Source organism: Agelaius tricolor, unplaced genomic scaffold, assembly GCF_023055355.1.
Source record: "Agelaius tricolor isolate 1412-34295 unplaced genomic scaffold, bAgeTri1.0.p SCAF_7, whole genome shotgun sequence".
Lineage (NCBI taxonomy): Eukaryota > Metazoa > Chordata > Aves > Passeriformes > Icteridae > Agelaius > Agelaius tricolor.
In genome coordinates this window covers 9,254,751-9,326,839 of record NW_027269267.1, presented here as the reverse complement: position 1 = coordinate 9,326,839, position 72,089 = coordinate 9,254,751, and the positions used below count along the sequence as shown (strand labels likewise).

Here is a 72,089-nt window from a genome sequence, read left to right as displayed (position 1 = left end):
TTAGAAAGACGCTGGGATGGAGATACCATTGAAGGAATTGCAATTGGAGGAGAAAAAAAGGAAAATTGGGAAATTTCGGCAACTGAGTGACAATAGGAAAATGGACCGGGATACTATCAGCGCCATGCAAAAAACCACAACATGCCCAAACTAAGCTCCCAGGTGGTGCAAAAGCAGGGGGAAAAGTCAAGGAGGAAAACACAACGTGGAGGGGAAGATATGAGGGACATGGTATGGTCACTGAAAAACAACTAAAAAAAAAAAAAGAAAAAATCTTCCCCATATGCTATCACGTGCAGGCACATGCAGCAAAGCTTGCCAAAATTGATCCCCGCTGAAGGTCAAAAGAGATAAGAAGGACTTAGAAAGACGCTGGGATGGAGATACCATTGAAGGAATTGCAATTGGAGGAGAAAAAAAAGAAAATTGGGAAATTTGGGCAATTGAGTGACAATAGGAAAATGGACCGGGATTCTATCAGAGCAGTGCAGAGGACCAAAACATGCCCAAACTAAGCTCCCAGGTGGTTCAAAAGCAGGGGGAAGAGTCAAGGAGGAAGACACAACTTGGAGGGGAAGATGGAAAAGACATAGCATGGATGCTTAAAGAAATTGGAAAAAAACAAGAAAAAATTTTTTCCCAAAGTCAAAGCCATCTAAAGGCATGGCATGTCATCACGTGCAGGGACATGCACCAAAGATTCCTCTCATGGTGCCCATTGAAATCGCAAGATTCCGTTTCCCTTCCCGAAAGGAAATTTCATTTCCTTTCGGGAAGGGAAACGGAATCTTGCGAACCCAAAAAGAAAGGCTTACAAACACTCTGGAAAGGAGATAGGATCAAATGAAATGCAATTGCAAAAAACCCCCCAAAATCCAGAAAATCGGAAGTTTTAGCGTCTTCAAAAAATGGTCTGTGAGGAAATGAGTTGCATTGCAAAGGACTAAAAGATGCCAAAACTAGACTCCCAGATGGTGCAAAAGCAGGGGAAAAAGTCAAGGAGGAAAACACAACTTGGAGGGGAAGATATGAGGGACATGATATGGTCAGTCAAAAACAACTAAAAAAAAAAAGAAAAAATCTTCCCCATATGCTATCAAGTGCAGGCACATGCAGCAAAGCTTGCCAAAATTGATCCCCGCTGAAGGTCAAAAGAGATAAGAAGGACTTAGAATGATGCTGGGATGGAGATACCATCAAAGGAATTGCAATTGGAGGAGAAAAAAAAGAAAATTGGGAAATTTCGGCAATTGAGTGACAATAGGAAAATGGACCGGGATTCTATCAGCGCCGTGCAAAAAACCACAACATGCCCAAACTAAGCTCCCAGGTGGTTCAAAAGCAGGGGGAAGAGTCAAGGAGGAAGACACAACTTGGAGGGGAAGATAGAAAAGACATAGCATGGATGCTTAAAGAAATTGGAAAAAAACAAGAAAAAATTTTTTCCCAAAGTCAAAGCCATCTAAAGGCATGGCATGTCATCACGTGCAGGGACATGCACCAAAGATTCCTCTCATGGTGCCCATTGAAATCGCAAGATTCCGTTTCCCTTCCCGAAAGGAAATTTCATTTCCTTTCGGGAAGGGAAACGGAATCTTGCGAACCCAAAAAGAAAGGCTTACAAACACTCTGGAAAGGAGATAGGATCAAATGAAATGCAATTGCAAAAAACCCCCCAAAATCCAGAAAATCGGGAGTTTTAGCGTCTTCAAGAAATGGTCTGTGAGGAAATGAGTTGCATTGCAAAGGACTAAAAGATGCCAAAACTAGACTCCCAGATGGTGCAAAAGCAGGGGAAAAAGTCAAGGAGGAAAACACAACGTGGAGGGGAAGATATGAGGGACATGGTATGGTCACTGAAAAACAACTAAAAAAAAAAAAAAGGAAAAATCGTACCCATATGTTATCAAGCGCAGAAACATGCAGCAAAGCTTGCCAAAACTGATCCCCGCTGAAGGTCAAAAGAGATAAGAAGGACTTAGAAAGACGCTGGGATGGAGATACCATTGAAGGAATTGCAATTGGAGGAGAAAAAAAGGAAAATTGGGAAATTTCGGCAACTGAGTGACAATAGGAAAATGGACCGGGATACTATCAGCGCCATGCAAAAAACCACAACATGCCCAAACTAAGCTCCCAGGTGGTGCAAAAGCAGGGGGAAAAGTCAAGGAGGAAAACACAACGTGGAGGGGAAGATATGAGGGACATGGTATGGTCACTGAAAAACAACTAAAAAAAAAAAAAGAAAAAATCTTCCCCATATGCTATCACGTGCAGGCACATGCAGCAAAGCTTGCCAAAATTGATCCCCGCTGAAGGTCAAAAGAGATAAGAAGGACTTAGAAAGACGCTGGGATGGAGATACCATTGAAGGAATTGCAATTGGAGGAGAAAAAAAAGAAAATTGGGAAATTTGGGCAATTGAGTGACAATAGGAAAATGGACCGGGATTCTATCAGAGCAGTGCAGAGGACCAAAACATGCCCAAACTAAGCTCCCAGATGTTGCAAAAGCTGGAGATAAAGTCAAGGAAGAAGACACAACTTGGAGGGGAAGATATAAAAGACATAGCATGGATGCTTATAAAAACTGGGAAAAAAAATGAAAAAAATTTTTTCCCAAAGTCAAAGCCATCTAAAGGCATGGCATGTCATCACGTGCAGGGACATGCACCAAAGATTCCTCTCATGGTGCCCATTGAAATCGCAAGATTCCGTTTCCCTTCCCGAAAGGAAATTTCATTTCCTTTCGGGAAGGGAAACGGAATCTTGCGAACCCAAAAAGAAAGGCTTACAAACACTCTGGAAAGGAGATAGGATCAAATGAAATGCAATTGCAAAAAACCCCCCAAAATCCAGAAAATCGGGAGTTTTAGCGTCTTCAAGAAATGGTCTGTGAGGAAATGAGTTGCATTGCAAATGACTAAAAGATGCCAAAACTAGACTCCCAGATGGTGCAAAAGCAGGGGAAAAAGTCAAGGAGGAAAACACAACTTGGAGGGGAAGATATGAGGGACATGGTATGGTCACTGAAAAACAACTAAAAAAAAAAAAAGGAAAAATCGTACCCATATGTTATCAAGCGCAGAAACATGCAGCAAAGCTTGCCAAAACTGATCCCCGCTGAAGGTCAAAAGAGATAAGAAGGACTTAGAAAGATGCTGGGATGGAGATACCATTGAAGGAATTGCAATTGGAGGAGAAAAAAAGGAAAATTGGGAAATTTCGGCAATTGAGTGACAAGAGGAAAATGGACCGGGATTCTATCAGAGCAGTGCAGAGGATCAAAACATGCCCAAACTAAGCTCCCAGATGTTGCAAAAGCTGGGGAAAAAGTCAAGGAGGAAGAAACAACTTGGAGGGGAAGATATGAGGGACATGGTATGGTCACTCAAAAACAACTAAAATAAAACTGAAAAAATCTTCCCCATATGCTATCAAGTGCAGGCACATGCAGCAAAGCTTGCCAAAATTGATCCCCGCTGAAGGTCAAAAGAGATAAGAAGGACTTAGAAAGACGCTGGGATGGAGATACCATTGAAGGAATTGCAATTGGAGGAGAAAAAAAAGAAAATTGGGAAATTTGGGCAATTGAGTGAGAAGAGGAAAATGGACTGGGATATTATCAGAGTAGTGCAAAAAACTGAAACATGCCCAAATAAGCTCCAGATGGTGCAAAAGCTGGGGAAAAATTCAAGGAGGTAGATCTGACTTGGAGGGGAAGATATAAAAGATATTGCATGGATGCTTAAAAAAAATTGAAGAAAAAAATGAAAATAACCTTTCCCAAAGTCAAAGCCATCAAAAGGCATGGCATGTCATCACGTGCTGGGAACTGCACCAAAGATTCCTCTCATGGTGCCCATTGAAATCGCAAGATTCCGTTTCCCTTCCCAAAAGGAAATTTCATTTTCTTTCGGGAAGGGAAACGGAATCTTGCGAACCCGAAAAGAAAGGCTTACAAACACTCTGGAAAGGAGATAGGATCAAATGAAATGCAATTTGAAAACCCCCCCAAAATCCAGAAAATCGGGAGTTTTTGTGTCTTCAAGAAATAGTGAGATTTCATTGGGGACCATGCGAGGAATCTTTGGTGCATGTCCCTGCACGTGATGACATGCCATGCCTTTTGATTGCTTTGTCTTGGGGAAAGATTTTTTTGTTTTCTTTTTCACACTTATCAGTGCTGACCTTGGGGCTCAGGCTCAGGGCTGTCCAGCTCGTCTCCTCTGCCATCCCTGCTGTTCCCTGCCATGGGTTTCCCCCAGCGGCACCCTGGGATAGTGACATCTGATACAAACATAGGTGCCTTGATTTCTTTAACTTAAGATGGAGTGCACTGAAATCAAAGCAGCCTGGTCACTCTTCTGGTCCTTCATGTGACTCACAGACAGGGCCTACACAGAGCTACAGCAGGCACTGTGAAAAATGCATGTTTTATGATTGGCTTTTTGCAAATTTTAAAATTAATATTATATGTGTTTTGTTAGAAAATAATGCTGTTTTAATTCTCAAAGTAGTGCATTAAATATAGCTTTAGGTTATAACAAAGTGTTAAAATAGAAACTATGCTATGTAAGATACTTTTTTTTCTAAAGAATTGACTCACACTGAGATAGCAGCCATAGGACACCTAAATCTTTCAGAGAAAGAGAATTTATTGCTCTATTATCAGGAGAAATGAACTTCTTTCCGTTCGCTCAGACAGGATGACGCCGTTAGGATTCAGAGGAAGAAGTTGAGGATGACCAGACAGAATCCTGTATTTGAATGGAATTTGTGCATCATGTATGAGGTGTATGAATATGCAACAGTCAGTTATTTTTAAGGGTTAATCCTCTGTTAACATGTGTCCTTTTTCGGGCTTATGCTGCCCAGGAAAAGGTACCCGGACATCCATAACTCTTTGTTTCTATTGTCTCATATTGTTCTAATCCAAATTGTCCAAATTATTATTACTCTAATTGATTTACTATCTTTATAACCATTTTATTACTATTAAACTTTTGAAATTTTAAAAACAAGTGTTTCACGTTTTTCACAGGCACTAACACTGCTGAGTGCTGCTGGGAGCTGCCAGGGACCACACTAATAATTCATGGCACACTTTAACTGAGTGGTGGAAGATGTGTTCCTGCTCTGATCCTTCCTGTGCTCTAATTTAAGCTGTAAAATGAGGTTGACAAGATTCCAGCACTTAGACTTGCAGTGCTATGGGCCACTCCCAAAATTTGCCCTAAACCAGGACAGCCACCTTGTTCTTGCCTTCAAAGTAGGAGAATTAAGGAGGGAGAGCAGCACGCACAGCAGGTGCACAGAACCTCAGACATCAGTTCTGATTAACTCAAAATGCTTTGCCTTGGATTACTTCTTCTCTTGAAAGTGCATAAGGACTGAAATTATTTATGTTTTAGAAGGCAGATAAGGAGCTGCAAACATGGATTGCACAGATGAGACATACAAAGTACAAAAGAAAGAAAAAAAGCTTATTTTTAATAGGTCAAGAAACCTAGTGGGAAAAAGGAGAGTGAAAAGCTTTTGTGTCTGTTGCTGGGGAAGGATGCTAATGGGTCTTTTTGTCCATCTTAAAAGATTCAAATTATAGCTATCCATCTGTAGATCACTAAAGGATGTGCTAGAACATTGCATTTCAAGCACTATGAGTAAAAGCATCTGGAAGGCTTTCTTTGGGAATATTATCTATTTTATGGTAATGTGGTTGTACTTCATGAAAAAACACACCAAAAAGAAAAAAAAAAGTAAAAAATTAAAAGTGAATATTATCTTATCAAATAATTAAATTCTCTCTTCTTTTTCAATACAGAGTGGAGAATACTCCTACATAGTTTCTCTGGTCCTTTGATGCTAATTCTTCCAAGGCAGAATTGATTTTTAAAGATTTCTGTCTCTGCTGCTTGCTCCAGCCCTCACTGACAAAGTTACCACTCCACAAGAGAATTACTATCAAAGAACACTGATCTATTTTCCCTTGATTTGACATATGTCCATACAAATTTTTTATCAATTTAACTAAATCTTTAAAAAACAAATTTAAACTGAGATTTAGCTTGTGTATAGAGGAGTCAAATTCAGCATTAAAAGAATCCTGAACTTGCTGAAATAGTTTGGCTAGGCTCTCTTCCTCTTCTGCAGTAATGAGAGTAATTCTATCCAAATGCTTCTTATTCCACCACTATGATAGCTCATTATGAAACACCATTAGATAATGGACTCTTCTCCTTCCTTTTATCAGCTTAGTCTGGATTCATGAGAGTTTTTTTCTTGGTCAACTAATAATCATCCCCAAAGTGAAGACTATTGTAAAGGAACAGGTGCACTTTGTTGAATTCTTTGATGATAAAGGATGAAGAATCCTTTATACCTAATTCTAGGGTATAGATTATGTATTGTCATTCTCTTTATCATCTGAACACATTAAGAGTGATTTTAGTTCTACAGAAATTTTACAGTAATCAGAATTTTTATAGTACAGAAATTGTGCATTAATCTGTACAATTCCCATTGCATTCACCTTAGCAGTATCAGATGATGAATAAAAAAGCTTCAAAGCAAACTTCTCACTACTATATTACAGTCATCAGAGATAAGAGTACTGTCTTATAAAATCCCCACCACATCTCAGAATATCAGAATCACTTCCAGCTTCTCTAAGCCAGACTTTCAGATCTGAAAGTTCCTTGACTATCCACTGATCTGACCATCCTCCTAGCTTTCAGGCAGAAAACTGGAATATCATCATTAGGTTTTTTCCATTTAATAAAAAAGGCCAATGTGTTTAACATTAAATAGCTCCTAGCTTGTTCAGATCAGTCCTGGGGCCAGTGTAAAACAAGATGCAGAATCAGAAAGCCATCTTCAGTCTGTTTTCTCCAGCTGCACAGGGAAAAGCTTCATTAGAAAATATGTGTTAGTAAAAGCAAGATCTGAGACTCTGGTCCTACCTGTCCATGTTCTAAACACAGGTCAAAGATACCTGGAGAGCATCTGAGTCTTCTATTAGATCAGAAGTAGTTCTCACTTTTCCAGGAATCTCTAAAAGCATGGAGAAATTCCTTCAGAAAGTATTCCAAAGGATAAAAAGGGGGCAGATAAATTGATCATAAGGGTGGTTTATTTGACAGTAATTCAGCAACAAGAAATGACAGTGATAAGTGAAATAAAGTAATTTGAAGAAACTGCCACTCATACTGCCCTTCCTTGCTGAAATGTGAATACAGAGGAACTGTGATTTGAACTGTGAATGTTGACCTATTTATTCTACTTTGGGAGGAATAAATATTTTTAGAATATAATTGAAGAAGAAAATACAACCACTTACTAGTTAAACAAACAAAGGGTGTATACTTTTACATAATATTTTAGGAATCAGAAACAGATAAAGTCCAATTAATGAGGACTAGTAAGATATTCCTTTGCATTTAATCTTGCAAATTGCTCTGTTTAATGGAAAACGAGGATGTTCAAAATGACAGATTAGAGCTCTAATTCTCTCTAAAGGTCTCTTCACTCAGCAAAGCATTTTGTGAGAGGCAGAACTAATGAAGATTTTATTGGGTCTTTTTTGCTGAATGAAACCATCAGTCTTCACAAAACATGTAACAATTGCCAATCTCTGAGGTGTGCCTCCATCTCAGACTGGGCTGAAAGGAGCGTGACCAAAATTTTTTAAAAGGTGACCAACAGAGAGGTCCTTAGTTAGACAAGGCAATCCCAAATGCCTTCCCTTTTTAGAGTGGCTCTGTAGGAATTGGTGAAGGAAAAACCTGGATCATAAACGCAAACTGCCACCATTATTTGACAATATAGCTTAGGGCCCCCTGAGCCACACACTGAGTTATTATATTTGTCATGGAGCAGAATCAGAGTGGTTTTATCAGCACAATCAGTCGGTTTAGCTAAACAGGAGGTCAGCCACAGCACAGTTGGAACACGACAATACTGATCTGGGGATCAGGGCTACTCCCAGCACTCAGTGCTGAGCTGAATGTTTTGATCTTATGAGCTCACAGTAGTCAATCCAAAGATTTCAGCACCAAAGCACAAACGTGCCCTTTGTTTCCTGAAGTCTGCAGCACTAGAAATGCTTTCTACATCTGGCATCATTTTTAGTCACAATTTGTGGAAATATCCTTGTTCATGAAAAATTTAGCAACTCTAAAAGCATCCATATCAACTCACAGATTTCATGTATTAGACAAATACAAAAATTGCAGGGTAGAAAGAAAAACCTTTGAACCGCACTGGGAAACATGATGAAGATCTATCTTTTTGTGCTGGGCAGATCATCTCTGATCAAAACAGAACACAGCTGAGGAGAAACTGCATAAATGTAGATAATAGGAAATTCAGGTAAAGGATGGTTCTGAAAATCTCACATGTACATTAGTGCTTCTTTAACAGCTCTCTGTGGTTTTCAAATACTCCCATGAAATCTCAATATGCTGAACTAGAACAGGAGATTTTCTATGTATCGAGATGTCAACAGCTATTGGCATCAATGAATCAATAATAAATTTCAGCTATACACAACTAAGATGTAATTTTCTAAAGTTACTAATGGTGAGATTCATCTTACCACACTTCACTGATTGAAAATCCATGTCCAGTCCAAGCTTCCACTATGGTTAGGAGTGAGATAAATACCTCCAGAGAATGATCATTCTCCACCCCTTACACAGGTATTTGAAATAGAGTTCCATATATCACATTGGCTTTGTGTGGGTCTCTGAGTATCTAGGTACTCACACAATTTCAATCATCTTTTTCTTAGGCAGAAATGATAAAATTATTGAAAAGCATGTTCATTTATTAGTACTCTTTTTTTTTTGCCAAAAATTACTGCTTAATCATCGTGTGGTAGAATTATATGTAGTTTTATTTTACATGTATCATATACAGTTTATATGAAACTAATCCAACTTCCTTAGAATCCAAGTGCTTAGTAAGACAAATTAAATTTGCATTCTGACCATCTAGAGTATTGGATCACTCCCTGGTTTTCAGTTTTTTAGGTACTGATCCTTCTGAGCTGCGTGGCATTTTTACCTCCTTGATTTCAATTACAGTTGGAAACCATTACCAGAGAGATGTGTCTATTTACTCTAAATGCTCTCAGGCTGTAGTTCAGTACACCCTCTCCACTACCCTCTTTCAGTTTAAAGCCACTAAAAAGTCTCTCTCCAGCCTTCTTGTAGCTGGCTGCTCTGTATCAATCCACTTTGCCTCAAACACTGTCTCTGGTCCTGATGAATGTCATCAGAGCTTCTTGCATTACACTGGGAGAGCTCATCTGTCTTCATAAGTTCCAGATGAAAGGATATTACCTAATTTAGCTGGGGCCTTATCCAATGGTGGCCTTGAAGATCAATAGAGAAGTTTCAGAATTGCATTAAATGGTAATTAGGATAGAACATATCTTGCAGAGTATAGAACATACAGACTCTGGGGAATTTATGCGACTCGGTGGGTTAATGATGCATTGTGTCAACATGTGCTTTCTCTTGTGAAACTTGCACTAATTTTTTCAGATTACTATTTTAATATTTTGTCCCACACTAGGAATAAATATGGGCATTCAATTGACCTTCACTATTTCATTCACCATTTAATATATCTCCTTCCTAATATTTCTTGTTAAACTAAGCCCTGTGTTAATATGGTTTTTTCTTTCACTTGAGAATTTCTACATGCTGTTTTCCCTTTTCTAGTCCCCTGATACTTTCAAATTATGCAGTCCACCTGTAAATCTACCTATAGATATATCTCCTAATGCAGTTTAATGTCCTGTCTGTATTGATGTTTTGTATAATGCAGACATTAAATTGATTTCTCTTCACTGACACACATTTTTCTTTCTGACTGGTCATATCAACATAACACAGGTCTTCATTTCCTCCTTTCATCACACAGTCCTCTCACCTTATCTACATTTCACCTGCCATCCTGTGGCCTAATTTATCAGCTACAGATACAGCATGTCTGTTCATTATGGTACTGTGAGGTATGTCTAAATTTAGGCTACCTATGATGGGCTTTTTACCCTTCCTAATAGTTCTAGCTGTAGTGAAAAATATTTAATGTACTTGGGGAAAAAAAAGGCAGCCTTGAAGGTAAGACCTTTACTGAGACTCAAGAGCTGATGTCATTTTTTTAGCCTGGAAATGAATTTTCTTTTGGCAATTTTGTTAGGCACCTATATAGTATACAACTAAATTACATCCATCAGTGCTGTAAGACAAGAACAGAAAATAGAAATGCATAATGAAAGCAATTATCCAGTGGGAATAGGGGTCACCAGTATTAGCAAAGCTATTCTCAAAGAGCTATTAGTTTGGGAAACTATTGAGAGCTGAATCTCATTTCTTCAGTACTTATTACTTTCTATTAACTGAAGAGGAATCCACATTCCTGAAATTACAATTATTAGCCCATGTTCTCATGGGGGACTTTGAATTACCAGATGTCTGCTGGAAATAGAATACAGCAGAGAAAAAACAGTCTAGGAGGTTCCTGGAGCGTCTGGAGGGTACCTGCCAGACACAGCTGGTGAGGGAGCCAGCAAAGGAGAGTGACCCTCTGGAGCTGTTATTTGTGGACAGGGAGGGACAGGTGGGTGATGTGATGGTCAGAGACAGTCTTGAGCACAGCCATCAGAAAATCAAATTCATTCATGGAGAAGGAAGGGGGTCAGCAAACCTTTGCCTTGATGCCCACAGGGTACACATTGCCCTCGTAAGGAGCCTGGTGAAGTGCCTGGGGACAAAGCCCTGAGCAGGGGGGAGACTGGGTCTTCTCCAAGAGGGAAATCTTTAAGGCACATGAGCAGGCTGAGCCCATGTGCCAGTGGAGAAAGAGACTCTCAGCTGAGCCCATCATCCACAGGGATGGTGATGCACTGGGGGTCTGTCTGCATGGCTTAGTTCTTAGTGATCTTCCCTTGCAGTCCTCCAGTACTGAGAGCAGCTGTACACTGAGCTGCACACATGAGGGAAGCTGCTGTATTTATGGCAGTGCTCTTCTTCCTCTGTTGCCAAAAGAGTGGTCAGACACAGCACAGCAGAATTCTATTATCTCAGTATTTTTATATTTTTGACCAAACTCTGAAAATAAATTCATCCGCCTAATGCCATTATTTGTTGAGGAAGTATAACAACATTTTAATGCTGATTTAAAATTCCTTCTATTTTTTATATAGCTGCTTATAGTTCACAGTGGCATAATTTAATTCAAATTTGGCTTTCAGCAACCACTGGAAAATTTTCCCACAAGTTCTTACCCACAGGGTTTTAAGCCAGTTTACAAAGTTTTTCAAGTTTCTAGCCAAGGACATGATTCTTTTTGGTAACATCATGAGGGCAGCACTCCTCCATCCCCCTTTATAGCTTCAGCGTTCCAGCTAACTACAGTATTTAATACATCTCTTGCTACATCTTGCCAGAGATTGTGAAGCATTTCCTGGCAGTGGCCAAGTTGGGCTTTCATAGTTGTCAGTGACTTTTTATAACACTTAAGATGAAAAAGGTCCTGTGATCATCTAATCAGACTTTCAGCAATATAAATGCCTCATGATTTACCAAGATCTAATTGTTTTTTTTTAATTCCAGCAGCTGGAGTTGTACTAAAACTTATCCTTCAGATATCTCAGTATAACGATCTTCAGTTCTGATGTACTTGTACTCTTTGATTGGCTCCAATTCCTAATTATCCTTCTCTTTATTCTCTGTGCTGTCATAGATCTGCATTCATCATCTGTGGATGAACTCACTATGTCTCCAAATCCAACATCTGTGGCTGAAAATAAAGATTCTCTCACATCTGCAGAAGTAATCAAGGACACCAGGAGAAGTTTTATTGACACTTTGAATAGCAGACTGTTGTTCTGGCATTTAAAATACATTACTGCCATTACAGAAATCTCTGATTAGCCTCATCTTAGTTGTATTCAGTCTCCACTTAGAGAGGCATAGAAATAGTATATTAACTTATAGATAAAATTAACAAACACCTATTCCAGATATGAAGAACAGGGAAAAAAATCTTAAAATCTTTAAGGATAGAAATTTAAGGTCTTTTTTGTTTCTGAAGCATTTAAATGCTATGGATGGATGAAAGATAAATGAATATAAATGTGAATGTAAAAAAAAAAGTAGCGAGAGTATCTGTATGTATAACTTTTTTTCCCACTCTCATGCTATGAAGATCACAAATGAAGCACTGTTCAGGCTGGTTTCAAGTGAGCATATTAATGAAGTTTGCTAGAAGTTGTGGCACATAATTCTTGAAGTATCTGAAGGAAGTCTTAAGATTGTGAAACAACTAGAAAACATTTTGCACATTACTAGAACAAAATAATTAGTGAATCAGGTTTCCAGATTACCATGTATGTTTTTTTAATTGAAAAAACTAAGTGATAATTTAAGTGAAAAAAATTAAGGATGGTGGTGTATTCTGGTCAAAACCTTGCTGGCCATTGACAATTCATAGCTGTTTGTGAACAAACCCTTTAGAGCAAAGCTTGTTAGTGCTGGAGGCAGTGGAGCATCCTGGTCCAGGGCTCTGGCTGCTCCAGGGACACTTGAGAGGCAGCAGGAGAAAGGAAAGGGGGTCAAAAAGGCATGGATACTCATCAGGTACTGATCTTGCATTATGCTGAGCCTCTGCTTGTAGATCCTAAACAGATTTTAGAGGGACCCCAACTCAAGCAAATAATAAACAATAAAACAAATAAAACAATAAAAAGGGTAAAATTGCAGAAATTGCCACCACATTCAGCTACAAGGGACTGAGGAATACAATCTAGAACTATAGTTTTTCTTCTATGTTGAAAATACGCAGGGGCTGCACACAGCATTTAGTTTCTGAATAAGGGCAATTTTCTGTAGCTATTCTGTGCCTTTGCTCTCTCTGAGTCATTTTTAGGAGGGGAGATCAAGCACATTGTTTGACAACAAGCTCTGAGGACAGCAGTTCTTTCATGTCAGCTATATCCTGTTAGATCAGTAGATCTGACTAACCCATCATGGTCATTTAGTAACACTAAAGGTTTTCCAGTGAGCTAAAGAAACACAGGGTGACATCTTTCCCATCTAGATTCTAAGAGGGAGTCTTAGAATTGGCATTATTTCTTAAAAGCATGAGTTTGTATTTTAAAGCTGAAGGAATAAACACAACCCATACTTCAAAGGGCTCTTTTGTAACTCCCTAGAAAAGGAATGTTACAAACAAAAGGCAAACAAAGAACCCTCAGATATCTCAACTTACTCTTCTGCAAATGAGAAAAACAATTTCAGAAAGGCATGGACTTACATGAAACAAATTTTAAAGTCTCGCTACTTTTCCAGGCCATCCTGTAATTACCTACACAGGGATCAGGAACTGTAACACACACTGAGTTTTCACAAATATGAAAGCTCAGAGAACAATTATTCTTCCTTCTGTTTGTCCTTATCCTTTATCTTTGTTACCTAACAAAATTTTTTATTTCATTCTCAACATGACCATTTGAAAATTGTCTTTGTTAGTCATGGCCCTCTTTGTTAGCTAGGACCCTCTTATCTCTCTTTGACCAACTCCCTCCATTTAGATCTCTCTGAGTCACTTTTTAAATTTACCTTTTTCAAGTTGACCTTTTTTTTCTGCCTAAGTTACTCTGTATCTTGTTTCTTCTTTTAGATTTTTTTCTTGTTGTAAGATTTAGTATTTGTCTGGTTTCTGTTCTGTGTTCACCTATTATAATTCTTTCCGATTGTCATTATTTTATCACTTTTCTTTTTCATTTGGTGATTTATTTCATATCCCAGCCTGCTCAGAGAAACTTTTTTTTTTATTCATTAATTTCCCATTTATTTGAAATCTTCTCTTTCATCCATTCTCTTTTCTTCCATGACTCAGCCTGTATCTCCCATACTTTGTGCTTTTATTGTATTTGTAGCTATTTTTCATTTGTTCAGCATCAGCTACTGGAACTTTCAAAGGGCATGAATACATAGAGGCAGTTTCTGTGCTGATTGAGATGATGTCAGCAAGATGTCAGCAATGTAGCTTCTGAAAGCACATTTCATTCCACTGACTTGCCAGCAATTAAGAATTAACAAAACAAATTGTTCTGTTGTATCTGGAAGATACAACTCTTATAATGTGTCTCCTGCACTTTGTTTCAACTGCATTCCACTTAGATCCTGCAATTATATGGAAAATTGTTGTAGCTGTTTCAAACAAACAAACTGCATAATCCTGCAAGAGGCAGCTTAATGGCAACCAGTAATCATGAAATCACCACTTTAAATTAATTAGTAAGTCAATATCACTGCAGTTTGCAAAGCAGTCCTTTTTACTTTCAGTTTTGGAACTATCTTTCATCCTTTAAGTAAATACTGGTTAATTTCAACATATTGCAAGAGTAACTACTGTGTGGCTTTAGAGTAATTCAGCTTTAATCTCAAGGGTCAGAGAACCAAGAATATTAACTCTGCATTGTTTCTCTCTATTGCAAGTATCATTTAGTAAAGGATAGATATCCTCTTTTTCTGTTCTACTCAACTTCTTTGATCTTAGTAGGGTTTCTTCCAGGTCTAACAATCCCATCCTCAAGCACTGAGCTCAGCTTTCCATCACCATGATATATGGCACTATGTATGTGAGACTGAAACATGTTTCATGGCAACTCCAGCTTGAATACTTAAGCCTTAGTAGTAGGAAATTAAAAGAATATTCTGTCCCAGAATTTCAAGGAAGGATCACAGCCATTGGTCTGATTTATAAGATAATTGAATGGTGCTTTCAAATCCAATTTCCCATGTAATACTTTTACTACAGTTCATTCATAGATTGCTGCCTTTGGGGCCAGTGTTAGATCCTGTAGTCTGATTTCCCTTAGAGCACAGACTATTAAACTTTACATGGTACTTTTGTAGAGGCCAGTAACTCCTAAAGACAATTTCTATCCTGATTGCCAAGATATCCTTAGTTTTATAAAATCCACTGATTTTATAATATTAGCAGTGGAAACCACAACCTTTTTGGACTTTTTTGTTGTTGTTATCAGCCTTGCTTTTGAAAAGCAACAAAATAAAAATGTGTCAATATGTATTTTGAACATTTTAGGCTTTGATAACTAAGCCCAGATTTTTGTTTTGCCTGGTTCCACAGAGAAGCCTTTATTATTTATTATATTTTTCACTTAAAAGTGTTCAAAATCTCTTATAAATCTGCCTTCTATTTAATAAGTTTAAAAATGTCAACTTTTTCAGCATCTCAGGGTGCATTGGGCTATTGGTGGGCAATTTCTGATAAACAGCATTTATTTAACACTGTCCACAAGTTAACAATCAGGTTGTAAAACTCTGCCAAGTGTTGTCTGTCTTTATTCACTGCTCAGCTCAGTGTTTTAATGCACAAGGGCTTCTGGACATGCTCTTCACGTCCTTTGTGTTGCTGTAAGACAATCTCTTATTGTCTCCAGGCAAACACAGAGGGGTCACAGTGGTTAATATGTTCCTGAAAAAGGTGAGAGTAGCAAAGCAAAATATCTGGCCTTCATCCTGGATAAGTCAAGAATATATAATACACCTAAATATATAAATATATATATGTGTGTTTGTGTGTGTGGGGTGTGTGTGTGTGTGTATCCACATATATCTCATTTGAGGGCACCATTATAAAATCTTATTTAAGAGTTTATATAAATATGCAGAGAGCTCTTTTGAGGGTACCAAAAACCTAACAGAACTACAGTATTGAAGGAGTGGGTTTTAGGGGCCTTGCATTAACTATGCAACAAAAATATCTGCTGCACAAAAAACATTTTCCTTAACCTTGAAGTAATTGTTGTCATTCTTCTCTGTCCCCCTCTGTTCTTTCAGTCATATTTTTTGAAGTGTTGCTATCACAGCTGCATGCCTGAGGAATTTTATGTAGAGAGGTGAAATCATGTCCATATTCCCTGCTTACAGTTCTGGGGTTTATGCACCATGAACCCTTTATTACAGCACTTTAAACAGGTAGACCACACTACCTCCCTGCTAAACCTCTCAGTGTTCCCCAGGAGACAGCCTCTGTCCTCCTCAGTAAGATCTTATTCCTCACCCTGTGTCCTCCCAGCAGTTCATGGTAAAGTCAAATGTGCTTCATGGAGCTCAACTTTCTCCCTTGTAACCCAGAATACTCTGTTTGGGTGACTTGTTTTCCACTTTGGACCATTCACAAGGGCTAACACCAACAATTTTATTTTTCACTTATTTCTGCCAATTGACTGAAAATTATGAAGAACACAGAGCTGATGAAAATGAAGCTCATTTGGAGTAATCACTTCCTAAAAATGTCATAATCAGTAATAACTCCCTGCTGACAGGTACTCTTTCAGTCCTGTGAACCAGTCTTAATCCATTTAAGATGTACTTTATTGATATTGCATAGTCCTAATTTTCTTATCAACATGTCATTTATAATAAATCAAATGCTTTACAGAAGTCCATTATGTACTTACTTCTATCCACTGTAATTGTAAGAAGGAAATCAAATATATTTGACAAAGCCTTTTTTTCATACATTTTCCAAGCTTAATTATAAACCTTTAACTTTTTACCAACGGAATCTTTATAATTTTTCCAGGATTTTGACAGGAACTGATATTATCTAGCAAGTCTCCTGCTACCTTCTCTTCCCCTTGAACATTTTGAATACTCATAAAATATTATTATGTTTTTGATCTTCAGAATCACCCACACACAAATACTTATTCAAAACTGACATTTTCAGAAGGCAATCTGAAAACTCATTGCTTTTAGGAGTCCTGGTGTCAGGATTGCCAATGTGAAATATTCTTCTGCTCATACATTCATTTAACATCCACATTGGCTACTAATAGGGTGATTAATCTCACCTAAATGTGTCTAAAATTAGCTGAGTTATCTGGGATTCCCACAATAAAGAAAGTAAAATAAGATTCCCATACAGCCATTTGATTCCAATTATCCTGAAGAGAATCAAATAAATTTAAACATGTATCAGTTACATTGCTGTAAATACACAGATATTAATAGCACTAGCCTAAAATACACACTTATATTCTTGCATACTGTTCCACATGAAGGGAATTTTCAGGAACTCTAAAATAGGAATGTGTTTAAGACCAAAAAAACACTGTTCATGCCTTTAGGGATTATTATCTTGATGCCTGCTAAAGAAAAGCAGACAGTGGGGTTCTAATCAAAAGGCAAAGAATGCTTTCCATGGACAATTAGGAAATGCAAAACATATTTCTGAAGGTGTGGATATTAATGAGAACCAAGTAAAGGGTATCCAAAGAGCTTATTGGATGAGCAGTTTGGGCATTGCTTGTTTAGGAAGCAAGCAGAAAACAGGATCAAAGCCCAAGAGCAGTTTGGAATGTGATAGAATCACAGAAGGATTAAGGACAACAGTTAATTTAAGGAGTTTCTAGGAAAAGGACAATATGGAACACAGTGAACACTTCCCAGAAAAGGGAATGAGTTAGGCCAAAAATTCTGTGAGAACCAGGGTGTTGTTCTTCTATTATTTCTAGAGTCCCATGTTGTTGTTATTAGATTTCCAAAGCCCATACCTCTCTGATGTATTCTCGTGGCTGCAGCTCTTCACTGACTCCTTCTGCTGCATGCTGTTCTCTCTCAGGCCAGGGTTCCTCCAAGGCTCTCCCTGACTGGCTAACCCACCCCCTTTTATCCCAGTCATCTTCATCGGTTACAGCTGCAGCCCAATTAAGGGCATCACAGCTGCAGCCCATCAAGGGCAACCGGGACCTCCGGGGCAAAGCCTCTATACAGATATTCAAATACATTTCCTCTACTATATTTCCCCCTTTGCTTTTACTTAAGTTAACAGTTGTACAGGTGTTAAATTACAATACATACATTTCTCATGACTCACAGGTCATGCACAACACCCATAGCTCTTTGCTCAAAGGCCATACTCTTTCACAGCTCCCTGACCCAAAGGCTATGTTGTCACAGCTCTTGGCCGCCTCAGCTCTCAGCTGTCTTATGCTCTGTTAACTATCACATCGGGGTCACCACTTGTTGCTCTTCTATTATTTCTAGAGTCCCATATTGTTGTTATTAGATTTCCAAAGTCCATACCTCTCTGATGTATTCTCATGGCTGCAGCTCTTCACTGACTCCTTCTGCTGCACGCTGTTCTTTCTCAGGTCAGGGCTCCTCCAAGGCTCTCCCCAACTGGCTTACCCACCCCCTTTTATCCCAGTCATCTTCATCGGTTACAGCTGCAGCCCAATTAAGGACATCGCAGCTGCAGCCCATTGAGGGCAACCGGGACCTCTGGGGCAAAGCCTCTATACACATATTCAAATACATTTCCTCTACTAGACCAGGGTGCTGTTTGGAATAGAATGTGAAATAAAAGGGGACATCAAAAATATTTCATTAAAAAAAATCCAAAAAAATATATTAGCTGTAATAGCAGACATGAGGCAAAGCATGGTCAAAGCAGAATTAGGTGGCACAGAGTTTAGAGCAATAGCAAAGGAATTAAGGATCTCAGTAGGAAGACTAATGTAGTGTTAATGAGCCCACACCCATGATTATTGACCATTTGGGTCTTGCCTTTGACATTTAAAATTAATTGGATATTGTATGATACTTTTGTTAATCTTAGTACCATTAGGTCACTTCTTTTAGTTTTCAAACACTTCAAAATATTTCCATGGGTACCTTGATTGGAAATCACATAAACAAAAATATATCTACGTGATAAAATTTTGTTCTTCAAACTCAGAAACAAACCATTTAGGGTTTGTTAGTTAGGCTGACATTTTTCAAGGTTTCAGCAGTGCTATGCTGTTTACAGTTTTCTTCAAACCAAAGTCTCAAGAAACATATACCAACCAAACTGCAATGCCTGTTCTGACCATGAGTCAAGAGACAGCTCTTTGTCACAATCTTTATCACTGCCTTTTAACAATTTTCTAAATTTCTGTGCTTGTCCTGCAGGAATATTGCTCTTGTCCAGAATTTTGAGATTGTCCTGCTGTGTGAGATTCTATTTTTCTTGATTCGTAAGCAAATTCTTGTTTTTTGATTGTCTTGTCTTGATTCTTGTTTTTTTTTTTGCTCTTGGCACTCTTTCCTTGGGAATTCTTCATTGATAAAGTGCCACACTAAATAATTGAACCACAGTTCACTGTTTAACAGATTCAATCCACTTTGTAAATGGGTGAAAAACAACTAAACAGTGCTGGTTCCCAAAAGTGGGGATCTGCAGGGGTTCTGTGGAGATAGTCTGTACCCTGGCCCAAAACTCTCCCACACACTGCAGCTGGATTTGGGGGATTAAGAGTATTCACAGCTTGTGCTGCCAGCCAGCTGTGCACCCACTGCTCTGTATCACAGAATCACAGGATCGCAAAATCACAGAATCACAGAATCACAGGATCACAGAATCACAGAATCACAGATTTGTTAGCACTGGGAGGAACTTCTGGGGGTCCAACCTCCCTGCCAAGCCTGGGTCACCTGGAGCAGTGACACAGGAACATATCCAGGAGGGGTTGGAATGTCTGCAGAGAGGGAGACTACACAGCCTCCCTGGGGAGCCTGGAATCCTTCCTGTGATCAGCCAGCATCACACAGTACTAACTCCATCTAATGTTTAGATTTCCCAGAATAAACTTCTCCATGAAAGATCAGGTCAGATTTCTCTGTGCCACTGCTGGACCTGCCCATGCTCACAGAATGTTTCCATCTGCTCACCTTGTTTCCTTTTATTGGGGAAATGCCAGCTACTGTTGGAATTGAAGTCCCCAGAAGCCCAACTTTCCAAAGGCAATATGGAAAGTCAGAAGGTCTTTTAAATATGGAATAGTGTTACATATGGTTCAAATTAACTCAAGTAACTGTTCCATTAAACTTCCTAATTATTCAACTGGAATGTATGCTGAGCAAGCCTGTTTAAGCAATGGATTGAGAAATATTTGAAAGTGAAAGGGAGATGTGGCATTTTAAGTACTTTATTAGGAAATTTAGGTGTAGTGAATGGAACACTGAATACTGTAGACCTTGAATCCAGTTGGGATAAATTACCACTGATGTGCAATGATGTGATTAAGGCCTTCCTACAGTTTTCAGTGCATAACCAGGGTAGATTATTGCTCCTTGAAAAAGCTGTGTTCTCATTAGCTCTAAATGCTAGAATAATTGCAGATTAATCTGACTGCAATATTATCAGGTCCATGTGGTTTACTGATATTAAAATATACTCTCACTACAGAGATTAATAGAAGGAAAGTTGACCTAATTAGGTGCAGAAAAGTCCACCATCTTAGCCATAAGTTAGAAGACTGTAAAGCAGTAGCTTTGTTTAGTTCTTCTATGGAGCTGTGAAAGGACCACACATAAACTGATGACCCTTGGAACTGGTAAACTCTGTCCCTACTGGAAACCCAGCATTCCCCAAGAAGAAGCTGCCTGTGTAGTTTCAGGAATTTTTAAGGATGCAGTCTTGCTGTAGAGATATGGAAGGAAATACTTGTCACAAAGAATGAATCTGATCCAAAGCTCAAATTGTAGGACCCAAAGCTAAAATCATTTGTCATGGTGTCTTCAGAATAAGACTGGATTTTAAAATTGAAACCCACATTTTGCAATGATATTGTGGTCATTACTTACCAGGTTTTAGGTGTACAACCAAACATCATTCTCCAATCAGAATGATTGAAAACAATCCCTTCTCAGGGCATGACAGGTACTTTTGTTACAGGAAAAACAGGAGCTGAATATAAAAGGTTGTGGAAGAGTTTTTATTGTGAATCCATTGTAAACCAATCAGTGACAGTGTCTCAACAAACCAGGGAGAAAACTGAATATAAACAGCAAGAAATTACAATATGGACATCAGAGATTAGGATATTTACTAAGTCTCAGTGAGACTGGCTGTTCTACAGCCCTACAACATCTAGTTTGTTATGTGTCCTATTTCACCCAGTGCTGAACTATTAGCAGTGCAGGTTATGGTATTATGTGCTACAGTGGTAATTCATTACATGTGTTTTCTCAAGGTTATTTTCAAAAAAGCACTGAGAAATCAATACATTATGAAACAACCCCCAAATTCCTCAGAAGGCCAGTGATATGACTGGGAACTGAATGGTCTGACCAGCTGCACTTTTAGGGGAAATTGTGATTTGAACATGTCATCACGAAGGAGAGAATTATTGTAGTCCAAAGAGAAGCAAAAAACTTAGAGCACATGCCAGTAGCATTGCTGTAAGCACACAGATATTAATAACACCTGGGTGACAAAGCATATATAGATATATATATAAAATATGCATATATGCTTGAGAAAAGTGCTGTGCACAGGGAGTTTTGAGGAATCCTAAAACAAGAATGCATACGTGACCAAGTAACTGACCCTGGAATAAGTGCTGAGGCTACCACAAAGCCACACCTGGAAAACTGCCAGAATATTTTAAAGAATGATAAGCTCTCCCTGAATGGACAATGCTTGTGCTGTCACACACTCTTATCTTGACAGCTGCTAAAAAAAGGCCATTTCAGTGCAAGGCCAAATCATTTCTGTGGGTGAGGATCATGAATTTAGCCGTGAACAGAACCTGTTGAAGCTGTCCCTGACCAGCCGTGGGGTGGAGCTGTCAAAGGTGGCATCAAGGGCTACCAGCTGTGTGTGTAATTTTATTGTCATTAACATTAAAATGTAGCTTAACACGCACAGCTGGCCTGGTTCCTCATGAGCCTGGTGGTCATTTGGATGCTGCAGTTCCCCACACAGAGTGGAATAAACTCCTCTCTGAACTACCTGCCCTTACTTGGAGAGAATCAGAGGATCCTTCAGGTTGGAAAAGATTTCTAAGATCTCTAAGATGGAGTGCAGCTGGTAATCACCACTAAACCATCTCCCCAGGTGCCACAGCCACACACTGTTCCAACACTTCCAGGGATGGTGACTCCACCACTTCCCAGGGCAGCCTATTCCAATGTCTGACCACTCTTTCAGTAAAGAAATTTTTCCCAGGACTTCTTTTCCTGGGAGAAGAGCCCAACCCCTACCTTGCTACAGCCTTCTTTTGGGTGATTGTGGAGAGGGATAAGCTGCAGCTGGCCAGCAGAACCTGGATCACCGGACTCAAACTGGGGTTAGTGGGATTCCTTGCACTTGAACACACTGGAAAGCACTTTTCCATTCTCATGTGCTATGACTAGATTTCTCTTTCTTTGCAAATGAAAGACAAAACCATTTATTGAATGAACAGTTTTCCTGTTGCTCTTCAAAAATTTCCATCTCCTTGTGGCAACAGATACCCAGTTACATTTTATATTCTCCTTAATACCCTTGAGAAGGTGTTATTTTTGTCTTCAGAACTTCCAGTCTCTTTTGTTCTATCTTTATCTCTCCTTATTGACATTCCTTTTTTTGTTATTGTTTGTTATTCATACTCACATTGGCATTTTAGGTTTTTTCCTGCCTTTAATTTCTTTCTCAAATTTTCCTTTAATTTCTTCCTTCACTTACCCCTGAACAAAAATTAACTACCAAACACTTAACTTCTTACTTGACTGTGACATCAATCTGGTAATGTGTTTATTTCACAAATTTCAGGGTTATTTTTTGTCTTAACCTAGTTTATTTCAGAAAGTGTCTCTACTTTGGAAATTAATTTGCTCTTTGAAGCCTATATAAATATATACACTGAATATATAGTGCAGAATGAAACCAATGATGAGTATAACCCTGCTGGTCCCAAGGCAAACATCAGCTTAAAGCCCAGAGATTTTCATTTGCTTTCAAGTGCCACACAAGTTCAAATTAGAGCTGTGATTAAGAAATTAGATAAGTCACCCTAAGGATATTGGATCAGATACTGGATTTCACTACTTAGATCATAGCTAAAATTAGCTCCTGTAAACAGGCAGCAGGTAGGGGGGGATCAGCTCCCATCCACCACAGCCAGGTGAAGCTTTCTCAGACAAACTGACTGCAGGACACCACAGCTGCTGTGAGACCTCCACCAAAGTGAAGGAAATCTCACCCAAAGGAGCAGCTGCCTTACTTGCAGGACAAGGAAAAGCTGCCCAGGACAGTACCATGGTCAGTGAAAAAGGGTTCACACTCCTCACTGGCCTTGTGCCTTTGGGTCTGGAGTGAACAGGAAAAAGAAACAAGTATTTTGAGCATAACCTTCATTCCAAAGGTGTTCCTTTGTGTTTTGTGGGGAGGATATAAAAGGCATCTCAGAGAGATCAAAGGCCTACAAATATAAATCCCAAAGTGTACCAAGTCAGATATACTCAAATGAGACAGAAGTCACTAGCTAAATTATTTAGCAGTATGAGTAATGTTTTGACTTTGTGCTGCCACTTTTTATGGCATCTAAATCAATTTATTTCTCTAAATAGATCCTGGTGCTTTGCTGCAGTAACTAGAAATTACATTTGCCTCTTCCACTCTGTCAGTAAAAAATAAAATTAGCTGTACCACTTCATTATAAGTTATAGCAAATTACATAATTAAGAAAGAATAAATTATTTGAATCTATGAAAGGACCAAAGGTACGCTCATTTCTCTGAGGCATTATACAGAAACATTCTTTAAATAAATAATAACATCCTTGTAAATAAGGAAGGTTATTTCTTTTTTCCTAGAGTCCTAAATATGGCTTTTATAATTCACAGAGTAATAAATAAAGAAATAATAAGTGAGAAGTAACACTGAAAACCTGGTGTCCACAGTAACTGTTTTCCCAGAACACCTAGAATGTGGGTTTTACATCAGAAAGATATATTGTCATTGTACATAAAATGGGACTTTATTCTCCTTCCTACAAAAGTCTCCTCCACATCAGTACCACAAAGGGCTTTACAGAAGAGCTGCAGGCAGTCCTGCCAACACACTTAACAATAACACATCTCAAAACTCTCTTCTTTTCTGCCAGAGGCTATTTTCCTCAGAGAAGAGTTGGCAGACTACACTATGTGCACATACTTCAACTCCTCCAGAGCAAATCCTTAAGCCATCAACAAAGATGGGCTTGAGCCACAGCACCAGGCTGCTGGGGGATGGAACTAAAGAGCTCTCACATCTGCCTGCTGTGCAACAGGGTGGCCACCCTGGCAGGCTGAGGGAGCCTGTGAGCAGTGTCAGCAATATCTGCCCCAGCCAGACTCTGCCCACACCCCTCCTGAGGCTGTGCATCACATCCCTCAGTCACAGCAGAGCTGCTTGGATGAGTACACAAGTCCCTGAAGTGCACAGAAAAGCACCTGGAACTACCAGTCCAAAGGCAATTTGCCTTTGGTTAGAGGAGAGAGAGAGAGAGATCCTGCTGGAGGCTGGCAGAGGGAATTGTGAGGCCCTGAGCAATGCTGGCTGAGGCTGCTGTGGTTTCACTGCTGGTCTGTGTGTGCTGCTGTCATATCCCTGAGTCAGTGCAGGGTCCTGGGCACACCTTTGCAGAGCAGCTGCAGAGCATCAGTGCAACAGCTGAGGGTCCTGCATCAGCCTTCAAGACTGACAGACATCTGGAAAAGCAACTGACAGGAAAATGAAGGAAAAGCAACTGACAGGAAAATGAAGGGAAAGCCATCTTCTGTCTATTTTAAGGTGACAGAGTCCAGAAGGATTCCCAAGACCCTTGAGGGACTTGGAACTCAACAAAGCAGCTGAAACTGCTGGAACTGAAATTCTTCCTTCTTGCACCCCAAGAGTGAAGAGGTCATTACTGTGATCCACATGCACTGACTCTGCTGGGATAGAAAAGATGCAGAGATCTCTTCTATGATGGTCCTCGTGTTACCAGTACACAGCTGATGAAGCATCACATCCAGAAATATGATGGCAGCTCAGGAAGCGTGGAGAAGGGAGGAATTGTGTGTGTGTGTCCCTTGGGAGGCACCACTGCTGCCTCCTGCTTGATGTCCTGGGGATGTGAAAAACACAACCTCTGCATGAACAGCCATGTCAGTACCTCTTGCAAGTATGGGTTGACATTTACTCCACAATCATACCTGAAACACCCATGCTTTGGGTCTTCCCAGAAATAAACCAGGATTATTATGGAGTCATATCATTGCTAAAATGCACATTCAGGTTCAGTTACTTGAAGCCGTATGTGTCCTCATCAACAGAGAGGAACCAACATGACACTAGAATCACAAATGCTTTTTTCCTTGATCAATTCATACCCTCTTATATTTGTTTAAGCAGCTTGAGATTCGTCTTAATACAGAGCAGTATTTACTCATTTGGCAAGACCGTTTTAGACAAGCTGTGTAAATACACATTTTCACTTGGGGAAGAATGAAACTGTGTAGTAGAGAGTAAAAAAAATACCATAAATTCTAAAAGAACTTACTTGTCAGCAGTGTGAGTCAAAAAATGTGACTAGTCAGCTTTCAGCATAGTTTCCCAGAACCAGAAAAAAAAAGAATGGAAATGCAGAGAACAGCTTGACACACAGCTGAGTTTATTTTAGAATAGGACCCTCATGCAAGACTGAACTCAGAATGTGTTGATGCTACTGGCATTTGACAGAAGATTACAGATTGTTCACATGGAAAATTATGGTAATAAAAGGTAAGCTGTGATTCTAAAGTGCTACAAGGCATTAATACAAATTCATATGTGGACACTTTCATCTAATTATGAGAGGCCTTTTTTTCCCAGTTTTGGCATTATTCCTTTAGAACTGATTCAGCTGGAGGAGAGAAAGCCACTCTCATGCTGGAACATGCATTTATATAGACAGTTAGATTAGTACAGCTAGGTTAGCTTAATTATGCTTCTGTAATTTCCAGGAAAAATTTGTTGGACAGAAAGCAATTGTAGTTTTTGTTATTTTTTTTTTTATTATTTGATTTTGAGTACAGAATTGGTATATTAGATGACATCCAACTACCTTTGCATTTGACTAATGTGTGAGTATATAAATAGCACTTCCTGGTTTTTTTCACAGCTCAGTTCATATCCAAATAGTAGTATCTCACTCTTAAAAGAACAGGCTTTAAACATCTCTAGGAATAAATTGGTGTAATTAATTGAATTTTGAATAATTTTCTCTAATGAACTTCTGTACAAATAAGTTGTTTATTTTTTTCCTAGTCAGTGATCCTTGGCAATAGGTATGTAAAGATTTAAAGGATACCATTCAAATGGTTATTATTCAAATGACAGATGACAGATAAAGTATAGTGAGGTAGATAAATGACCTTTGATGGTTCCTCATGAAAGGCCAGTGTTCAAAATTGAGACTTCTTCTGTATTCAATCTTACTCATTCTCTACCACTCTGAAATATAAAATATATCTTATAAAATATAAATATAATTCACTCTGAAATTATATAAATATAATTTCACTCTGAAATATAAAATATACTTACCCAGTGAGCTACATGTTTTTACCTGTATGATACCATTATGAATGTAACAGACAAAAACATAAGCTATTATAATTGTACCACTCCTATTTCATATAAACACAGTAAAATTGGCAAAATATTATTATAATTATTCCAAACTAATGTGGAGTTATTTGGGTATTAAAATCCAATCCTACATCACTGTCATGGCTAACCAGCTTCTACCTGTAACCCAGACTTCCAGCAAGTAAGACCTTAATGGGTGTCTTGAAATACCCAATCTCCTTCAGGTTTCAGTGCATGTATCTACCCTTTGAATAGTGTATTTTCATCACTATTATTTAGACTACAATATTGAGGACTGGGGTGGACAGTAGATAGGCATGTGAAGAGGATTCCTCAGAAAGAAAGAAAAACTTTGTGTGGCCCTCAGGGGGTTCAATATCCCAGCTCTGTGTGCTTTATCTTCTGATTTGTGAGCTGCATCACCCTGAGAGATCAGCTGGCTTAGTAGCTAATTGACTGAAATTCAGCCTTTAATAGAGTTTGGTCTTGATTTTTTAATCACTTTAAAGGTTTGGCTCTGAGGCCCTCAAGCAACACGAGGAGTACCCTGGGACTTTGTGAAGGCATTAAACACTGACTTGACACGTGCACAGAAACCACTGAGAAAGGGAACCTTTCCATGTTGCACCAGGAGGGAGACAAGCACACTTTCCAGAGCTCAGGAAATCAGCTTTAATGAACACTGCAGTGCACTGCAATGAGCTGCAGACAGGACTCAGGGGAAGTTCTCTGCAGAGCATTCCACACTTCTGCTCTGTTCTTTGTGTTCGCTCTGCACAGCAATGTTCTTCTTGGAATGTTTATTTTACTCTTCTGCCTTCATCTAACTCTCAGCCCATTCCCTCAGTCCATTAATCTTAAGAGATTTCCCTGAATTAAAAGCAAACTCTCAAAGGATAAGGAAGATGATAAATGCCTACAAGCTCCCAGTTCTCCATGGATATTGTGCGAATGATTTCCGTTGTCTTGATAAAACAATGCATTAATAAAGCAACAATAAGAAAAGAAAGAATATTGGCATTCCAATAAACAGAAATGAAGAATAATTATCACAGTTCAATATATTAAAGAACTAAATACTGGGATTCTTTTGGAAAACAAGAAGGATGTAATGGGAAGAGATAAACAGGTTAGTTCTGTTGGGCTTGCCTGAGCCAAAGAATAAATTTCTGCATTTAATTTTGTGCCTACAAGAACAAGGCCTTTGCTACTGAATTCAGCATACCCAGGGTTTCACACAATGTATAACCCTCTCTATGATGCCTAATGAGCAAAACCATTATTCCTTCTTTTACATTAATTTCTATTTTGACTCATTATAAGATTGTTTATCTCTGACAGCTCAACTCTCGTACAGAGCCTCTGTGGACACCCCAGTTCGAGCACAGCTATTCTGGCACAGCAGCCTGGTGATGATGCAGTGTGAATTTGTTCAAGAAGGGGTTTCTGTTGACTTAGGTGTTGTTTTATTTTCCCCTGCAACATTAATCGAGCCAACAAATGGTCTCTCCTGCAGCACAGTTCTATCAGCAAGGGAGCACCATTATTTTCACACTTGCAGCTGAAATAACTGCTGGCAAAACTCTGCAGTGCAGGTCAAATCTGAATAACAACAGAGGGAGACTGTATGACTGATAATAAATAATACATGCTCTGAAAGCCATTTTAAGTTATTTGGTTTGTTGGATTTAAAGGGACACAGCTGTCCCATGACGGGCTTTCACTCTTCCTGATAATCTGGTTTCTGTGCACTGTGCATAACCATGCCTGGTAGTAAAAAAATACAAACCATTAGAATGAGTTAATACAGCAGAATTCACACAGTGTGCACTTCTGATTGCAGCCAGCTCCCTCAGAGCTGCCAAAGACAAATCTCACAGCTGTAAGCAAGTTTACTGTTCACATTACAAGCACCATCTCAGCAGCCTCCCCTGAGTACAAGACAGGCAGCACTTCTTAAACTTCTTTCCCAAGGGTGCCTCTACCCAGATCCTGCAGGCAGACGTGGTCAGGGAGACTGGAGACAAGCCATGTCCCAGCAGCAGCTATGCAAGGCTAATAAACCCTGTGAGGGTACATCAGCTTGGGCTCCACAGCGTGCAGAAACAGCAGCAGAGCTCCCAGTTGAATTGGAGTGTGATGAAAATGGGTTTGCATCTGCCTGTAAAAGACTGAAGGGTGTTTAAAACTCTGGAGAACAGGAAAACTGAAACTTTCTCAATATACTTTGAATATTTAGGACATAACGAAAATTAGGAGGTCTGCCATTATTACTGGGATGATGCTTTGCATATTTAGGGATTCACTACAATACAAGCAGCAGGAACATATTTTATTACACACAGGGCTATATATGCTATTAAAAAACTTTGGGCTTTTTATCTTAAGAGTATGCAAAATTCATTTGCTTATGAGGAAATTTCCCCATATCTGGTGCTTTCATAATGCTATTTATTTGCAAAAATTTCAGCACTGATTAGTCACACATATGTGAAAATACAGCTAGGGAATCACATTAATTTGCCTGAGTTATAAAACAGTCCTGTCAGCCTTTTCATTGGATGTTGTGCTTTCTCCAGGTTTTAGAGCAGGAGCTCAACTTTTATTTGTGGGTTAATATTTTTGTCAGGGAGAAGTCTTTTGCAACCTCATGAAAATCTCTTCAACTAACCAGTGAGGACAAAAAGATATCTCAGATTTCACATACGTGTAAAGCCTCATTATAAAACTAATTACAGCCCATAAAGAACCTAACATTTCTTAATTGCTGTAGAGCTCCTCAGACTGACCAAATCACACTTCTATGCTATCTATGGGAGGTTGTATTTCAGAAAGATTTTGTACCTTCTGTTCCTCTGGATTTGGTGCGCAGCCAGGGACTGCAATACAGTGAAGGAAACTCTCCTCTGCACTTCAGAGGGAATTGACCTCATCTAATTTTAGTGATTTGAATCTTAGAGTTCTAGGCTACCAAAAAAAAGAAAGAAAAAAACCAAAACCACACTTTAGATAAGTCTTGCTTATTCTGTAAATTGCATGGGATGGTGATGTAACTAAATATTTAATAACATTATCATATGAGTCCAACTCACTTCTGCTTCCCTGACTTCTGGGCCCTTGGCACTGATCTCAGTTGTGTTCCCCCAACTGCTGCTGTGTAGGTAATGTAGTTCTCACTGCTGAGCACATTTACCTGCTAATGACTACTGTGTGTGATCAGTCACAAAGTTTAAGATTATAAATCCATTAAAGCAATTTTTTTCTTCTTAATAGTGTTCTTTTTAATCTTTGTTTAGTTACAACTGAAATGGAATTGGGTGATGCATTACCTCAGCTCATGGAGCTCTGCTATGTCAAAAAATCACTTTTCCAGCATCTGTTACTGCTGATCCACTACAGTCTTGGAAAACCAAATTCTCAATTCATCACCTATTGTTATTTCCTCCCTCTTGCATGGTCTGTAATGTGCTTATTTATGACAGACTCACTCGTATCAACTTTGTGACTTCAAAGATTTTGCTTAACTTCCACATTTGTATTTTGTATTTAATGCAATACAGAAAAGAGCAACTAACACTTCATCTGTAAACAACTACACTACAAGTTGTAGATGTTTTGCCATGCCACTGATTTCCTGAAAGTATAAAACAAGTAAGGAAAAAAGTAGTTTATTCACATGTAAAAAACCATGATGAAACCTTGGACTGTGTTCAACCCAGAAAACACAACTGTGAAAATGTGCCCACTGACCATCAAAGGAAAGCCCAAACCTATTAATAAAAGCATTAAAAAGCCTTACTGGCCCTGCCCAGCACCCTCAGGGCCTCCCTCAACCCCACCCATGGCTCAGAAGTCCCATTTCAGCCCAGTCCCAAGGTGCCAGTCCCTACTCCAGTGGTGCCACAATCTCACTGGTCTCCACTGGAAAATTTTGTTGATTTGAATAAGGTCTTTTATCAGACCACCAGTTTAACAGGAAAAAAAATAATTAGGTTTTAAATAATAAAAGAATAAAACTATGCCAAATGGATGGAAAAATGATAGTGCTGATTTGAACCAAGCATTCATGTGTTTGTTTCTTAATTTGTTTTCTTTGGGAAGAAAAAAATCCTCATTTTGCATTCATTAGTACTGCTAGGAAGGAACTTCATCTTTCCGAAGGGTTATTAATGTTTCTGTGTGTGCAGAATAAATATAACACCACCCTCAATCACAGCCTCTCAGCCTCATTAGTGAGACATGCTGGGGATAGCATCTTGGCAAACTCATTAGGAGTTTCTTGTTGCAATCAAATTTGTCCTGACTTCAGTTGCCAGGGACATTATAACAGGGAGAACAAACCCTTGTAACAGCTCTTCCCCATTTATTAAATTCTGTACTGAATGCACTGTCTTTGTTTCACAGAAAACTATCCACGAAGGCTGATGGAGTGTAGAAATGTTTATGCTGAAATGAATTTCATTAGTCAGTGCTGGACAAAGATTAGCATTATTTATTTCTCTGAAGCCTCCATGGTGTAACTCTAAGTGACAAACCAGGGATGCAGGAGGATTTTCTATGATGTGCAGAAAACCACAATTCTGTGCTTTCTCAGAACTCAGGGCCTTCTCTCAGTAGCACATCTAACTTCTAAGTTTAAGTAATTTCTGTGTTATTGGAGACGAAATACTCCCAAATCCTTTGTCACTTCTATGTCTCCTGAGTCTATTGATGCCAATGCACAGAGTTCATTTCCACAAGGTGAGTCACTAAAAATTCACTGCTGCTAGGATGGGTGGGGTCCTGAGATGGTGCACATCAAAAATTAATTAAATCCTACAACTTTCTGTCTGTATATGTGTAAAACCCAAGACAGTTGAGAAGAAACAGATCATTCTGTAGATATTGACATTCATATTGTGTGGCACAAATGAACATAAGGATAAAGAATGGAAAGAGATTTAGTTAATATCTTCTATTGCAATAACTTCAGAAGCCGTCTGAAACAAATAAATCTTTTTCTTGAATAATATGAATTTTAATCTGATAGTTTTCAGCACTCATGATTTGCATGACTTGAACTGAAATCATTAGTCAAATGCAGCTACAATATAAATTCATAAAGAGCTCCCAGAAGAAATCAAAGATGTTTTATATAATCTAAAACAGGTAATACAAACATTCTTATGAATTTCAAAAGAGTCAAACCTAAGGAAAAATTCATTGACTTTGAATTAGTATTCAACAGCCAAATAAATTACTTCCTATTTGCATATTTTAAATATTTCATTTAATAATCAGCATATGCTGGAAAGCAACACAACACAATAGTAATAGAAACCATTTTTAACATGAAAATTGAATATGAAAGCAAGAAATTGAATTTTTTTTATAACTGTGGCTTGCTTAATGGACATACAAAATACACCATTTAAGACAACAATGCAAATCCGTTTCTTTCCAAGCCAAATATGAATTTGTGCCCCTGCATTGCATTGTTGCTGACAAATTGGCCATAATGTGATATAAAGGCAACTATGGAAATATTCAGATTCCTGCTTACTTGGGCTGCCTTCAGACTTTCAAAACAAATTCTAAATATGAAAGCTGCTATACATTTTATTGTTCACTCACTATTTCAAATCAGATTTTCACATATTCTGAGCATTCTGTTAGCAAAAATTAGGATAAAAATGTGATCTTTTTTTTTGATGTAGTGAATTTGGTAAAATCTCCTTAGTTATTAACTATTAAGTAACTGAATGTATAACGGCACAAGTTTTGTGACAATTTTCCTTGGACAAACAAGAAATGTTGTCACTTATCAAATATGTTTGATAAAATACTGTTGCTAACTATGAACACCATGATGACATTTCTCTTTTCATGAAAAAATGTTGATATTTTACTAGCCCTGAGCTGGCAAGAGCCACCTCAGCTGAAATGTAACAGTTGACAACACACATTCTGCTGGAGGGCTGGAAAGCAAAATAAAATGTGTTTGGACAAAATTGCCCCTGCATGTTTATAAAAACTTGTTTCCCTTGGCACCACAACAGATAAGAAAAGTGCTACAGTAAACCACCAAAGTTGCACTGGGGGAATGATGTATAACAGCAAAGGGTTGGGAAATGCAGCTGCTCCTTTTGAATGCCGCCAGTGGAATTGCTCCGAAGTCCATTTCTTGGCACGAAGCTGTACAGGAAATCTCAGAGCCCCCAAAGAGAAAACAGAAGCAGAAGCTGTTCATAAAGTTTATTTGGCATCTAATTCATTGGGACTGCACAAAAAAAAAAAAGCTAAAGACAAAACACTACATGGCTTTGTAATAGATCTGTTTTCCCTGTCCTGCTTGGAACACCTCATTACACAATGCAGTGGCATTAAAGGGAGTGCTGGGGTTTTTTTCAATCACTCTGGGGAGCCCTTTCTTCTAACAGGTAAGCAGTCCTGTCAGGGATACATCACAGAATCATAAAATATCCTGAGTTGGAAGGAACCCACTACTACAATCAAGTCCAACTCCTGGCCCTGCATAGAACAGCCCCAAGAGTCACACCATGTGCCTGAGAGCATTGTCCCAGAATCCTTGAGCTCTGCCAGGGTGCTGCCCTGGGGAGCCTGTTCCATGCCCAGCCACCCTCTGGGTGAGGAACCTTTTCCTAATATCCAACCTAAACCTCCCTGACACAACTTCAGGCCATTCCCTCAGGTCCTGTCACTGTCACACAGAGCAGAAATCAGTGCCTGCCCCTCCTGCTCCCCTCACAAGGAAACTGTGACTGCAGTGAGGTCTCCCCTTGGTCTCCTCCAGGCTGAACAGACCAAGGAACCTCAGTCACTCCTTGTACAACTTCTCCTCAAGGCTCTTCACCATTCTCATTGCCCTCCTTTGGATGCTTTCTAGTATCTTTACAGCTTTCTTATATTATGGTGCCACAATAGGCATTACAAAAAGATGAGCCTGTGTAATTCAGGGCTTCTGAATGCTTATCTATCCCTGGAAAGTAGTTTGAGTTCACATATAAAGTATATGTATGTAAACTGCCCAATATACGACTTTTCATTTGTTCCTATATAACCTCACCTATTTTTCTTCAGTTTAGCAAGACTGTTGGTCATTTGAATCCTATCCTCAAGGATACTTGCAATTTCTCCATATATTATCTAACAAGGTAATAAGTTGTTGGGGGTTTTTTTTCATTTTATTGCTCCCTGAATGGACCAGGATAACAGACAATTACACAAGAAACTCTTGTGACATTGAAATTTTGGTCACTGCCCTCCATGCCTCTCTTGCGTTTCCTTTTCACTGAATAGTAGGGAAACCATTCCTAAATCTTCCTCTAATCATTAACTTGGTTACATTTTTTGTTGTTTGCACTCTGCATATTGCTGCTCAATAACCTTTTGGTTAAATCCCTCACACACACCATTTTTTTCATACTCATCTTCACTCATCTGACTGAGTTTCCTATTTCTGTACTATTTTTTCTTCTCTTCAAAAGCTCATTATTTTGTTAAGGTGGTTTCTGAGCAGTTTTCTAAATCAATTGCAGAGATGCAAACTGTGGAATGCTTATCAGAACAGCTTGTAGCACTGACCATTGGATCCAACTCCAGTGTGGTCATGAAAAAAGAATGGCCTTTCTCAGGGTTGCTGGATATTGCAAAATTAAAACAAGGTGAGAAGGGTGCATCTTTAGGTTGAAGGTTAAACTACCTTTCCTCCTGCTCCTGATCACCCATCAGTTATTTGCTAATATGCTGTTAACTATGTAGAAACATGCTATACTGAAACTGCAATAATCCCCCAGGGTCAGCCTATAAATCCCCCTGGCTGTCCAGAAACAATAGTTAAGGCATTTCCAAGCAGAGAAAGAACACATGAAAGTCACTTGCTCTTGGCAGTGCTGAGTAGGATAAGCCAAAGGTGAATGTTTACTGCCTGGGTGCAGCCTCTCACTCCCTGACATGTTTCTAACTTGTGTCATCCAACTTGTTTCAATACACAGCACCTGGCACAGCCCACAGCTATTGTCCTAACCCTTGCAAAATTCACATTTGCATGGAGGTAGTCTGGAGAAAGAGGCACAAACGAGCTGATGCAGGGAGGTGATGCTGGAGATCTTCTAGTCCAAAACTCTGCTCAGAGCAGGTTAGTCAAGGCCATGTCCAAACAGATTTTTAATATCTCAAAGATTGAGCCTCCAGAGTTTCTCTGGGCAGCCTGTTCTCCTGTTTGACCCTCATTACAAAAAAATAAAAGAAATTTAATGAAATTTCCTGTAATTCAGTTTGCACCTTTGCCTTTTGTCCCATCCCCAGGCACATCTGACAGGAGTCTGGCTTTGTCCTCTAGGGGAAAAACACCCCATTGGATATTTGTACCCATGGATAAGATCCTCCTGAGCATTCTCTTCTCCAGGCTGAGTGGTCCCAGCTCTCCCAGCCTCTCAAGGCCCTCATTTATCTCCATGGCCCATCAGCTGTGTCTCACCAGGGCTCAGCAGAGGGAAGGATCCCCCTCCACCAGCTGCTCTGGACACTCTGCCTGATGCAGAGCAGGATGTTTTGCCACAAGGGCACATGGCATAGTCAGCTTGGCACTCACCAGGACTCCCAGATGCTTTTCTGCCAAGATGCTTTCCAGGAGATCAGTTGTACAGGGTAATTCCTCCCCAGAGGCAGGAATTGTCACTTCCCATTGTTCAGCTCCATGAAACTTCTGCTGACCCTTCCCTCCAGCCTGCCAAGGTCCCTCTGAGTTGCAGGACACCCATCTGGTCTGTCAGTCACTCACCCCAAGATACCTATTCTGACCAGAAAAGAACTGGGGCCTTTTAATCACATCTCTCAGTTAACAGAATTCCAACACAACAGAGGGTTTTGTCTCCATTGTGTTGTGAGGAAGTTCAAGATATGTACTTGAGGACTGTACAGAATTAATGTCCTTCTCTTTGACATTTATTTACAAACAGAAAGCACAAAGGTCTGCATCTTATAAGATCATGTCAGTAGAATTCTAACAGCATGAAGTAACAAACCAAATAAGTCAATTTCCAGTCACATTTTTGTTGTCTTTTATACTTGGGGTACTTGCTCTTTTTGTATATGCGTGCCTTGTCACTAAATGTGTGTATCAGCTTTATATTGTCAACAGCAGAACAGACTTTAAGAAAAAAAAATATGTAGCAAGGGTTCTATTTTGTTGAGATGTTCTGGAAAGACACTACAAACCACAGAAAGGAAATCTGAGTTGCTTGTGATGTTACAGGGATGTTGAGATTGCTAGAACAGCCTATTAAATGCAGTTGCTGATTTATTTTTTATATCAAATGGGCTTTCAAAAGCTTTGCACAGTGTTATAAAATAAAAAGTCACTCATCTATTTCCTACTCTTCTTCTCTTAAAAGTATGTAAATACATTCCAAAGTCATAGGGCAGAGTTTAGCAGTGAATCCAAATCACTTATTTCCACAAATATCATAGGAACTGGCATTTCCCTAACAGTTTTCAGACTCTCTTTTAAGGATGGTATTATTTTATCAGCTATTTGTTTTTCTTCTAGATGTTAAGAATATTCTGAATATTTTAACATTTTTATTCAGTGAGAAACAAAGCTACTTGCAAGCCCTGATTAGGAAGTTGCTTATTTTGTTGTCCCAGCCAGGATCTGGGCACATAATCTTCAGTTCCAAGGTCTACAACTGTCTTAAATAACTCGCAGGTTCATGTCATACCGGGGGTCTGTGGTTGCTGATCTGTAGGGAAAAACTGTACAGCTGAAAGACCTAGCTTGTTCTTAAATATTTCTGTTTATTTGTTTTTCTTTCTCCTTTTATTTTTTTGTTATTTTGTTATTTTATTTATTTATTTGTTTTTCTTTCTCCTGTTATTTTTTTCAACACAGAAGAAATTATAAGATACAAGACTAATCAGGATCAGAAAAACAATCATGGCAGCTTCCAAGGTTATGGAGGTTATGGAGGCTACCAATCAAACTAAAATATGCATTATAAAAACAATGGTATAGGACTTATATGCAACCTGCTCTTCATATCAAAGTTACAGAACAGAAATGAGTTTGCAATTACTTTGTAATATTTGGCTCAGATCAATTGCACACTTGTGTGATCTACAGTGATTCAGGTGAACACCTTCACAGATGCAAAATGGTGCCTTCTGAGCAATTCACAAAACAACTGGAACACACATCAAACCCTGTCAATGTTTGGGGAGGGAGTGGAGTGAATCATAAATTAATTTTTGAAGGAACAAAGCCATTTAGATGTGAGCAGTCATTCAGAAAACTAAACATTCCTATGTTGCTTTGCCGGAATAATGAAGGATTATTAAAAAATCCAAAACATTTGAATTGAGTTAATGTATTACATAGTGATATTTAAATGCACTTGAAAACAGCCCAAGAGTGTAGAAGTTGTGTGTGTGGTGTTAAGTTCCCAGAGTGCAGCAGGAGCTGCTGGGTGCATCAGCAGCATCGGGGTCATGATGAGACATAGGGAAATCACTCACCAGGGACCAACTCCCCCCCTGACTAAAAGGGACTTTTAATGGGCTCTAAAACCCAGCTGATTTACCCTATGTGGCCAAGAGGATCCTGCTCCAGTCCAGATCCCAGGGCAGAGGGACTGGAGGGGGGAAGTGAATCTGCTGGAAAATATCGTGCAGTTCCTCACAGCGGTCATGGATCCTTTGCATCCTGCATTCTTGTATGGAAACATCAGAAGTTTCAAAACTGGATGGCAAAATGGAGGGATAAAAGGAGGACAGAAAATCTGTGTTGTTTTCTTGTCATCAGACTAACCCCTTCAGTGCTAAAGTTTTTCATTTGTCAGAAAAGAAAAAGTCCCTGAGCAGGAAATACCAAGTAGTGAGGACATTGGATCTGCATGTGACACGGCACTTTAGAAGCCTCTTGGCTTAATATTTGTTTGCTTTGTTTGATGGCAATGTTTGATGGCAAATAAACCAGCTGCATTCCTGTGAAAAGTGTGATATCCTGAGAAATGGTCCAGTGTAGGGTACACATTAGCTGTGCAAAGATAATGCACAGCATAAACAGGAAAACTCATAATAATCCTTGGAAGTAAATCACACTTTATATTAATTTTCCCCTTTGGCCATTTCAAGCAAGTTCTGTAAGTATCTTTACTCTTAACATATGCTCACACAAAAAATAAGGAGACTTTGTAAGGCACACTTACTTTATACGTGTACTCTGTGCCTAAATTTAGGGTAAAAAAAACAATATATTTTTCTAGAAAAAAAAGTAGAGTATCCCAGCTATTGTGCTGGGACACAATTCTGCTTCCTTCCATTTTTAAAGTTTTGTCAGTTCTTTTATTGCAATAGCTTTTGAACTTTCATCTCTCTTCAGGCAAAAACCTTGCTTCTCCCACTCCTTGTCATGATCCTGTGCTACATTATAAAGATAATTTTTTCACCCCAGAAAAGTCTGGCTGAATCCTCACTTTTGTATCTATTTCTTCATGTTCTATGAGTGGACCCCCTAAAGGCACCCTGGAGTTAAAAGCAAATGTGTAACTGTCTATGACAATCTTTTCAAAATCAAATGACTGTTTATTCTTAGAGATGAAAGCAGATTTGACCTAAAAATTATATTTTAATATTAATTGTATTAAAATTATTTCTGCACCATGACAGAATCTGGGGAAGAAATGAGGTTTAAGATGTGAAAACTGAGAGTCATTCAAGCTCTCTAAGTTGGAGAGAGATGGATTTGAAGAGTGGGCTGTTAGATGGATAAGAAAGTGGTTGGATGGTCACACCCAGAGAACAGTGATCAGTGGCTCAGAGTCCCAGTGACATCAGTGATAAGTGGTGTTCCTCAGGGGTCAGTTTTGGGGCCAGTGTTATTTGATATCTTCATTAATGTCATAGACAAAGGCTGCAAGTGTACCCTCAGCAAGAGGATGTTAGGGGCTTCCAGTGGGTTTGTTGCTGCTGTTCTCAGGGATGTTTAAGTATTTACATGGAGTAACATCTCCAAGAAGTGGGACCCAAACATTCCTCCCATGTGTGCAAAGTAGAAGAGTCGGGATTTTAACTCATTTTCAAAAATCCAAGGGCAGTACTTACACAGCAAAACTATTATCCATACTAATGGGCTTCCTTCTGTTCAGAAATTCCCCCTTGGACAAATTGTTTAAATTTTATTAAACTATATCCTTTAAAACTGGCAACAGTAAGGTTCCCCAATGAGTTCTACTCAAGTATTGGTCTGTTTTTATGCCTCCACTCCTTTCAGCAGGCTCAATGCCAGTTTCTCTCTTCCAATACAGCCGTGACATTCCTGTCCTCTGTTTCCAGTATTTTCTAACATTTTAATTGCCCTTTGGAGCTTTTGGCCCTAAGCCTTCACAAACAAACTGTGCAATGCACCTGGAATCTAGGAAGAAAGTGCTGCATAATTATTGAGTTAAATATTGTCTCCTGACCCTTATAAAGAAATTTTTCATCTATTGCTTTTCCGGGTTATTTCCCAACCACCTGCTCTTAAGTTAAACAGATATGGTTGAATACTGCAAATGCAAACAACCTGTAGCAAGTATTCATAAATTATTACAAGAAAACCCCCTGCCTTCCAAAGAAAAGCAGATGTAAATTCAATTCTCTTGGAAACTCAGCCTCTGATGGTGTGTGCCTCTCTCCATGACCATTTGTTGTCAGGGCCTCAACAAACTTTCAAAGAGCAGAAGTATTTTGTCTCCCATTGCTTCAAAGCATTGGAGTTTCTAGATAATTCTGTCAAAGAACTGTCAGACACATTAATGTAATTTCTTTTGTTTAAAACCTGATGGTCTCAGAGTCAGTTCTCAGCTGACATATATGGAAGCATTAACTTTTATTGTACATCAAGATTCATTAAAGAAGCGGAGACATGGCCTGAACTATTGCAAACTAGGTCTCATCTTTCCATTCCCTCATCTTCTCTGTGACTGTAGTGCTACCTCGTTCATTTTCTGCTCATTGTCAGTTGTCTCTTAATATAAAATAAAGTTTAAAAGATCTGGTATACAGCATAGAAACCCACCAAAAATTTGAGCCACAAAAATTCATATTCATATTCTTCATATTCATTGAATCTGAAGACAGCAGCAATGTAAACTTAAAAAAAAAAAAAAACCAAAAAAAACCAAACCACTGCATATTTATAGGGAACTTCAATTCCATTTTCACAGAATAAATGATACTTTACACTCCACACCATTTAGACCTCAATCTCTCTTCTGGCAAGCCAAGCTGTTATTTTTTGTAGATTGTTCCTAAGTCATTTATAATCAGGCCACGGCACCACTGACAGCAGCACCTTTGAAGTCAGGTAGGGATTATTAAGTTGCTGTGAATTTTCTGAGGACCTTCATCTTCTTTCCATACACATCCATTAAAAGTCATAGAGGTGAAAATGAAGGCACCAGCCACAAACAAAATTAAGCTATCAAACTCTCTGGTTTCAGATTAATTCTGGACAGTGCAAAAAGCCAACCAGCCTTTACTTTTTAATGTAGAACATGACGTTTTAGGGTTCCTAAAATGCATCTTCTGGGGGATGAGGTCTGAGTGCACTCAAAGGCTCAGAACTCTGGGCAATGAACCCCACAGCTCCATGCAGCCACCCTTGGGGGCACGGAAGGGGAAAATCAGTACTTGTGGCACTATTTTTAGCTTTTCATCAAAGACCACAATCACCAGTGTGCAGCTGTCTGTGTCTTTCCTAAATGAAAACACTGGGTCTATCTATACAAGTTGGATACTGTGATGAATTTCTTCACAGAAATGGTAATTAAATATTGGAACTGCCCCGGGAGGTGGTGAAGTCACCGTCCCTGGAGGTGTTAAAGAATGGACATGGCCACGGTCTGGTTGACACGGTCGTGTTCAGTCACAGCTTGGACTCGATGATCTGTGAGCTCTTTTCCGACCCAGTTGATTCTGTAATTCCGGGACACACCAAACTTTAACACTGGAAACACCAAGGCAGAGAGGTTCGGTGAGGCCATGGCAGCCGCGCCCGCGGTCCTGATAACCGGGGAGTGCTGAGCCCAGGGCTGCTACCGCGTGGAGCTCCCGGTCGGGGGTGGCTGAAATGATCACCCTGCCCCGGGGAGGGGACCGAAGGCCACCCTGCGGAGCCCCTGATCCCCGGGCCAGCTCCGAACCGGGACACCGGGACAACGAGCAGCGGGGCGCAGGCGGGCGCGCCGGGTCGCCCGCCGGGTCGCCCTCAGTCTCTCCCCGCCTCACAGCCGCCCTCGGGCTGCCGGCGCATGCGCGGAGGCGCCGCCTGCTCCGCCGAGCGCGCAGCGGGCGTTGGGGCAGCGCGGGGCGGCAGCGCCGGCCCTGCTCCGCACCCGGGCGGCGGTGGTGAGTGCGGGCAGTGCGGGTGAAGTAGGGGCAGGGATGGTGAGGGTGGGCCAAGTGCGGGTAGGGACGGTGAGTGCGGGCAGTGCGGGAGACGAGCGGGCTGAGGCGGAGAGTGCGGGCAGCGCGGGGTGCGGGCGGGCGGGGGCCGCCGGCGGGAAGGGGCTGCCCGGCGCGGGGACGGCGGGAGCGGTGCCTGCAGGGAGCGCCCGGGGTGGGGGTCCCGCATAGGGATCCCTGAGGGGAGTGAGGGTGGAACTCCCCCCGCTGCCCTCCGCCCCTCGCCGCCCTCCGGCGGCCGCCAGCCTCCCGGTAAAGTCCTCTCCAAGGGTTTGTGCCATTGCCAGTTAAGCTGGGGGAGAAAATGTGTGGAGTGTATTGAACAAAGGAAGAATCCTGCGGGATTTCTCTTTTGGAAGAGCTTAGCGACTCTCTCCAAAATAAGCAGCTGATGCGTTTTTCTCCGAAGTTTTAAAAAACACCATCCTCCAAAAGAAACCCGCGGAGCACAGCCGCAGCCCTCCGAGGCTCGTATTCCTGACAGAACTTTTTCCAAAGGGTCACCCAGAGGCCCCGTCTGTGCGGGAGCTGCGGTGGCCAGGACGGGCTCAGGCTGTGGCTGCCGGGCTGGGAAGGTGTGTGTGGGAATGAGCCCGACCCTCCGGGCTCTGGGGGACTTTTCCTAGGCCTGGTGCTGGCAAGGGAACAATTCATCCACATCCACAGGAAACAGGAGGGGCAGAGGGAGCCTCAGTGCTACCACAGTTGAAGCTGGGATTCTGTGTTGCATTGGTTGAGGAGTGAGAGAGCAGGCGGTGATTGGGAACAAAACGGAGAGGAATGGAGCCAGTGAGTAAGAGGAAGAAGCACAGGAAAACACTCGAAAGAATTTCAAGTTCTCATAGAAAGTTTGTGAAGGGAAGAGGGACAGTTATGCAAATGTTGCTGTTCTAGATTAAAATCAAGACCTTCAATTTATCATTACTATTGACTGTGACTGAAAAAAACACTAGCTGTACTTTTTCTGCTCATTATCACCTCCTTTACCATCTTTTCCCCGTGCTGGCACCATTGTTGATACAGCACGGGCGGGTGTGGCACGGGGCATTACCACCAGATTCAAACTGACCTTTTAAACACTTTTTCTGATTAACCTAGTTAGTAATCATGTCTGTTTCCCTGCACTGCCATAGGGATGCTTATACTGGCTTAAAGAAATGTGGCTGGGAGGAACTGAGTTTTTTTAGTTGTACATAAATGATCAGGTATGCGTGTAGAAGCCCTGGTTTTTAATGTACACGTGTGTATTATGCACACAGACACACACACATCTGTGTGAAGGGGTTGTGCAACTGGGAGGTTGAACATTCTGGCCCTTGTGTTGAACAGAGGGAGTGCCATTGATAAAGCAGTGTGGAGGAGGTTTACAAGTGCAAGAGGTGATGAGCAGTCTGAGGTGACTTACCTAGTAGAGGTGACTGAGATTGCAAGAGTAGTTCTTGCTGAACCAGGGCAGTGAGATTACAATTACAATCCAGAGAAGAGGGGACAGGGAACTTATATGTAAGAGTATTGCCTGGAAACAGGAGTGAGATTTTTACTTATCTGTTCATTTTCAGCCATCTCACTTTAACCTCTTGTAGACTTAAAAACTTCATTTTCTGGAACAGATTAGGCTGGAACCTGGCATCCTGAGTAACTCTGTACTCCTGGAACTAGCAAATATCAGGAAATCCCTGAGTGAAGCCTGGATTATCCTTTTCTCACACAAGTTCATCCAGAAATTTGTGTCCTACTAGTGTACTCAAAAGAAAGCATTGCATCTGGTTGTACCTCATGCAGATGTTGAGATTATAACTTGATTACCAGTTTTCTTCTGAGAGAAGTGGATAGTTACACACAGAGTAACTGTACTCATAGTGCCATTTCCAGAAACACAAATGGAGAACTGAAGTTTTGAAGTTAACCTTTAATTCAGTCTCTTCATACATCTAGAATGAGCTACAGTTTTCTATTAAGTAATAGCATGTTGTTTCTTGCATAAAAAAAATGCTGTTGTATTCAGGAAGTATTTTGGTCTCATCCTCCTTACTTTGGTTGGATGGTGTCAAGATGTTTTCTTGAGGTAACTCAAATCTGCATCAAATTCTGCTTTGATTATGGAATTACAAATTTCCTTGTATCTTCTGTTGTGCTTATCACCTTAGATCTCAGTACTCAACTAATTCTCCCCTTAATTGAGAAAACTCTCCTAAAACAAGGAAATCATCCTCCCATTCCACACAAAGAGTGAAAGATAAAACTGTTGAGACCAAATCTGGTCTAGGTAGGATCTGATTTTTTCCAGGGTATTGAGTTCAGTTGTCCTCATTTATGTTAAGTTGCACAGGTGCAAATAAATTGAATGTCTGTTCTAAACCTATTCTGCTTTTGCAAATCAAGCAGTCAGATTTTGGGAGATGCATCCCTAAAATAAATTGTAAGTAGTTGGTGTCCACATTGGAACAACATTTTTAGGTACTTTATCAAGAGTCATGAATAAATTTTTTGGTAAAAGCAGGATAAAATATACTTCAGGACTGTGCTAATTTTAGCAGTGTGAACCATTTTTGTTTGCTCTGTCATTTTAAACAGCTCCCTTTTCCTGTGATCCTCTTGTCCATCATTTTGTTCTGCCTGCCTCTGTGACCTCCCTCACTTGTGATAGTGAAATTTCCTCTCACTCTTTTGGTGAGGCAGATCACAGAACCAATCAAGTTGAAAACAAATGCTTCTCTGACTTGTTTTTGGCTCTTACCTGGCTCGTAGAAACAGCTGGACAGGCAGGGAACAAGAGATGTGGTTGCACATGTATGAGTACTGGGGGAAAATGAGCCCATTTTGCCCCTCTGCTTCCCTCTTCCATTATTCCAGTAAATCTTATATGTGTCATTTCTTCCCAGTTACTCAACAAATTACACCAGATTCCTGCAGGCAAGAGTTCTAAATATTTTCCACCATCCTGCTAAGAGCTTTTGCTTTCAGTTTGTCAGCTCAATCCTGAGTTTTGTTGCTCATTTTCATCTCTCTCTTTCATGACTTCATCAGCTGTGTTTCCAGGATGCTGTCTGGTCTGGCTGATGTTTCTTTAATGGTTGTTTTGCTTCAGCCCCCAAAGACAATCTACTTTCTTGCCCCCACAGTTGCTTCCTCTCCTCTTCCACATTATAAACAAAAGCACTTGCAGTGTGCAGTGGAGAACCCTACAGAGCTGGCAGAGGAGTGGCCTGAGTGACCTAATGTCTCCTCTGTTCTCCTGCCAGCTGAGTTCAGATGTTGGCAACTATTTGACCTTTTAAAATCTAATCTGGCCATACCCAGACCTTTCCTTGTTTACCTTTGCTTGTCTTACTGATTCTTGTTAAGTAAAATTTGATACACATTTGTATGAAATACACTTAACCCATTCTTTTCTTGCTGGCATTTTTGATGTTGCTGATTATCAAGTAATCAGTGCTTTAATCAAGGTTGGTGAATACTATTATTAGAATAGCTACATTTCAAAAATAAAGCCTTGACAATTAGAAAAATAAATTCCATGCTAACCACCTAAAATCACACCAGGGATTTTGGCTTGCTAAGAAAACACATCTGTTGAGAGCTCTTTTGTGCCTATTTCAGGCTGTTGCTTATTTTTAATAATACATAGTCACTATGTAAAATAACTTCAACTTTGAATAAAAGTTAGGCATCTGTTCAGAACTACATTTATAAAATCAGGTAAGAAATACATTTGCACAGCCCACTGTACTGGAGTTAGCATCCAGGGCTGAGACATGCACACTGTAGGAGCACAAGAAGTGTTGCCCATTTTCAAACCAGGAATGCTGCTTTGTGCAAATAGATTACTTTTTTTGACCACAGATATCTTTGCATGAGGGAGAGACTGACTATCCTGCAGTTGCATCTTGAAAGATCTTTGAGATCCCTTGCATTCTACACATTTCATTGTGCATTTTACCTGCTCAGTGGGGTGTTTCATTTAAAGTGTTTGAATCAGGCTTCCCATGTTGGTTCTGAAATTACTTTTGAAAACTGGCATCTCATATTTGAAGATCACCCACTCAGCATACTTCCAGTTTTTCATCTTGGTCTGTTCCAATATGATTACTCCAAGAGTGGTCGAATTAAGTAATGCTACAATCCAGAGGTACCATGTGAAGTGTAGGATGGGAGTAATTTGTCATACATAAAACTTAATCCCAGTGAAATATTCATTTTGTCACCTGAAACTGCAGAAAATCTATATTTGCCAGAACTTCAGGGTGGCTGAGATTTTTTGTTTGTTTGTTTACACCAAGAATTGTGGTAATTCTGGATATTCCTGTTTTGCTGAGTTCTTTGTTTTCCTGTAGTATAACAATGGATGGACCAGTTTCAAGATTCACTTTACAGCAATTCTTCATTAAAGTCCCAAACACTAAATTAAACATTTAACATAACTGTCTAAACTGTAATATTTATTATAATCAGCTGTATTTGTGAATGTTTCCTACTTGGCATTGAAGAATGGCTCAGAAGGTGTCAATCTGTTGGCTCACTGGTGTGAAGGCAGTTTATGGAATCCTAGCAGGAAAACTCATAAACAGTGGCTTCAGCAGACCTGTGAACTTTTGCACCTGGCTGTTTCTCCAGGTTTATCAGTGACTTGTTTACTGACCTTGTGAATATTCTTCAGCTTTTATTTGCAGGCTGTAACTCTAACTATTTACTAAATAAACCTGGGAGGAGAAACAACTTTCTGTCCCTAGTCTCCATTCTTATGGCTATGGGGAATGGGGAAGGGTTAAATGAAGTTTCAGTGTCAGAATTAGTTTAATCTCCTGCTGGTTTTCCTATAGATTTCTCCTGTGGCAGCTGAAACGAGCAGAGTCTGTGATATTTTATTTCAATACTGCTGAGCACTTGTGAGTATCAGGAATGGAATGGACTCACTGTTGTGTTTTTTGCTGCTGTTGGTTGTCAGAGCTGTGGGCAGCAGTGAAATGAAGGCACGGCCTATTGACTGTGCAGCTGTGTAAGCAGCTTAACTCAGCTAAGCTTCTCCCTCTGCCTGAGAACAGGAGTTCTTCCTCTTCCACTCCATCCTTGCTGGGTTTTTCACTGCTTCCCTGGTGTTCTGCAGTCAGCTGCAGCAGGGACCTGATCTGTTTTATTTTAAAACAAGCCAGAAGGTGAGAAGGTGAACAAACTCGTCTTTTATGGAAAGGCCACTTAGGGTGAACTGTAAAGAAGTGCCCAGCTACAAGCTCATCAGAGCTGCAGGTTTCAAAACTGGAAAAATATCAAAGCACTTTCACTGTGGCCATTTGTTAGGATCTCTTGGCAAAAGATTTGATCAAAGTTTTCATCTTAATGTAAGAAAATTGTATGATTGACAGTTGATCTCACTGTAAATTTTTGATCTCACTAAATTTTTTACAGTGAGATCAATCATTCACTGGAACAACTTCCCCAAGAACATGGAGAGATCCCTGTCACTAGAGGTTTGGTTTTGCAATTGTGTGCTGGATAACCTCATCAGGGCTGCCTTCCACACAAAAGGCTGGGCCAGACAATCTCTTGACAGTCCTTAGCTGCTCTGTGGTTCTGTGAAACTGTTTGTATGGGTGAAGCAATCCACACCAGGAATGCACAGGGTGGAGATGCACCTGCTGATGCACAGCACTCTGGGATCTCTCCAGTGACTTCTGCAGTGTTAATACAGATGTGAATGAGTTACCAGACCTAAAAAGTAGCAGTGTTTTTATCAGTATCAAGTATTTTTTGCATTAGAAGACTCCTCCACATTTTCTGTGTCCTGGAGTAGGTGTTCAGGTTTGTGGGGGAATAGGGGAACACCCTTTCAGATATTCCAAGAACAAAATGTTAGACATGTTAGATCCTAGAGGATCTGTCAGTTATGAATGAAGTTTTTAAGAGCTAATTTTATTTTATTCTGTGTATGCTTTTGACACAACTAAGATAAATTACATCTTCAAACACAGTTAATTGCACACACAAATTTGACACATCAATTTGGCATGTGAGTTTTAGGAACTTCAATATGAACATCCTCTGAATTGTTTTTGTTACATGCATTTTTGTGCTTCTAACTCAGGCAGAATGGGTGTTGTACTGACTCCCTTCATAAGGAGTAGAAGAGCAGCAGTAGAATTATTGTTTGAGTTTTGGGAGCTGCTCTTGTGTTTTTGCAGTGCTGGAAAGTGCAAAAAATGGTTTATAAGTATGACCTGATACTGGTAGGTATGGATTTATTGATCAGCTGTGACTTAGAGCCTCCCTGTGATCCTTATTTCCTCATAAGTGACTGTTTGAATTAGATGTTAGTAGTTTGAATTAGATTTTAGTTCACCTTCCAGTGTTTTCTCCAGTTATGATGTTCAGAATGCCTCCATGCTCTAGATCAGTGTGCTTCCTCTGGGAAAACTGCCATTAATTTAAGGTTTCCTACTGCTTGGTAGTAGTGGATTGGAAGGGACCATGAGTAAAATTGTTGGACTGGAGGTCACAAGGGATGCAAAACTATTTCCCTGAGAGGTTGACTTTGGTGGCAGATGCAGTCTGGAAAGTTCACATTTCCTTTCTGTGGCTGTGGTGGGGAGCAGAGCAGCAGAGAGGAGAGGGACAAAGCTGAAGTGCAGAGCACAGAACTGCACCAGCCACATCAGGGGCTGATCCCCACTGAAGGGTGGGTGGCAGTGGCAGGAAAGGAGAAATTCCTTGACTCTTCTTCAAGGCTGAAGTCAAAACATGTTTTGCTATACCCTGAATGTGTAAATGAGCTTTGTGGGTAGGTTTGTTCAAATCCTACTCAGAAAAAAAAAATTAAGTGCAATGCAGTAAGATAATGTGTGCATCTTCATGTGTTTGGAAATTCAGGAAAAGCTATAAGAGGAATAATGGACGTGGGTCTTAAGAGAGGGAAATAAGAGTACTTAGTATTTAAAACTTTTTTTTTTTTTTCCCCTGGTTTGTAGGGCTCTTTACCTTTCTGTTTTACTGCAGCTGCTCTGTGGATTCTGGTGGTGTACAGCTTTCTGTATGCTCTCTTCATGCAATTCCCCAGTGTGACAGAAAACTTAATAAAATCTCTAAAGGAGTTGTGCCTCATTATCTTTTGCCTAGTTACCATATAATTCAATAAGATGAAATATGTGTTCATGACTCTTTCATAACTTCTCTGCAATTTGATTTTTGGTTGACTGGAAAATCCCATTAAAACATGCTCTGAAGTGTTGTCATATATGCATTGCTTCAGGGGAGGACAGGCAGGGTGGAAATTTATATTAAAGCATGCTGACGGTGTGTAAATACTTGGAAGAGAAGGCTTTGTTTGCACATTTCTCTGGCTTAGTTTAGCACTTCACAAAGGAATTACTTTTTATTGGTTTGGGGTTAATTTTTCTAAATTAAATGGGGTGTTAGACATTGGCCTACCAAACAAGGGCTAAATGCAGTTTCTGTACGGGGCAGAATGTTGCCTCATCACAGAAAAACAAAATAAATTTCATTAAGTAGTAATCCTATGTTTGCTATAAAATTATTGCACACAATATAAAGATGCCAATGTGAAATTACCCAGGTCCCTTTTTACTGCAAAAATGCACATTATGAGATCTAGAATCTTTCTGGGGTTTCTTAATAGCTACTTGAAAAATACTGGTAGTTTAGGGGTAGTCTGATTTTTAAAAGTAGCTGTTGCTGCTTGCCTTTCACAATATTGTAATAATTCCAAGAAAAACTTCAGTGAGTTGAGGAAAACCTTTTTCAAGTGTATGGAATTGTCAGGTATCTCTTTTTCTGTGGAAAGAGCAGGCTTGAATATTGGATACAGATTAATAGAGTTGGAGGCTGAATCTTGTACAGCCAGTTTGTGTTATTGGAAAATCTGTGGAGGTATTATTTGTGACACTTGGGTCATGGTTTTGCTTTAGAAGCAGTGTTGGGGAAGAAAATATCTGTAAGAGTTTCAGAGCAGGATAAGTGGTACATTGTTAGCTTTGATCTTGTGACCTTTTCTGAGCAGACAACACAGTACCTGTAATGAAATGACATTTTTGTCAATGGACTGTGCCCAGACTGTTCCTTGGCCCTTCTCTCACATGTCCAGAGAGGTATAATTTAAAATAAAGGTAGTACTCTCTACTTTTTTTTTCCCTTCCCTACCTAACCAATTTATGCTTTTAAAAGGCAGAAAGTACTGTTGTACTCTACTTTCTACTTATTATGAATGCTTTGATGTGTTGATTTGGGAGACCAGAGGCAATGAAAAAGAGAGATTGTAGGTAGTGAGTAGGACCTCTAAAGAGACCACATGCCATCTATCAACTTGATTTCTGGTTGTGTCATGGTGTCATGTGCTGATATTTACTCCTCTGGTCCTAATCCAGTTTTAAACCACTTTGGAGAGGAACTGGATGGAATTACCCATTTCATACTGGGCACTGAGCTCCTCTCATTTCACAGCCAGGTAGTTACCAATATAAGCTACATCTGGAGAGATCACCAAATCTCATCCTCATTTATTGATTTCCTTTTTAGTTGTTTTAATCTATTTCTGCTTTTGTCCTGAGCAGCATCCTATGGCAGCAAGTTCCATGAATTATACACTGTGTGAAATTTCAGGTGCTTTGGCTGATTTACATTTGTGTCAGCTGAGGTCAGTGGGTACCCTCCAGTTTCTCACTTTGTGGGAAGTAATGGCTGGCTGCAATGTGTGCATGTGTTACAGTTAGATCAGCTGAAGGTCTGCCTTCTCTGAACTGAGAGGTTTGTAACACAGCGATGATTTAAACACAAAGGATATTTTCCTTCTTTCCAAGTAAATAGCAGCATGTAATTTTTCATCCATATACAATGCAGTTTTCAGCTGAAGTTGGGAGCTGCTGACTATTCCTCAGTTTGTTGTGTGTAAAACATCAGGAGATGGTCTGAACTACAAAATCAAAGCTGGCTTGTTTGTAATCTAGAGAACAGATGCAAATGTTTCATTTGTATGAAAACAGGGACAGAATAGGGGAGGAAAATAAGATAAGTGCTCATTCAAAGCTCCTAATTTAGGGAGGCTGTGAGTGAAAACATTCTGCAGTATTCTGATACAGTTCATGTGGATTTTTTTTTCTTTAAAAGTGCTAGCAGGTCCATTGATTATTTTATCTTACTATAAATTTAAAAAAATACATGATAGATATTCAATATGTAGCTGTCACTTTACTAGTACAACAAAGGATTTATCAATGCAGTATGTAACACTTCAACCACCTGTAAATGTGTACCAAAGGGATCATGTACTTTTTCTGGCTTATTATGTATTGACTTTGTGTGTTACTTTATTATTTTAGAAGCTGGTAACATTTTGGAGATGAAATTTTTGAAAGTATCAGTAATGGTGATCATAAACTGTTAATTTTGTAATCTGTAATTGTGAGTTTCCACTCCTTAGGGGGGTGTGGAAAGAATGTGCTTTTTTTGTTTGGGGAGGTGAGGGCTGGCTAGGTTGTCTCACAGTTCCTGAATTAGCTGTCTCTGTGTGTCTCTTTTTTCTGGTGCTTCTGAGAAATTACTCCAGTATTTCAGGTTTTTAGCCTTAGACTGGGCTCTGCATTAGCAGGACATAATTTCTGCTTCAAGAATATAACTTTTGAAGACAAAAGACAAGCACACAGACTGCTTCAGAAATCTCTTTGACTGTGTGAGATTTTTTTTATTTTTGAGAGGTTTTATTGTTTCATTTGTTTATTAGTTTGACAGAGAGCCTCACATTACCTTTGTTTTTGTCAATTTATTTATCTGAGTAATTTTGTAGCCTCACAGAAAGTTTTTCCCAAACATTCACTATCACCACATAACAATCTTTGGCTCTTTACTGAGAAATCATTTTTATAGAGGTTCCCTCCTCCACTACTCACTGCTGTGAGCGTGGTCACACAGTGCACGTTGGCTGTGTATCTGCAGTAGCATTTTGGTTCAAATTAGGATTCTTCCAATTGTCACTACTTACTGTGCTTTGGTTTGCACTGCAGAAACATTTCAAAACACTCAGACTGAGATAATTTTGAATGAAGGCAAACCAGAAGATAAACTCTAAGAGCTGCAGTCCCACTGCCAGACAGTGCTCAGCTCATGAAAGCAAATTAGAGCTACCCCAGAGCAGAATTCTTGACCTGTGTTGTGTAAGTGTTGGGTTCTCAGCACCAGCTGTTCAGCTCTTCAGGTGCTCTCCTAGTGCTCTGCATTCCTAGCTAATGGGAGTGTAGTCAGGATAGAGATCATTATTATGCACTTAGAGGTTGTTATTCATGGCCACTGAAATTGCTTCAGATAAAGAGTCCAGCTATTCGAGCCTGAGTTGGAATAGATGATATCCAAGTGGTTGACAAGTTAGATTTGTCAGCTGGCACCCAAACACTAATTAGGGCAGGGAGCACTAGATCCAGAGTAAAGCTGTGTTCCTGTCTGTTACCTTTTCACCTTTCCCACTATTAATCTGACTTCCTCTCCATTCCCTAAAGTGCTTATCCTTGTTATCCAGCTGCTTCCCCTACATCACAATATTCTGACATCTCACATGTGCTGGTAGTGCTCTTTCCCCGTTCTCATCTCTTTAACCTACTTGAGTTGTCCCCTTGCAAAGGGCTGTGGGGCTGTGCCTGGTCCTGGACACGGTGTTTGCTTCCTGACTGCCAACTTCCTGCTGGCAAAGCAGATAATGGTTTTCAGCTGCCAAAGGCACCGTGACTGCTGAGGTAACTGCTGCCATGGGTAAACCCATCTTCACTTCACTGAGACCATTAATGGGTTTTCTCTGTTCTTCTTGGTCATTGATTTTCATGGAAGATGTGTGGGAGCAGGAAGAAATCTCAGTGGCAGATTTAGTTAAAAGGTACTGGCAGAGAAACAGAATGTGGGATAGATAAGTGACACAGCATCAGTTTTGTGTCCAAACAAAATCAGGAGAAAAACACATCCTACTGTGAAAGCTTTGTTTAATTGTTCATCATTGTCACTTGAAAAGGAGAGGAATTAGTTGTTATATCAGCATTTCAATGGATTATCAAGTTAAATTCTCTAAATTTGAATTCCTAAGGCATAGGGGATTGGATAACCTAAAGCAACGTCTTCTGACAATAGCTTACAGAAGAGTGAGGTGTCTGAAATTCTATTCTACAGGCTGCTTGGAAAGGCATGGTCTCTTGAGGATTGGTGGAATTCTGGTTTCCACACAGATGGTTATGTAAGTGTTCAGTTATGCCTCCCAGGAACTGCCCCACATGGTCCCCAGGAGTTTTAAAACAATGCAATCCACCAAAATTCTCCCTCTCTGTAAAGAGTTTTGTTACTTCTCCTGCCAAATGTCCTGCTTGCCAAGATGTATCAGGACAATGTTCTTTGGTTTTTAAAGAGAAGGAAAGGAAGAGATAGCTTAGCTTACAGCAATTCCCCCTTTGAACCTCTGGAACTATCCAGAAAATAACCAGCCAGAATATTGCCACAGCTTAAACAGAGCAAAAAGCACTGAGTGAAGAATGGGTAATGAAGATGAGGCAGAAGCTCAGACTCAGTCTGTCCAGCTGCAGTCCTGGGGAGCTTCCTTCTCTCTGCTCTCAGGGTGGTGGTGTGCCCTGTGCATGCTCTTTCTGTGAGTAATGATGTTTCACTGGCTTTGGGGTGCAGTCTGCTAAGTACAGGTTCCTCTTAGTGATCTGGTCTGTGGTTTTGGGTGCTTAAATTAATGATGATGTTTTATAATGCTGTGATTGAATAGCATATACAAAGCAGAAGGTTTTTCAGAGCTCTGTTTTACTCTTGTCCCATGTAGTCTGAGGTGAGATAAATCTTTTGCTTCCTCACCTTCCAAAGTGTTCCCTCCCTCTCTATTCCCACCGAATTCCCTGGAAAACCTTGCTTTTGCAAGCAAACTGAACTTAATAAATAAGGGTTCTCCCATATCCTGTGGAATTCCTGTTCAGAGAAAAATCAATCTATTTTCCCAGCATCTGAATCAATGTAAATTCTTTGGAATGCTTTTCCTGGAGAGAAAGCTCTTTGGAAGTAGATAACTGTAAATAAAATTGTACTCTTTCCAAGCATGGAAAAGACGTGGTGCCAGTGGGATTTTTAGGTAGGCGCATGATACGTTCTGTATAAATAGCTGTTAGATAATTAAATAGCTACAGAGGAAGTCAGATTGATAATGTTTTAATATTTCTTCTAAACAAACCTCCCCCAGGAGTGTTCCAGGTGTTGCATTGCAGCTGGTTTGGGACTGAGGAGCTAGAACAGGAGTGTTTATTTTTAGACTGAATGTTTTAGACTAGACTGATCTTTTAGTTCACAGTGTCCCTGGAATGGACCTGCTTTCACAAAAAGCACCAGAAGAACCTAAATATTGATAACTTCAAGAAACTATGTAGCTCTTGGGCTTCATGAATTGTACAGATTACAAAACTAAAGTTAACAGCTGTACCACTTGCCAGAGTTCTGTTGCAGAATGGAAAAAAAGCCACTTCCCCCTTCCCTCCCTGGATGCTGTTATGCACATCCCTCCCCAGCTGGGAGAGGAGCAGGGGGCCTTGCAGTATTTTAAGTCCTTTTTAACACAGCAGGTGAGAAACTAGGTGAGGTGAAAATACTGCAGCTGCTGTACATTAGTCTTACTTTCCCTTCTCTTCCTCCTCCCTTCCCTTAAGGACTGGCTTTGTTCTGGATGTTCTGTATCCTGGGAGCACATGACAGTGAGGGAGAACAGTGCAGGCAGTTTGTGTGCCCTCAGCCAGATCCTCTGCCCTTTCATGGTACGTGCTGCACACAAGTTGCCATTAAGCTTGAAGTCAGGAAATGAACTCAGGAGAGGTGTGTTCCTGCCAGCCAAAGATGGTTATCCTAATAAATGCAACAAAATCCTGCAGAAACACTGTCTTAAGACAGCAGCTTTTAATGCTGAAATTAATTACCTTCCCAGTTTGAGAGATTGTCACTGCTAGAATATGATTACCACCTTTGGAATTATGTATACAAATATTCTATGCTTTATGCTTATAAGTAGTGTATGCAAGATTTGGGTACTTGCAGAATTGAGAAAAAGAATATTTAGGTTAGTTGTGGAAAGAAATGTATAGCTGGGTTTGTTATTTCAGTATTAATTCCTCTTTCATGCAGGATGCTTCTCCTTGGTAAGAGGCTGCACTGTGTTGGTGGTGAGCAGGGCTGTGCTGGTAAATAGCAGGGATGGTGTTGGTGTGTCTCCTGGGCTCTCTCATAGGCTTTAGAGTTCAGTGTTTCCCACTGAGTCATTATAATTCCTACTAGAAGTGTGTGGTTCATTGTTTTTTTGATTTGTTTTTTAAGCATTCTACAAGCAGGCAGTCAGGAAAGGTCACATGTTGGTTGGATCTGCTGCCATTAACTCAGAATTGGACACTCAGCATGGGTGTAGGGCTGTACAGCTGTCCACTGTGTTGTCACATATCTAAGGTGATACATATAACCCTATAGAAGATGGATAGAAGAGGGATTCATGAACCAGCAAATTTTGGTGTTTGAGTAAGGTTTGTAAAGACTTAAAAGCAGGAAGCTAAGTAAGGAGTTGGACAGAGGAATAAATGAGTCATTAGTAAGTCAGGATGCTCCTGTGGTGTGACCAGCCCTCTTCTGCTTTATTAGCTGGCTTATGATGGTAAAAAAGGGTTTTGTACTTGTCTTTGTTCAATCCCTTCTTCCAAGCCACCTTTGAACTATTTAGTTAGTTTGAACCAAGAGTGTCAGAATAGAGGACTAAAGTGTAATTAAACTCTTTCCCTTTAGGGGAAGAAACTGTTAATAGAGGGTAAAGTTGTGATTTGTGGGAGCTTGGAAATGAAGAAATTTGAGAGGAAAGTCAGGAGAGAGAAAACACGTTTGTTGGAGAATGGGCAGAATTAGTTCCAGGGAGCTCTGAATGCTTGCAACTGCCATAAAAATCTAACGTGGATTGATGAAGGGGAGTTTCTGCACTACAGCCACTGACTGAAAAGCTGTATTTGATATTTCCTGGAGAAGGGCATACTGTTTCCTTCTGTAATGAAGGAGGTAAAGTGAAACATAATTTGTGTTCTGCAGTCACTTCAGCAACTCTTTATTTTGCCACTAGCCCCTAATAAAATTTTCAATGAAGAAATTAAAAGATACTCTACCTTCTCTGTTTTCTTTTTTTCTTCTCCCTGTGTTCTGCCGTTTTCCCAAGCTGTGAGTCAGTGTTCTGGTGTTCATTCCCAGAGAACATGATATGCCAAGTACCGAGTGCTAGGTGCCAAGGCAGAGGCAGTGACTTGCACTGCTCCTGGTGGAAAACATCCCATAGCAGGGGGGAGGCACAAAGTCCCCTTTTTCCCAACACAGTTCCAAGTAGGCAGAGCCATCAGAGGGGTTGTGACTCATGGATGTGGATGCTTGTGTTCTGTCTTGGTGTTGTTTGTTTTTTTTTGAATGTTGTAGAAATCCACACTCAAGTTTTGTTAAAAGGGTGAAACGTTAAAGACTAACTGAAATTTATTGCAAAAAAAACGACCCCATTCAAGAGGGGAAGCATAGGAAATGTATGTTTAATTCCCTGCATTTCTGCCACTTGACAGAGCAAGGGAGAACTCCTGGCTGCTGCCTCTTCTGTTGATGTGTGTTTATCTGAGGGGCTGATGCTAAACCAGCTGACTGAAACTGGGTGGGTAATAAATGGCAAAAGAAAATAATAATGTAACAGGTAAAGAAAATAGTTAGACCACTAGCCAAATCTTTCATGACCTGTTTGTTTTAATAAGTTTAGCAATTTCTTCATCACAGATATTTGGGTTGTGACAATGTGACTAATCATTAAATGACACTAATTTTATTTTTATTCAAGAAGCAAAAAGCAAAGGTCATTTGTGTTGGCATAGAGTAGTCTGCTGAGAAAAATTCTAGGTATTAAAAGAGGTTTTATATACATTCTGAAAAAAAAAATTAAGCCCTCTGCTTCTGTCAACCTACAATATTTAGTAACTACAAGCTAAAAACTGTGGTGGTGAGATTTCAGAGTGCCTTACTGTCTGCTCTTGATTCACATTTATTTGCCTTTACAGAGGTTTGATTAACTTGTTTTCAAATCAGTTTGCTCCTTCATCCCTTATCTTGTAGTGCCACTCCTACAGTGTTGTTAGCAGGCTGGGATGTCTTCATGGAGCACCATTCAGCTCAGCATGCAAGTGCTGCAGTCTGCTCTTGCATGAGGAGTTACAGTGCTGGGCAGGCCAGGCTGGGAGCATCAACTTTCCCTCTTTGTTTATTACAACAGCCATGGCCAACCTTTTTTGCAGAAAGGTTTGCTTCCGAGGGTTTGGATTTATGGAAAGTGAGAACATCTGGGTGCTGTGATATGTTGATGTGTAACCTGGCCTCTGAAGCCTGGTGCTAACCCTTAGGAGTAGGTAATTTATTAATAAAAAAAACCTTTAACTCGTGGTGTTCTACTAACTTGGTTAGGCAGTTCCACCTTTCTCTTACTTTGCTGAAAGCTTTTATTTCCCTGACTTTTCCCCTACCAAAAAAGACTCCAAGGAGCTGCACTACTCTTGCTTCCTCCAGATGCAGTTCTTATTGGCTCTCTGCCTGCTGGTGCAATGAGCTTCAGGCACTTTCTCAACTGAGAGCATCTCCTGTCTGTTCTCTTTCCAAGATGAGGTACAAAGTACATGTAAGTTCTTGTAGGGCAGGTTGGGATCCTCTCATGTAGTGCAAGTTCCTTTGCCAAATCACAATCTTGTTCTGCCCTTGAACTTTATGCAGGCATCCTGTTTTAATCAGTACCTGACTCTGAATGAATTTCCATATGTTCACTCTGATTTCAAAAATCTGATCTATAGACTAAAGATAATGAGTTGACTTGATGATCTCTGCAGAGTGAATTTAAGTCTTAGTTAAGGTATAAGTAATTACACTGGAGAATGTAATGCCTTTAAAGTTCAGTTAGGCAAAACATGTTGCATTTTGTTTGAAATGATACACACCCTCTTATTTCATATTAACATTTTTGATATTCTGAATTTGAAAAGCCTTGAAAACTGTTAAAGCATTCACCATTTCAAAGGTTATCTTTTCCTTGGATAGTATTCCTATACTACTGAAATCAGCCTGCATGCAGTACTGGTACAACTCAAAAGAGGGGTTCATTTTCACCATGGAGTTTCGAGTACTGATATATTTATACCAGTATTTGGGAAGCAAGAGAAACTTGTCCAAGTTGATTGTAATTTGCAAACTCATCAGGATATTTGCTCTTCTGTTTACAGACTTGATATTTGCAAGTTCCCAGCCTTGACAGCAATCACCATGGATAGTGGTAAGTTTAACCTACTGATGAGTGTGCATTCTCCATTATTTCCTGTTAAGTAGCCAGTAACACACCCCAACACTGTCTTCTGCTCATAATTCCAGTCTCTTTGCACAAAAGGTGCCCTCTGGCATTGAGCTGGCTTTGATGTTACAGATGATGCAGAACTTTGCCCACACTGAGCTGGAGTCATGCAACTGTTCTGACAGAGATATTATTTGCAGACCATAAAAATTATCACAGCCTTATTGTTGCCCTTTGAAAACTGGCTGCAGAATGAAGACCACAGAGCTGAATTTTCAGCCTTGAGTACTTTAGTTTTAACTGGTTTTAAGCTTGTCTCTGTAACTCCTGATTCTCAGAGCAGAAGTCACTTTTTAAACTTCATAAGTAAAAGCACAAATTCAAACCAAATGGATTTGTTAAGATGACCTACAGAAAGATGTAATAGCAGCAGGAGCTTCAAATTTAGAGCTAAAATGTTTGTTTTTACTGTTTAGTGGTGATTTTAGTCTGCTTAGATGGGTAAGGAGTCAGTAAAGGAAGCTCAGCACTGGTGTCAGTGGAGCTGGTTTGGGTGTCCAGGCTTCCCCGGGCTTTGCTTCGGCAGCACTGCAGTGTCTCAGAAAGCTTGGTTCCCACGCTGCTGCTCCCTGTTCCCTCTCTCACTGCAGACCTAAAGCCTTTCTCCTTTCCCTGTGGCAGCTTCAGCTGGCAGGCTGCAAAATATTTATCCTCTTGTGTCTGTGCCTGGCTCCAGTTCTGATTGAATTTCACCTTGGTAGAGTATCCATTCACTACTAGGATAGCAGGCAGGCTTTCCAGAGGGTATGTAATAAATTGATCTGACTGTATTGTTCTCTTCAATAATAATAGCTGAAACTAAGTCTCTGGAAGCTTTTTGATACATAAAAACTTGGTAAAAGCCCATTATTACAGTTTCATACAGCGCACAAGCATGTCTGAAGAAATTATGTATTCAAATGCATTAAATTTGGTAGTTTGTATAACTCCATCTATATCCTACAAAAATTGGGGAAGTAAAAGAGACTTTGGATGATTTGTGTCTTATATATATATAATGCCAAAATAATGATTTTGACTTCTCTTTTATCTGCTAGTTAATCTCCTTAAAAAAGTGAAGAAGTGACTTATCTTGCTTCATTTCTTTATTCTTACACATGCAACTCTTCCCTGATTGTGTTGAGCTCCACAGTAACAACTGCAGTGAATTCAGCCATGCTGTGGCTTTGCTAGGTGGGCATCCAGCCCAAGTGGGCTTTTTGCACACTCTTATCCTATTATAGCTGAGTATCTACATGATTATGGTCCTGGAATACTAAGAAGTCAGAGTGGGTTCTGCAATACAGTTCCATTATCTTTTTTTATGAGATTCATCAGGCAGTGCCTGATTCTCATTAAATCCCTGTATTTCAAAACCTGTATTGCAGATTTTGATTTCCTTGATACATTTGTATTGACTTCTCAACAGGATTTGAAGTCACTAGGATTATGCAAAGCATTAAAAATTTCACATCCAAACAAACAATTTACTTCATTTTTATTTCCACCCTTGCAGGGTCAAAAGGCATTCTAGGTCTAGACTAGCCAGAGATTTTTATTTATCAGATATATTCGTAATTAAGATGGGATGCAGTTTATTTTCCTCAGCAGGCTTTTTTTTGTCTCTGTAGTATGTACATTGTGTGTACTGTATTGTGAAAGAAGACAGACCTTCTGAATATGAATTGTTAAATAAAAACTTTGAAGGTTTAGACAGTCATGTATTGTCCATTCTTGAACTGAATTAACATTTTGCTGTTCTTCATCAATGCATTTCAGAAATGTATGATTATTTCCTTTTGGAAAACTTAAGTATTACCTAAAAGCTCCTATCAATATATATCAAATGCAATAAATGCAATATTTCTTAATATATCAGATTTTAAACCTTTATTCTCTTTGGAAATTGGAAAGTGCATGCAGAAACAATTATTTGTATCTTGTTTCTGAGAGCCAGAATCTGTAAATCAGGGTATTTGCAGCTACCTGCATTTTCCTGTGTTTCTTTTCCTTCTACGTCTGATACAAAGCTGTCATCACTTCTCTCATTGCTCTTTTTGGGGATGGATTCCAACATGAAATGAAATTCCCTACGTTTTATCTGCTGGAGGAAGGGAAACTTAATTTATAGTGCATTATCTACTCTTCAGTGCCTCTACACATGGACACTCTTAGGAGAGTCTGGCCTGACACTTGTTCCCTTCAGGAATGCCCATGAGGAGTTGGGGGAAGTAGGAAAAGCACTTGCAGTCCATCCCCAGGCATGGCTGTGTGCTGCATTCCTCATATGGATGAATTGTTCAGCTCATCACCTTGAGGTGATCACTGAGGCATGAGGCTGAGAGAAACCAAATTATTCAGGCCTAGAGGGAAGTGAGGGGAATTGTGTGGAAAGTGGAAAAAAGCCATCTCTTATTCTTTGCTTTTTGAAGAGATGTCTGAATATTGGTTTCTATGTTACTTAGTCAATGAATTGCACAAGAGGAGATGTCCATGTGCTCACCTATGGTGCTGAAGAAAACCAAATTTGCAGTAGGTGCAGTTGCAGGGCTGGATGCACTGAAGCCCTAGCATCCTCATGAGCAGGGTAATTTGTGTGATATATGCATGTATGTAATGTATTCAACTGGAAGCATAGGATCAGTGCTGTTTTGGAATTCAGTCTTCACATCTTCATATAATTCTTGCAAGAGGAAGGTCACTATCTCATGATTTGTAACCAAGTTGTGACTGACTGACCCTGGCTGGATGCCAGGTGCCCCCAGAGCTGCTCTGTCACCCCCCTCCACCACGGGCTACAGGGGAATCTCAGCTCTGGCACCTGGAGCACCTCCTCCCCTTCCTTCTCCACAGAGTAATTTTCTAGCAGCTTCTCACAGAAGCCACCCCTGTAGCCTGGCCATGGAGATCCATTACAGTAGTATACCACAGACATTAAACAAGTTGAGATTAGTTATGCCTAATTATGCTAATCAGTGCTGGCAAATACCACCACATGTTTCTAAAGCAAAAACACAGTTTCCTTGCTGCCCACCCTTTATAAGATTAAGAGCAGATGATTAAGGGAAAAAAGAACCCTTCAGACTAACTGCAAATGAAGCAATGCACAAATGATTGTGTAGCCTAGAAAGTGCTACAAATGCATTAGTGTGGCAGTGCATTGAATCATTATCCTCTCTTGCTGGCACTCAGAGCCCAAGAACAGTGTAGCACTGACCTGATCTTCCTGCTTCCTGACCTGAAATACCTGCAGAATGCCTGCATCACTGCAGATTTACCTCCTGGGGAATTCAGGCTGATGGATTCCAAAGTGTTCCCAGTAACTGCATATGTAAAAATCATTGGGTCAGAGAGTTGGATGGAAAGCTGGAACATCAGAAGAAAAGAGATTACTTCCAGCTTTCCTCCTTGGACAGCAAACTAAGGGAAGCAAATAAAGAATACCTGTGTCAGAACATGGGTTGCCTTTTAGGTTTATTTTCATTTGATTCATCAAATACGGTGAGGTTTTCTTTATGAGTCAAAAAAATAGAAAGAGGCTACTTCCCCCCCCCACCCTCAGAAGAACTCCCATTTACTGGTTGAGAGTTCTGGAGTGAAGGGAGCAAGTCTGCTTCAAAGTTGCTTAAGAAAACTTATTCACTTAAACATTGATAAATGCAGCTGTCTGGTGTTTGTGACTCTGGGTAATAGTCATAAATATTTATATCAAAACCTTCAGAGCATTCTGCCTGTGATGCCCCCAGGCAGTAGCAAACATCATTTTGGATGTTGACAAGCAGGATTTGTTTGTTCAGTGTCAGCTTGAGCTGAGCATGTGCCTGTCTCTTCCAAGGACTCTTCTTGGGTACCAGCTTCAGTCTTGTTTCACCACACATGGCTGTGATGCTGAATTGAGGTCTCTGCATTTAGGACATGTTAGCAATAACTACTGAAATTGTAGGCCCAACTACTTACCACAGTGAGCAAAACTAGGAAAGGCCTTTTATCATATCAAATAAAGGGGAAGGCTTTGAAAAAACTTTTTCTCAAAGTCATGTTTTCTTGGAGTAATTCTGGCATAAGGTTTTGGGTGTCTATTTTAGAAGTGACCTTTGTTGACTCTCCTCTTCTTATTCAGTGTTCTTAACAGAGGATAAAGCCAACTCTGTGTTAAAAAGATACCCAAGAGCCAACACGTTTCTGGAAGAAATAAAGCAAGGTGACATAGAACATGAATGCAGAGAAGAAATCTGTAGCTATGAAGAAGCAAGAGAAGCTTTTGAAAATGAGGAAAAAACGGTATGTTTTGCTATGTATGTAAAGATGGGTGAGGTGTACTTACACTAAACTTATGGGTGTGCTGAGTGCTTGTGTGTTTTCCAGCATTTCATTAGATTTGGTTTTTGCACAGGGAAATTGTACTGGCAAGGCCAATGATTTAGTGACCAGAGTGGCACAGGGAACCTTGCAGATTTCTTCTGAAATTTACAGAGGTGACACATTCCACTCTTCAATGACTGAGCTCTGCATCAAAAAATAACAGTGTATTAAGGCATACTGGACATTTTAAGTTCTTGGCATCTTTTTGTTGGTGTTGGTGTGTATCACACATAGCTGAGGAGATTGCTAAGGCTGGCATGAGAATTTTCTGATATATTAAAATGAAGTTGTAGGACATGTGGTTTCCCTTCAAAGCTGCTTCTTTCTGAAGCTCTGAAGTGCCTGCACACACGTGTTTTTACCTCCCAAACTTGACTTTGCATGACTGTTCCTAATGATAGCTCATTGTGTAATTAAAAATAATGTGTACAATGAGCCAACTTGTATAAAACTCTAACACAATATCATTGCTGCTTTTTGTTCCAGTCACTACAGAAAACATAACCTAAACATGTTGTCTCTCAGCTTCTCTCTCCCATTCAGGAACATTTTATGATATGGTAACTAGAATTTCCCTTGCAGAGGTATTTGGGAAGTAGTTAAATAGAAATAATTACATTTATTTTCTGCCACAAGTGTTGAAGGAGCTTTCAATAAGGTCCTGATCCTTTATCCATTTCCACTACTGTATCCTTTTTCCCTGGCTGCTCTATTCTGCTGTGGGGAGTTGCTAATGGGTCAGGCTCTGCTAATGTGCAGTGGTGCCTGACCAGCCTCATGTACTTGGGCTTATTTAGTGCATTGTCCCCCAGCAGTATCCATCCACACAGCCACTTAGTAATACTTAACATCTGTGTCCCAGGGGAAGGGAATGGCTGCAGTACACTGGGAACATGAGCTAGTGTATGCAGAGAAACACAGGATCAAAGCTTTCATAGTGTAGATAGACTGGAATTCAAATAGGGGCTGTAGCTTATTTATCTCATGATAACTTTTTGTCTAATCTCTATATTTTTTATCTTGTCCACTTGCTTCTTTGTTTTTCTCGAATCTTCTGGGCAGGTCTGCAACATGCAGATTTGTAATATTAAAAGAATATCAAGGAGTTCCCTCAAGATATTTTTGGTGCATGAGTTTTTAATTAGCATTGTGTATGTCAAGTGTGCATACATGTCATTCAGTATTTTCAAGACAGGCTTGGGGATTTTGACAGATTCCAAATTACTATTTGAAACTATAAAGTTAGGTATAAAGATAAAACTGTTATGTTAGGCTAGAGCCAACAGGGAAGAATTTTCAGGACTTTGTGGGTAAAACAGGATATGAAATTATTTGTTGCAAATGTAATACATGTGTAGGAATTGGGGACATTCATTTTAATAGATGATTGTCTCTGAAAAGAATTTGGGAATGAGATCTGGATTTCAATCTATGAAGACTTCACTTTAATGCTGAGCAGTTAAACAAAGCCAAAACAAAGAACCCTGAGTTCTAAGAATCTGAAATAAATGAACAGGGATCAAAATAAAGAGTTTACCCACATCTCGAGTGTGTACAACTCTCATCTCCCTGTCTCTTTAAAAGTGAATTAGTAGGTGAGGAAGCACCAGAGAAGTGTGACAGTTAATCAAAGATATGGAAAGACTTGTGTAACAGCAATAGATCATAAACTAATTGAATCAGGGGATATGTGATGATGTCTGTGAGATGAAGGCTGAGCTGAGGTCAGTCACTTGCCATCCTTCTGATAGCAGAGCTAAGAGGGCCTCAAAGGAAACTGGAAAGGTGCAGGTTCAAAGCAAATAGAAGTCTCTCCTCACCACAGCTAATGGAGCTGTGGACTGCCTTGCCACAGGATGTCTCAGATCCTAAAAGCTTGCACAGGCTCAGAGAACAGTGATGTAAATGAAGGGAAGTTAAATCAGTCTGGAACCATTAATTAAAAGGAATCAACTTTGGCTAATGGAATTTCTTAAGGTACAAAGATGTGAAATCTGGGAGAGTATCTCCCAGTAGCAGCAAGGTAGCCTGCCTGTGTTTGAACTCTTTCAGCAGTCTCTAATGATTACTGTCAGAAGTTAACAGATAAGGTGAGCCCTAGGTATGACCTTGTAAAGCTGTTTATTGTGGTGCTTATAGCCTGCAGGCAGTGCTGCATGTGGTCACTGGTCAGGTGTCAGAGGTTGTTGGGAGGCTAAAAGATTTATTCAGAGGTTACTATGCTAAGTGTCTGAGTGTGATTGTAGCACTGATATTAATTTAATTTCCATTAACTCATTTTTTTAAAATTAAACTGCATGAAGATTTTAAAGCTGGAAGTCACAGATTTTTGTTCCTCTTGCAAATTTCCAGTGAATTTTAAATATTGCAGAAAATTGCCAAGTTCTCTTTGTTGCTTTATTCAAGCAAAACAAACAAACGACTGCTAAAAATCTTAGTAAGCAGCTCAAAACTTGTCAACACCAGATCTAAAATTATATGATCAAGTAAGACTTCCAGTGTTGCTCTGTGTGTAATTATGGATGCTGGATAAATTCTCATACAAGAAGATGTGAATCTTTTCCTGCTACTTGAAACTGGGGGCAGACCAGAAGGGAAGAGTGTAGCAGGTGCACTCACTTGCCCTCACTGCTCTGTTCTCTCCCTCTGCCTGGTGAATACCAAGCAGTCCTCTGACTGGCTTGTTATCAGTCCACCTTAAAAACAAGTCAGGCAATTGACAAAGAATCATTTGAGGATGACAATGCTGCCAGCTGTAGTGAAGGCCTCCCCTGAAATTCTCAAGAGAGTGTGAGTCTTGACTTCCTTGTGGATCCCTCACTTGATTCAGCATTCAGATCCAGCTAACTGATACTGACTCTGTTCTGAGAAGTATTACAAATGAAAGGGAAACAGAATTCTGGAAAATTTCGCTGTAACTGCCTTTGGGATGCCTGTGAGAATTCATTATTTCAAACTGGATTTGCCTAAGCACTAAGGTACATTCAGAAAAATAGTTCTTGGCAGAATACATGTTAGATGATTTCTAAGTATTTTCCATTGCAGTTATCTGATTCTGTGGCCTGCTTAAGTTTTTCAGCCTTATAAGGCTTTTACACCTGGTATTCCCAGTTGTACAGCACTCAGGGATAAATGATTACTGAAGTGCCCTTTTCAGTAATCACAAGTTAGTAATTTTGTCAGGCAGAAAGTCCTTTCTGTTGTTAGTTAAAGAGACCAACAGTTGTGGGAGGGATGTTTGTGCTGGGAGTTTTCCAGCTTACAAATTACTCTTTAACTTTCTGTATGAATTTTACAGATACTTTGTAAATTTTCAGTCTTCCCCCTCTTGGTCTTTTTCAAGCACTAGTTCTTTTACAGACAGCAGTTTGTACAAATCCTCACACTGTGTAAGCTTACCTAAGTTGTCTGTGGCTTTGTGAGGCAGGATTTGACTCTGACCAGGTGTCTTGTCCTCCTCCTGCACCATCCCTTTACTCTGCAGTGTAGCTGTGGGTGGCAGAGCAGAGGGAGAGCTTGGCAGCTGTGCAGCTCAGACCTGAAGGATGCATTTCCTGCAGTTCCTGTCAGTTGTGGCAGTCTGGGGCTAAAAGTCTTTGTGCTTCTCTCAGAGAGCTGACTCAAAAATGCAAGCTGGGAACCCAGGATCTAGTATGCTAACAAGGTTATTTCTTGTGGGGTTTCATGGAGTTGTTTTTTTGGTTGGTTGTTTTTTTCTTTTCCCATTAAGAACATAGACTTTTTTTTTTTTTTAATGACTAAGTAAATGTTTCTTTCTTAGTGTTTTTCACCTGTGTGCAGAACTGTATTCCTCTGTCTATGTAAGATAGTGTTAGACCTAAAGTAATTTCTGACCAGGGAGTGGGGAATGTCTAAACTGTCTTGAGTTTTCTTTGCCTTGCATGTAAATGAAAAAGGACATGAAGCTACTTTAATCCTTAAGGCAGTTTACACTCTTTTAGCTCTTTATGCATTTGTCTGGTCACATCACCAAGTCAAACATGCCCAAGCATCACACCCTGTGTTCTGCTCTAAGTGCCTGCCACTCTGGGAGAACAGAACAGGTTTTCTGCTGCTTTGCTGAGTAGAAGTAATGTGGAAACAATATGCAAAGACCAGTCACTATTTAATACCCTTCTAGTGGAGAAGGTGCATTTCCTCTGCAGTCTGCAACACAAAATAGATTGTTAGGGGAGAAATGTAATTTCTTCTTTTTCATCAAAACTACCTTTCTCCTCCAAAGAGTCTTTAAAATGACATATCCTTGCACTGTATATATAATGACTTTCAGTAAATCTTTGGTCTTAAAAGCAAACATTTTACAATTTTATTTCTTTGCTGCCATTGAGGCCACAGAAGAGTGATGTGGGAAGTTTGGTCCCGGTACATACAGCAGGATTTCATAATCCTAATTAATCCTTTTCTGGTTTTTTTTCAGTTAACAATATATTATTTAGTCCACTAAGAAATCTAGTTATCTGTATTCTTACCAGATGCAAAATTAATAGGTATTAATTGCCTGGTGGTCTGGTGGAGAGAGGGTGAGGTGTTTGGTTCTGCCAGGTTTTATCATGCAGAGATCCCAGAAGCCTTCAGTTGTGCAGCTGATGGCATTTTTCACTGTTAGTTCCCCCCAAAATACATTTTTCTGAACTCAGAACTGTTGGTTTGGGGTTCACCTTGTGGAACACATGTCAAGGAGGGTTCTTGTAGAGAAGTATTTAGAGTCCATCTTTCCAGTCTTTCTTGCTTTGTTTGAGGCCAATGCCACCTGACACAGCTTAGATGATTTGGACCTGGGTTCACATCAGAGGGGCATTGTGACAATCTGCTTGTGGTGTCAAGCCTTAAATTTTAGGGAAAATGCCTGATCCTGGATTGGTGTCGGAGTTGAAATTGTTTTGGTTTTTGAATTTGCACATAGACATAAGAACAACTGAATTTATCTTTGGAAAGGAAAATTTACAGGAGAATCAATTGTTCCATGTACATGGTATTGCTCTTAACCAGAGCAAATCCTGATCCAGAAGTGTTGATAGTGTGTGTTTAGCCCATGGTGCCCTGGTGCTGCCTTTGCACAGGGAAAGCTTGACCTCCATGCTAGAGGGATTGTGCTGCTCCTGGACTCAGGCTGCCTCTGGGGTGGCATTTTCTGTTTGATGCTCATCGTGTGGCATCAGGCCTGAGCTAAAAAAAATGATGAATCTGATTTGTCTGTGCACAAAGTCAGTCTGCAACCTAAATACATCATTTACTAGCAGCTGAGCAATTACAATTTCAATTCTACCTGGTGACTATTTTATAAATAGTTGCATGAAATGTGTGCTGTCATTTAAAATTAATGTGATGCTGGCAGGAGGATGAGAGGGTCAAGTCTGTGCATATTTAAAGAAAACCAGAGTTCAGAGATTCTGGCATGGACTGAGGGGTGTCATTAATTACAGGTTTTTGGGGTTTGGGTTTTTAATTATACTATAATATAGTAAAATGTTCTAAATTATGATTATAAAACTCAGTGGAAGTATTTCATAGTAGGAGAGACATTACAGGTGAGGATGGCTACTCTTTTGAGGCAGGGTATGCTTTTCTTTTGTGCTGTTTCTTCACAGCATTCACTGCAGAAGAAATGTGATGGCAACACAATATTTGTGCTCCCATTTGCTTATATTAATATAGCAAAGAGGACTTTCAAGTATTGGTGAACCCCTTGATCTTTGTTTTTGCTTGTTCATATTTTCACTTTATGTTCCATTTATCTGTAGCTCTGTTGTCAAGGTTTCTAAAATATAATAACCTGTGTAATAGTCTCACAGTTATGGGGCTATTTTTAACTGTAAACAGAGGATCTGGATCAAGTCAAACTAAGCTGACAGTGATTTCTGTATGAGCCAGAGGGTGGAGCATGTCTAAATTATGATAAGACAGTGCAGCATAGTTGTGCTTAGCCAGAAAGGTCTGTCACTGTGAGCTAGTGTTTTTGTGTCAAATTGTACTAATGTATTATTTCAATTTTAAAACAAACAAACCCTAAACTTGTGTCTTGAGTAGTGCTGACAGATTCTGATGCACCAGATGGCTGATGTGCCTGCTGGTTAGGCAGGGAATTTTGAGATATGTTTTTCCTAGTTTGTTTTGTGGTTTGGTTTTTTTCTTTTCTAAGTATATTATTGCTTAGTCCTGTCTCTGCTGCATGTTTGTAAACATGGAGTGCAGATATAAGAATGTTAAAAGTGGTGGAGTTTGTTTACAAAACCAAATCCCTTTTGTATCACTAATCACATAAGAAGAAAAATTGAAAGTTTCTGTGTGCTTATCCATGCCAGTTCTTATTTTAATCATCAATATTTGAAATGCCTTTGTTTTTGTCCTCATTCTTTAAAACAACTTGCTTACATTGCTTGTTTTTTATTAACTGTGTTATAGTTTCTGACATGTTGTGTCTTGCTCTTCTAGAAAGAGTTCTGGAAAGTCTACAAAAACGGACTCCAGGGAGAAAGTAACACAGGACATAGCTGGTATTCATTTTACCTTGCATTTCCATTAATCATTGGCCTTTTTGTTATCCTCATTGTGGTTTTTGTCATCTGGAGATGCCTGTTCAAAAAGAAAATGCGCAGGCAGTCGGTGTACGCCGCGCACAGGGGAGCCCCCGCAGCGCTGGGCGACGGCGCCGACGGCCGAGGGCCCCGCCCGCCGCCTCTCAGCATTGTTCATTCCCCGCAGGAGGAAATGTACGAGGTCACTGGGCTCTCTCCTGGAGGTCTGAGCTATTCGGATGCACGGTCAGACTCAATATCCACAAGGCTCTCAAACTGTGATCCTCCTCCTTCCTATGAGGAAGCCACTGGGGAAATCAGTGTGAGAAGAATCGAAACTGAGCAGCATTTAGATCCACCCCCACAGTACGAAGACATTGTGAACTCCAGTTCAGCCAGTGCCATTGCACTGACCCCCATTGTCACCAGTACTAAGTAAAACAAGAAGAATGCCATGGACCTTTTAAAAATCATTAATCATTTTGTAGCACTTTATCTTGGCTTATTATGCATTTCTGTAATTTAACGGACTTGTATACGATGAATTTCACCTTTTTTAGGTTCACTCGTTCTTTGGGTTTGGGATTTTTTTTCCCCTATCGAATGTCTTAAAAGATAAGGAATCTGTATTGAGAGTGTAGTGCAGATACAGATGTGGTGCTCTGTCATACTTCTCAAAAGTACCTCTGTTTTGAAGGATGTCACTTGTTTTATTCCAAACACTGTCCACATTCCCCACAAAATTTGTGGGATCTCCCTCTCCTTTCTTACTGCAGACTGTCAGAATTCCCTGCAATAGGGAATCCTTAAGCAACCTTTTAATAGTTATTTACACTAGAGGGGACTGATTTTGCAGTATTGCCTCTTGTCTGGTTTGTTCCTTTTTCTCACCTCGGTTTTTGTTACATGCCGGACCCTCTCCTGGCCTTCAGGAGGCTGGGAGCCTTTGTCTTCAAACCAGCATCTCATGTAGGGAATGCTGGTGTAAGAGCAATAATTCCAGAGTCCTAGCAGAAGAGGTGTGTTCTAAAGCTTTTGCTATTACAGCTCAAAATTCTTAGAATTTTGTCAGCTTAGAAGCTGACAATTCAAGACACTAATTGGTGAATTTAACGGTGTAAGTTTTTGTCTGTGTTCTGCCTTTCCTGTTTTCCTATCTGGTTTTACGTTTGTATTCTAGAGGTGAGAAGTGTGCATATGTTAACTTCAGAACTTGAAAGTTCATGCAGCAGTAATAGTGAAGTACTCAAGAGTGGATAAAATCCTGATCATGGACTTCCTACTGTGATTTTCACTGGGACCAGTATGTAATCTATGAGCACATACACCCAAAGGCATTACTTTCCTTTGTAAAAGGAGAAAAAGGAAAGAAGTTCAGTGTCTGTGACTTCCTTATTTCCCCAAATATGAAAACCTTCCTCAAGGTTTTGCCAGCTATAAACCCTTTCCTCAAGTTCTGATACTCCCTTGCCTACTGACATGTACCTTGTGTACACCTTTTACTGGTGCCTGTGTAAATTCTTTGCAGAGAGTATAAATATCTTTTTTCAACAACTAATAAATTTATTGCTTATCCATTCAATCAAGGAATTCTAAGAACATGCAGGCATAACCCCAAGCATTAGTGTGGAGTGACTTTTTGAGGCTGAAGAGATGGATGCAAGTTACATACAGGCTTGTACAGAATTTCATCCACTTGGTTTAGGTGGTACAAATTCTAGTGTGGTGATTCTTCTTTTTACCTCTTCTTTACAGGTCGATTTAAAAGTTAATTGCTCAGTTTAATTTCTTAGTAGTAAGTTTCAGTTTTCTTTCTTCCTTCACCAAGTAGCATGGCATTAGCTTAGTACTGTTCTGTGTTCTACTAATCAATTAACACCAATTGAAATGTGTTGAGCCCTAAATTATGTTATGTTGGCTTTCTCACAGCAGAAACCCAAACTGTCTTGTTTCAAACACCCCAGATGAAATGCCAGTGCCATCTGTTTGAAATTACTCTTAATGCCCCTCTCATGGGGGCTTGGCCCAACTGTTCCCAAAGGATTTTTGTGAAGAGTCTGGAAGGAAGTGGATGGTTATAGATGGATGTGTAAATGTTCATAAGAATATGATCTAACCTATTGGCAAGTGCAGTCAGGAGTTCTCATTTTTGGCAAAGAGTAGGTTGCCTTTGTTGCCTGCTGGGGATCTTCATCCGCTAAGGCAAGTTTTATTAGAGATGAACTCCTGGCCAAACTCCTGACTCCATTGTCAAAACTATAATTTGTATTTATAGTCATTATATATAATACATATATTAAGATGAGTAGATAATACAGTATATTTTGGACACTTGTAGTAAAAATTGCCTGGGTTTTGTTTGTGGACTGTCAGACCTTTTCTTTTGAAGTGGTTTTAGCTCTTGTGAATCCTGAATTGCCACTTGTGGAAGTTAAAGCTCCTTTCAAACCGAGCAAGAGTTAATAAATGAACTGCTTTAGGCAGATTCAGCAGAACAAAGTGCCTCATCCCAGCATGCAGGAACCACCTCAGGGAGAGCTGGTACTTCTGTGTCTGTGCCATATTGGCACCTCCTGTGCCTGCCAGCACAGATAGGAGTTTTAGCAGTAACTTCCTTGTCAGGATATAGGACTTCCCTGTAGGAAATGCATGGAGATCACCCATGTTGCATTAGGTTGTTTAGCAGCTGTCATCCCTGAACTTGGGCAGTCTGCTCTAGTAGTTTAGAGATGAGCTGGATTTTCCCTTCTTTCTGTGTTTTCTTTACTCTGTATTCCACTGCCACTTTTGAAGGGTTTGTTTGTGGTTCCTAAGTTGAGTATGTTACTTTATCCTGTTACTGTGTCCTGTAGATAACTTTTATGTGCAATCCAAAATTGATGCTTGCCATTCCAAAAAAAGTCAGTCACAACCAAAAACTTAGTGATCTATGAGTTGAATTAATTGGACAATGCCTTTTCCATGAGTATGTGAATCTGAAAGCCATTGTGGGCTATAAATTTATGTCTTGGTGAATAAATTTAATATTTAAACAAAACCTGTGTGGGACAGTTGTGCAAATGCATTTCCTCTAAAACATGAACAGTTTTCTCCATGTTGGAATAGCATCAACTCACAAATTGTTTGTTCTGTTTTGTGAAATGTGGGAAAATAGCTTAGTTTTGTGGTTGGCTTTTCTAACCTGATTGAAAAATAAAATTTTATTTGTACTGAGATTTTTTACACCTTTTTTTTTTCTTTTTGTTTTACCTATCCTGTAATTGCATTGTCATGCAATAAATATCAATTTATAGTCGTACCTCTCTAAGGTTTTGCAGCTCTGAATGCAGTGCTGTCTTGACTGATGACATGAATAGTCAGGATACTGCCTTTCCCACTTCTGAATGTAACATTGAATTTCACCTTGTATTGGGACTGAAATGATTTAGCTACTAAACTAACTTAAAGGTGGCACTGTTTTAAGAAATTATGGAAATTAATGATTTGCTTAGATGATATTAACATAAGTGAAGGTTGTTCTCTCTTCACTGGATGTAAATAACCTCTGATTACAGTATTGTATATTTTAAAGGGGTTTGGTTTACATTAAATTATCCTATTTAAGCATTTTTGCCTATGTTTATAGAAAATTTTTTGTAACATTTGTTTTTCAATATGCTAAATAAAAATTTTTAAGATGCCTCTAATGTTTCAAAATATCAATTTTACACAACTACAGTGAGTATTAACTTTGTATATTTAAGTGCTCTTTTAATTTCCATTGTTCTATGGACTTAATCAGTTTCATGAATTAATTTTTTTGATTATATAAAATACAGTTATAATTTTGTATGTGGGTAGGCAATTCTATTGTTTTAAAATTCAGGCTCAATTTTTATCAGAGTTATGAATTTGTATTATTTCCATTTACTT

The 72,089-nt window shown here is 39.7% G+C and overlaps 1 protein-coding gene across 2 annotated transcripts; it reads left to right on the top strand.

The window, feature by feature from the left end:
• The first annotated feature begins 40,720 nt into the window (after positions 1 to 40,720).
• PRRG1 (proline rich and Gla domain 1) lies at positions 40,721 to 71,858 on the top strand. 2 transcript variants are annotated; one of them, XM_071430335.1, is made up of 4 exons: positions 40,721 to 40,838; positions 57,176 to 57,225; positions 61,400 to 61,560; positions 68,095 to 71,858. In XM_071430335.1, the coding sequence occupies exons 2-4, from the start codon at positions 57,216 to 57,218 to the stop codon at positions 68,614 to 68,616; spliced, it is 693 nt and encodes a 230-aa protein (XP_071286436.1). In that variant the 5' UTR covers positions 40,721 to 40,838; positions 57,176 to 57,215; the 3' UTR covers positions 68,617 to 71,858. The 2 variants fall into 2 exon arrangements, with proteins under 2 accessions (XP_071286436.1, XP_071286435.1); XM_071430334.1 differs by lacking the exon at positions 40,721 to 40,838 and adding an exon at positions 52,352 to 52,515.
• The last annotated feature ends 231 nt before the right edge of the window (positions 71,859 to 72,089 follow it).

Excerpts from the sequence above, each read along its gene's own strand:
- PRRG1 (XM_071430334.1), top strand. The coding sequence starts at position 52,403 with ATGGGTAATGAAGATGAGGCAGAAGCTCAGACTCAGTCTGTCCAGCTG. Across the intron at positions 57,226-61,399 it reads AGCAATCACCATGGATAGTG|TGTTCTTAACAGAGGATAAA; the intron begins GTAAGTTTAACC and ends CTTCTTATTCAG. Across the intron at positions 61,561-68,094 it reads TTGAAAATGAGGAAAAAACG|AAAGAGTTCTGGAAAGTCTA; the intron begins GTATGTTTTGCT and ends TTGCTCTTCTAG.